Here is a 72,089-nt window from a genome sequence, read left to right as displayed (position 1 = left end):
CTCTTGAGGACTTGGAAAGGTCCATCCCCTCGAGGCATTAGTTTGGACTTCCTTTGAGTAGGAAAACGATCCTTCCTCAAGTGAAGCCAAACCCAATCGCCCTCATCAAACAACAATGCTTTTCTCCTTTTATTGGCAAGTTCAGCATACTTGTCAACCTTCTTCTCAATTCTCTTCTTGATGTCTTTATGCAAAGTTTTCACAAAAGAAGCCTTTTCATCCCCATCTTTGCACAGGACATCTCCAAGAAGGAGAATAGGAAGAAGATCAAGAGGTGTTAGGGGATTAAACCCATAGACCACCTCAAAAGGAGAATGGGAGGTGGTAGAATTTACTACTCGGTTATATGCAAACTCAACATGGGGTAGTAAATTCTCCCACACTCTAGGATTCCCCGAAATAAAGCATCTCAATAGTTGTCCCAAAGTTCTATTCACCACCTCAGTTTGACCATCAGTTTGTGGGTGGCAAGTGGTAGAAAATAAAAGCTTAGTTCCAAGCTTGCCCCACAAGGTCTTCCAAAAGTGACTCAAGAACTTAGGATCTCTATCGGACACTATAGACCTAGGAATCCCATGCAAGCGAACCACTTCTTGAAAGAAGAGGTTTGCAATGTGGCATGCATCATCCACTTTGTGGCAAGGAATAAAGTGAGCCATCTTTGAAAAACGATCCACTATCACAAAAATGGAGTCCTTTCCCTTTGATGTCTTGGGTAAGCCTAAGATGAAATCCATAGATATATCTACCCAAGGCATTGAAGGGATAGGAAGAGGAGTATAAAGACCATGGGGATGCATTTTAGACTTAGCTTTGGGGCAAGCTATGCATTTATCACACAAACTATGAACATGTTTATGCATATGTGGCCAAAAGAAATGTTCATGCAACACATCCAAAGTTTTAGCAACCCCAAAATGTCCCATTAAACCCCCCTCATGAGCTTCTCTAACAAGAGATAATCTAATAGAGCTTTGGGGAACACAAAGACGTTTTCCTTTAAAAAGAAAGCCATCTTGAATAAAAAAGTCTTTGTGTCCTCCTTTAAGACACTTTTGATAGATGGGAGAAAAATCAAGGTCATCATGATAAAGTTCCTTAATGTGATCAAAACCAAGATATTGAGAGGTTAAAAGATTTAGCAAGGTGTATCTTCTAGAAAGAGCATCCGCCACAATATTTATTTTGCCTTGCTTGTGTTTGATCACATAAGGAAATTGCTCAATGAATTCCACCCACTTAGCATGCCTCTTGTTAAGTTTGTTTTGGCTTTTCAAATATTTAAGAGATTCATGATCACTATGTATCACAAACTCTTTGGGAAAAAGATAGTGTTGCCAAGTAAACAAAGCCCTAACAAGTGCATATAATTCCTTATCATAGGTGGAATAGTTGAGATGACTTCCCTTCAATTTCTCACTAAAATAGGCTATGGGGTGGCCCTCTTGAAGGAGAACAACCCCAATACCTATGCTTGAAGCATCACACTCAATCTCAAATGTCTTAGTGAAATTAGGAAGGGCCAAGATGGGAGCATTAGTCAATTTTTCTTTCAAAGTATCAAAAGCATTTTGTTGTGCTTCTCCCCAATGAAAGACCACATCCTTTTTCACTATGTCATTGAGTGGTGCGGCAATGGTACCAAAGTTTGGGACAAATCTTCTATAGAAAGAAGCAAGCCCATGAAAACTTCGGACCTCATTCAAAGATTTCGGTGTAGGCCAATTTTGAATGGCCACCACCTTTGTTTTGTCCACATGGACCCCTTTACAACTCACAACAAACCCTAGGAATTCTATATGATCAAGAGCAAACATACATTTAGCAAGGTTAGCATACAAATGTTCCTTCCTAAGGGTTTCCAAAACTTGCCTAACATGCAACCTATGGTCATTCAAAGATAAGCTATAAATGAGAATGTCATCAAAGTAAACCACAACAAACTTACCAATGAAAGGTCTAAGAACATGATGCATGAGGCGCATGAAGGTACTTGGTGCATTAGTTAAACCAAAAGGCATAACAAACCACTCATATAAACCAAAGTTGGTCTTAAAAGCCGTCTTCCATTCATCACCCGGTTTGATACGGATTTGATTGTAGCCGCTTTTAAGATCAATCTTTGAAAAGATTTTAGAACCATGTAATTCATCCAACAAATCATCTAGTCTAGGTATGGGATGCCTATACTTAATGGTTATGTTATTTATGGCCCTACAATCCGAACACATTCGCCATGTGCCATCCTTTTTTGGCACTAAGATGATAGGCATAGCACAAGGACTCATGCTATCTTGCACCCACCCTTTCTCAATCAAAGCCTCAACTTGTTGGCGAATTTTCTTGGTTTCACTTGGATTGGTCCTATATGCTGGACGATTTGGTAAAGAAGAGCCCGGTATCAAATCAATTTGGTGCTCAATCCCTCTCAAAGGTGGAAGTCCATTTGGAGGATCTTGAAACACATCTTGGAACTCTTCTACCAAATTTTCCAAGCAATGAGAACTATCAACAAGTGATTCTACTCTAAGAGTTCTAGGGATGGCTAAAAAAAGAGGATGATGAGCCACTATTTCCCTTTCAATTTCACGCCTAGACACAAGGAGTGTAGGCTTAGAACTCTTATCTTTTTTATCTTTTTCACTCTCCCTCTTTTTCTTCATGATAACTTGGTCTTCATGGACTTCTCTTGGAGAGAGAGATTTTAAAGTAACCTTGTGACCATGGAATTCAAAAGATAGTTTGTTGGTAAAGCCATCATGTAAAACTTTTCTATCAAATTGCCAAGGCCTTCCCAAAAGAACATGAGTGGCTTCCATGGGCACAACATCACATAATACCTCATCTTTGTATTTTCCAATGGAGAAATGGATGAGGACTTGTTTATTAACAATTATTTCTCCTAGTTCACTAAGCCATTGTAATTTGTAGGGCTTTGTATGAGAGATAGTAGGCAATCCAAGCTTATCTACTACTCTTGTACTAGCCACATTTGCACAACTACCCCCATCCACTATCAAGGAACAAATGTTGTTTTGAATAAGACATCTTGTATGGAAAATATTTTCCCTTTGACTTTCATCAAAAGGTTGTGAAACTTGTCCAAGAAGTCTTCTCACAACTAACAAGTCCCCTTCAAGTGGACATTCACTCTCTTCCTCAATAGATGCATGAGAATGCAATGAATGCTTAGGAGAATCCGAATCATGCTCACTAACTACAATGCCCTCATGCATGTACATACTTCGTTTGGAAGGACAATTTGCAGCAATATGACCATAACCCATACATTTAAAGCATTTAGTATTAGATGTTCTAGTGGGAGACTTAGGTCTAGAAGTTGATGGCTTAGATTCCTTGGGTTTGAAAGAAGAATCTTTGGAAGGATGTTTAGAAAAAGAAGTTTGGTTTCTCCAAGACTTGGAGTAGTATCCATCATTGGAAGCATTTTTAAAAGAGTTTTTCTTAGCAAGTTGGGCTTCCACCTTCATTGCAAGATGAACTAAAGAGCCCAATGATGAATACTCTTGTAACTCAACAATGTCTTGAATATCCTTCCTAAGACCACTCACAAACCTAGCAACCATGGCTTCTTCACTTTCTTCTAATTCAATTTTAAGCACAAGCGTCTCAAGCTCCTTATAATATTCATCCACATTTAGCGTGCCTTGTTGAAACCGTTGGAGTCTCAACATGAGGTCTTTCCTAAAATGTGGGGGCACAAACCTAGCGCGCATGTGATCCTTTAAAGAGTTCCAAGAGTCCACGGGAGGACCCTTGTGATAGATAATGTCCTTTACAATTCCATGCCACCATTTCATGGCATAATCACTAAACTCTAGGGTGGCTAGCTTGAGCTTATGCTCATCTTGGATCTCATGGATCTCAAAAATTTGTTCACACTTAGTCTCCCAATCTAAATATAAATTTGGATCACTAGAACCATTAAAACAAGGTAACTTGACCAAAGGAAGCTTGGACTTTGCATCATGATAGAAGCCATTGCCGTAGTGAATTCTTTCCCCTTGGTGATGATGTCTTTGTCCATGGACTTGGGGTGGAGGTCTCCTTCTCCTATGCTCATCTTCACGGCCAACATCATTTGAAGAAGCTCCATCTTTTGCATTTTCTCCTCCAACCGTCTAATTGTTCTTTGTGCTTCATGTAATTCACCAAGAATTGAAGCTTTGGAAGGAGAATTCTGCTTGTAGGATGCATCACTTGAAAATCCAGCCATTTGTAATTAAAAACAGCAAACACACAAAACAGCAAACAAGTTAAAAAATTAGCAAAAACAGTGAGCTTTGCAATTGAAACTGCCGAAGTGAAATGAGGTAGAAAAAGAGGTCACTCTCAAAGAAATAATGTTCTTGCACAAATCTGATCTTGAGGCCTTGGAATCCTCAAATGAAAGATGTCAAAGCAAGCACACCAATCTCAAAAGCAACCACCACAAAACCAATGAAACAATAAAGACAAACAAGAAAAGGTATAAGCAAAGAAAGGTAATTGCAAAAGGAAAACTATATGTGAGACAAACTCAAAGAGTAAGAATGAAAGACAATCAAGAAAATAAAGAACTCAATGAGAAAAGTAGGCACACAAAAGAATACTTAAGGAAAAGTTCTAGAGTAGATGAAGAAAACAAAAAAATTAGCTACTGGAATTTTTTTTTTTAAAAGGCAAACTGTGCTTGATATTCACTGATTTAACTGGAATGATGTAGAGCGAACTGGATTATGAAATTTAAACCACAGAAACTTCAAGATGTTAACTCAATAATGGCACTGGAGTCAATTAAAAACAGTAAGCCAATTGAGAGAAATAAATTTTTCAAAATCGCTGCCAGATTACCGTATTCTTTTCGGCAGAATTGTACACTTTTTTTATTTTATTTATCATTTTTTGTGTACTTTGAATTTTTGAATGATTATTTTTTCTACTCTTTTCTAACACTTTGAATATCACAAATCCAGAATTTCAGAATTTTCCAGTCAGTAAATCAATTGCAATAAGGAAAAACAGTAAGCACTTTTTTCAGAAACAGAGGAATCCTAATAGGAATAAAAAACAGGATTATGAACTAGCAAAGACATAATGGAAAATGATGTATTGGAACTTGTATAGGTCTAGAATACAAGTATGAACTCAATTCTAAAAAGAAAATGCACAAAGGATCAACATCAATTCAGAAAATTATATGACACTAAAGCAAGAAACAATCAAAACAAGAAAAGTACTACTAGAAGTAATGACAATTATGGAATAACATGACTAAGACAAAACTTGACATGATTACAAAATTAAAAGACACATCACAAATTTTAACAAGTGAAAGGAAGCTTAAGGTAAACTCTAGGAAGGATAATGCCATTCCAAAAGAGCAACCATACTCATAAGAAGAATGAGTGCCATAAACCTTTTCACAAACACTTGGTATAAAAGAAAAACAGCAAGAAAACTCAATTAATTCCTAAAACAGAAACTTAAATTGCAAGAAAAATAAAGAGCTCTTGAAATAAAGTGCACACAACTCAACAATTAAACAAGAATGAACCTAAGACTCATGATACCACATGATGTGATTCCACTAGCCACATAGAACAAGATTCTTGACATTCTTAGGAATCACCTTGAGCTGGAAAATATAGAGGCACTTTTCTTAGAGTTGGATCATTGTTCTAAGACAAGAACTCACCAAAAACTAGTACCAAATCCCAAACTCATTTGGATGAACCAATTTTAGTCAAATTGAACCAAAAAAGAAGAGAAACTAAAAGGAACAACAGAATTGAAATTAAAAGGCAGGAACAGAACATAGGTGCTGGAAAAACAGAAAAACCAAACCAAAAAAACTCAAGAACACAAGACAACATGAACAATTGAAAGAGAAGAAAGGAAGGAGAAGAGAGTGCTCATGAAGATGGAAGAATGTTGGATGATCTCGCCACTAGAAGTGTGGAATGCTCCTAGATAAGAGTGATGCCGCCACTTGAGGACTCCATTGATCCATCAAGATAAGACTAGAGAAGAAGGCTCCAAAAGCTCTCCAAAGTTCACTCAAAATTTGAGTAGAGTTTTCTTAGATTAATTCCAATCTGAATTTTACAAAGGAAGCACCTCTATTTATAGCCTAAGGTGCTGAAAAAATAGGTGGGAAATTTCAAATAAACTCATTTGAAATTCCCACCAAAAACAAGTCACATGGGAGGTGTGACCTTTTTCTACTATGACACCTCCCAAAAACTACACCTACACCTATCTACTAATACACCCCCCTCCTAAAGCTCCTAACTAAAGCCTAAAAGATGCTAAAACAAAAGAGGTTTCTAATGTTTCCCTCTAAGCACCTTCAACTAAAGAAATTACAAAAAGAGAAAATAAATGTCCTCTAGCTCCCAAAGCTTTGAACATGCTTCTTGTAATCCTTTGAGGTGGACTTTGACCTCCATGGGCGTCCTCCATTTGTGCCTCCACCTCTTCTTGATCTTGTTGATTGGCCTCCATGTCCTCTTGAGCTTGATCTCCATCACAAGACAAAAATAAATAGACAAAAATTTGTATGTTGAATGAAGTACTTTCTTGATTACTCAAATCTCTTTGGTTGACACCATTAGAACAAACATTTGGACAAATATGTGAGGATCACGTCCGTGAAAACTGGTGCCACGTCTTGCCTTTTTGGTTATCTTTCTATCTGAAGAATATGTAATAAACAAAAGATAAATAATTTGGTTGACAAAAAGGAATGCATGGTTCCAACCTTCCCCTCCTAATTGCTACCTTAAAAATATTACACTGCACTCTTATGAGTACATTTTACTATCATTTGAAATTTATTAAGAGTATGTTATGAATGATTTTCAAATTATAGAGTATAGTAGCATTTGGAATGGAAATGTCAAATTAATAATTACACCTTATTGTGTTAACATGTAAAGACAAGCAAAAGTAGACATAAAACGTTAACATCATATACGAATTTAATATTCCCTTATTATATTTTTTTCACAATAAGTTCATGCATCCCTTTATTTCATTGCAATGTCATGTTGAAATGAGTAAAATTTCTAGGATAATGATGGAAGAGGGTCAAGCACAACCTCACATAAAAAGACAAGAGCCAAGACATGAGCATCCAAAGCCAAACCAAGAGCATCTAGGCCAAAGGAAGGAGCGTCTAGGCTAAAGGGAGGAACGTCTAGGCCAAAGGAAGGAGCGTCTAGGCCAAGCGAATCCATGAAGATTTGTATATGCTACATGAAGGCCCATTAAGGGTAGCTTGGTATTAGTTGTGGTGTAAATAGCATAAACTTGATTCCATGAGACTTGACCTAGATTTGCTAAAGATTTGGTCACATTCTAGAAGGATCCTCCACTAGGCCGGCCATGTGCCATGTGATGTAATTTGCATTTCATTTTGTTTAGCATTAGGGTTGCATTATGGTCCTCCTTAGCCTATAAAAGGAGGAGCCAACACCTTGTATTTTCAAGACTATTTTGAGTAATGAAATGCTGCCCAAATGCCATTCAAATTGCTCACTTGCCAAATTCTCTCTAGAATTAGGTTTTTAGTCTTCAATCTTCACCCTCAAATGGAGATGGCCGAACCACTCCAACCCTCACTACTCCTCATGCACCTTCAAGGCACCCACACTTCCTAGGAAGGCCTTGTTCCACTCTCCTCCACCAAGCTTCCGCACCCATCATCATAAAAATCAAAGAAGAGCTCATAGGAATGCCATCATTTGGTATCATGAGCTATGGTTCTTCAAAGATGAGTATCTCTTTGTGTTTTTCTTTTTGAGTTCTTCTTATTTCCAAGTTGTTCATCTTGTGTTCATCTTGTCTTGCTGTTTTTATGTTTTTAATATGATTTGAATGCTTCTCTATTCATTTCAATCGGTAGTTTTTGTTCAAATTGTGCTTGAACATCTTATTTCAATTTTGTGTAGGATTCTTGATACATTGTGTTGCTGTTTTTGATTTTTTTTTTAGGTTGCTTGATTCTTGATTGAAATTTTATTCGGTTCATATTAATATGTTTGAGTCATTTTATTTTCTGAATCTATAAGTTTTGTCAAGTCTTGTGTTTCCATATTTGTCATCAAATCCTAGTAGTACTTTTCTTGGTTTATTTTGTTTCTTGTTTTTGGTTTGAATGCTTGATCTAAAATCTGCTGTGTTTTAATCCTTTGGTGCTTTTTAGTTTGAGTTCATATTTGTGTGTTAGATCCACACAAATTCCTTTACACTAATTCCATTGTGTTTTTGTTGGTGTATCATTCTGTTTTTTGTTTCCAGATTTGCTGAATCCTCTGTTTTCCACCATTCTGTTTTGGCTGAGTTTGTTTATGAAAATTAAATGAAACATAAGAAAATTCTGAGCCTCTGGATTTTACTGGATTGAGGTGTTAGCAAGAGGACAAAAAAAGAAATAGAAAAAAAAGATAAATATTACAAAAACAGTGTGCAATCTTGACGCTACAATTGGCGGTTATGAGCACTGATTTTAGAAAAATTATTAAAATTAAATGGTGCATGCGTTTGGAGTGAAACCAACGCCAAAAATTTGTTGAGATCTTGATCTGTTTGAACTTAAATTTTCAAAAGCAAATATTAAAAGGCCAGCTCAGCATAAATCTGTGAAAATCACGCATTCTGTACCACAACATTTTGTTTCAATGGTGCTGTTTTTTTATTTTTAAATCAAATCTAGTGCTATTCCATAGGTTCCTTTTTGTGTGTCATCCTTTCTTTGAGTACCCTTTTTATTTGCTTGTCTAATTTCATTGGAACTCTTTCTAGTTGTCACATTTAATTCCATTTGTGTGGTACTGTTTTTCAAATTAATTTGTTTCTTGCTTTCTTTCTTTCACCTCTAAGCTTTGTGGTGGATTAAATATCAATTGGTGCTTGTTGAGTGGAAATTGACTTGAGAGGAGTCTAGCTTTGCTTGATAGGTGCTGGATTGAAGATTTTAATTACCTAATTCCAAGAGGAACAAAGGCAAGGGCAGCACCAAACACATACTAAATACACCACACACATTGGAAGGCCCAACAAAGAAGAGACAACAAAGGAAGTGCCAATAGAAAATCAACAAAGGGAGTTTCATCTAATTTCTTTGCAACTTAACTCTTGTTAATTACTTGTTAATTACGCAATTAGACGGTGAGTGTGTCTTCAAGGGCTCCAAGTTTCCAAGAAGCCTCACCTAGGGCCGACTAGCTTAAAACTATCTAGCTTAGCTTTTGTTAATTGTTTTAATTACATCAATTGCCTTAGTTAGCTACGCTTGTTTTGCTTTGCTTTTGTCTTGTTTAAGCTTTGATAATTTTGCTTGGGTTGTTAGATAGTTTGCATTGTTTCTTGCATTAAAAATTTGATTTCTCCAACCTCATTGTGTTTTAAGTGGTTTACCAAGAGAAAGATTTGTGGAAGATCTTGAGGGATAGTTTTTGGCTAAGGCAAGACTTGGTATTTAAGTAGTCCATTGTGACTCACCTCTCTTACCTGGAAAACTACCTTCTTTAACTTCCCTCATTTTTTTCAAAGTAAAACATTTCTAGACACAAAGTTCTAGTCATGTCTTCTCATTCTTCAAAGTCTATGGAAAGTGATGTGAAATCCATCAAATCCCTTTTGAAACAACTTGCAAAGGATGTTCAATTAATTTCCTATAAACAATTGGAGAACGAGTCTAAAATCAATGAACTAACTAAAGCAAGGGAAGAGAAGTCTCAAAATTCCAAAAAGACACATACTCATGCATCACATTCCAAAGATAATGAGTCTCTAGGGGAGGAAAGCCTTAAAATCAATGATTACTACCAACCACCCCCTAGAAGAAATAGGCAAAGGGAGCAAGAGGGCCCAAGGGAGGTTAGGATAGACCTACCTCATTTCCATGGCAAAGAAAACGTAGAAATATATCTAGATTGGGAAATGAAAGTAGAGCAACTCTTTGCTTGCCATAGGGTGAGTGAAGAACAAAAGGTACCCTTAGCCACCCTTAGCTTCCAAAGCCAAACCAAGAGCCAAGACATGAGCATCCAAAGCCAAACCAAGAGCGTCTAGGCCAAAGAAAGGAGCGTCTAGGCCAAAGGAAGGAGCGTCTAGGCCAAGCGAATCCATGAAGATTTGTATATGCTACATGAAGGCCCATTAAGGGTAGCTTGGTATTAGTTGTGGTGTAAATAGCATAAACTTGATTCCATGAGACTTGACCTAGATTTGCTAAAGATTTGGTCACATTCTATAAGGATCCTCCACTAGGCCGGCCATGTGCCATGTGATGTAATTTGAATTTCATTTTGTTTAGCATTAGGGTTGCATTATGGTCCTCCTTAGCCTATAAAAGGAGGAGCCAACACCTTGTATTTTCAAGACTATTTTGAGTAATGAAATGCTGCCCAAGTGCCATTCAAATTGCTCACTTGCCAAATTCTCTCTAGAATTAGGTTTTTAGTCTTCAATCTTCACCCTTAAATGGAGATGGTCGAACCACTCCAACCCTCACTACTCCTCATGCACCTTCAAGGCACCCACACTTCCTAGGAAGGCCTTGTTCCACTCTCCTCCACCAAGCTTCCACACCCATCATCATCAAAATCAAAGAAGAACTCATAGGAATGCCATCAGATAACATTATAAATACATCAACGCATAAAGCAAGCTTGGTGAAACATTTTTTTTTTTTTTGCTTTTATCTAAGAACTTGAAGAAGTACTTACTTTACACCAATTATAAGAAGCCAAGGAAAGTGGAGGTGCCATTGAAGACAATATGTTGCAAAGTAGAACTTCTATCCTTGTCAAGTTCCACACTAAGAAAAGTTCAATAACAGTGCATGTGACTAGGAGCCACACCATTGTTAACCCTGAGGAAAGACAAACCTTAAAGCTTAAGTTCATCTAAAAGAGTTCCTTTCATTTTGTTTTTCTCCCTCACCGACATTGTTCACTCTTCATGAATCATGACATGAGAGCATATAATATGTTATTGTTGTGTTATTAGAACATAATAATCCACAACCACATATAGTAGACTACCCTTAGTGTTGGGTCTATTAGTGTCTAAGTTCAAGAGGGGAGGGGTGAATTGAGCTTATAAACTTTTCGCAAGAACACACAATTTTTCAGTATTCCAGAGGCAAAAAGAACAGATTGATTTTACACGAAACAGATTGATTTTTCAGAGCAGTATTGGCACAATCTGAATTTTGTTCACTGTAAAATTGTGATCAACAGAGAATCAGAACAGAACCAGATCAGCTTATTATTGTGAGGATAAAGGATATAGCTATGCTTAGAGATCAACCAAAATTACACAACACAAGATCTCAAGAGAAATGTTCCTTTCACAGGTTTTAATGAATGGTCAGTTTGTTCACAATTCACTTAAGCCATTATATGCAGCAACCTTGTTTATGATCAGAAACCTTTAACAAAACAGGAAGAACAATTTTCACTTAACCCAGAATTAACAGATTCAATTTAAAAAGAACAGATTTAGTTCTTGACAGGATTAAGCAAAGACAGAAAAGAGTGCAGGGATGAGAATGCAAGATACACACGTTTTTATACTGGTTCACTCATACAGAGCTACATCCAGTCTCACCTTACCCCAAGGTGGAATTCACTAAAAAAACAGTGTCAATTACTTACAAAACCAGCAGTTCTTGAACCCTACAAGAACACCACATACAATGCTGAAAAACCCTATTTCAGCACACCTTGCACTCCAAGAAACCCTATCAAGGAGTGACTAACACTTACACCTTTACAAAACAGAATAAAGGAAAGATTACACCTGAAAAGAAGATGCAAGAACTCAAAACCAGTAGTTCAATTTGTTGCAGAAACTGCACCAGCACCTTCACCAAGATTCAAGGTTTCCTAGAACAAGCACACTTGAAAATCTCTTTGGAAACCTTTCACAAACTCTTTTCAATCCTTCTTCTCACATGGAAATTGTTTAATCTCTGTTAAAAGCGTAATTCCTCAGCACTCTTTCATGTGAGAGAGACATTGTTTATATAGAAAACAGTTTCTAACTTCTTTTCAAAAACCAGTTGAAAAGCAGTTAAGAAAACAACAGATTCAGTTTTGAACTTAACAGATTTATTTTGTAAAAACTGCCAACTCAGCTTAACAGAAATAACTGTCTGAGTGGTACCTTTGGAGCCCTAACTAACTTGTGAAAAACCTTTCAGCACACCAAGGAATAAACCTGTTCTTTCTCAGTGAAACAGATTAAAGTATAACACACAGGCCAGCTCAGCTAACTGAAATAACGAACTGAGCTTTCCCTTGGTGCCTTAACAGAAATTTAGAAAAGCCTTTTTAACAGAGAAGAAATAAACAGATTCTTTCTTCATAAAACAGATTTATTTGTGTACTGTTTTAAAACTGTTAAAACCATTTTAAAAAGCTTTTCAAAAACTATTTAACGAAAGCCTTTTTTAACAGAGAAGAAATAAACAGATTCTTTCTCTATAAAACAGATTTATTTGTGTACTGTTTTAAAACTGTTAAAAACATTTCAAAAGCTTTTCAAAAACCATTTAACCACATCATGTGCTTGATCTAGACTTGGTTAGGCATCTAGGATAGGCTACACAGCAAAAGGCAATCATACACACTTACAAGCCTAATTACATATGAATCTAAAAACCTATTACAATCTTCAAAGCACCCAAGCCATTTTCTTCATCAAACACACATCAAGCCTTGGTAGGGAAGAAGCTTCCTCCAGCTTCAACAATCTCCCCCTGTTTGATGGAGACAAATTCCCTTTGCTTTGCACAGCTTTGAAGAGAGATCATGACCAAATCTGTACAGAACTATATACAAAGCAAAACAGGTGTTAAGTCAGAACAACAGATTTAGAAATGATATACCTGCAGTTTTAACATCTGAATCATATCAGCAGCCACTGTGAATATCATCTGCAAAACCTGTACCAGGCTATTCTTAGGTTGTTCTCTAGGCTATTCTTCTCCCCCTTTGGATTCATCAAACAGAATGGGAGCACAAAATACCACAGAAACAATAATAGCCATACATAACAGTTCAAATAAAACCAATAAACCATAGAGGTTCATTACAAATCACAAAACAACTAAACACCAGTGCAGAAACGAAACAGTACAGATTAATTCCAAATTGCTCAACAACATATAAAAGATAAAGACTTAGAAATAGGATCACTTGTTGTTGTAATAAAGCTCAGCTAGCTGCACTTGAACTCCTTCAAGTTGATCATCCAAGTGTTGAAACCTAGCGTAGGTCATCTCATAGTGTGCTTTCTGCTCATCTGTGAGTGTGTCCAGCCTGCTTAGCACCTGTCTTTCAAACATAGACAGAGGTTCACCTCTGTACTCAGGTGCCTCATATGCAACTATTGCATTCTGACTAGTGGCAGCAACATCTTCATGTTCAGCAGAATGTACTGGTGATTCGTCCATGTGTTGCACACCATCAGCATTTTCTTCTTCTTCATTTCCTTGAGGAGCAGCTTCTTGCTCAGCCCTCTGTCCAGCATTTCTTCTAAAAACCCAGCCATCTTCATCCTTATAGAATCCCATTTTCATGAGTGTGGAGTTATCTATTTCACTTGCAGCCTTAATAGAGTCATTTCTCTCATTGGTAGTGTCCACTTTAAAGTGATCAATCAGTTTTGACACAAATATTGCATAGGGAAGGCGATAATCAGGTAGTCTTGCAGATTTCAGCATATGTTCAACCATAGTACTTACCCAATTTACCTTAAGCTGGTTCATGATGCAATACAGCAGTATCAAGTCTTCCTCATGAAGTACAGCATGATTACTTCCTCTAGGGGTAAGCTGCCAAGCAATTATATGAGCTAAGAGTCTAGGAATTAGAGTTAGGCTACCTGCATGATACCTAGCTACTGGTTCAGTGGGATTCCTCACACAGCTTCTATAAAATTGTAATTTGTTGAATCCTTGAATTCCAGCAGTGTTTCCTTTGCTCACTTTCAGTCCTGAATATTTGATTCCACCCACACTGCTCCAGATTTCCCTAGTGATCTTCAGCTTCACTCCTTTTACATGGGAAACCAGATTTTTACCATCCTGTTCAAGGTTGCAGTAAAACACCTTCACAAGGTCTGGATACACATTTCCATTCATCTCCAGAAATCCTTTCAGCTTTTGATGTTTGAGCAAGTCTTTGGCTTCTATCAAATTTTCCTCTCTCAGCCATGAGAACTCAAGCAGCTTGGGTACATTGATTTGCTTCCTGCCAGTTTCATGTATGAACCTTGTCATTGCCTCTGAATCTCCAACAAACCAGTTTTCCAGGATACCTTGGTTGCTTTGAGATTGCTCCTTGGATTTCTTCTTTTTATGTGAGGAGGATGCCATGCTTAATCTGTTCTTCCCTGCATCAACATATTACCATACAATTCTAGAAGAAAGACATTACAGATTATTATTCAAAAGCAGAAACAAAACCTGTGGTGAAGCAAGTGTGAATCTGGACAACTTATAGCACAAATGAGAAAGTGTGAGAAAGAACTGATTTGAGCAGGGTTTATATAGAATTATTAAACCAAAATTGAAAAGCACAAATTTTAATTCAGGGCAATGTAATCAGATTTTGGAAATAATGAATTTTGAAGAAAAATCAAATCCCACAGATATGCTGCAGATTTTATTCCAATGGTGCAGCAGGTTCAGGTGTGGATTCATGTAGGAATATCTTGGAACCTGATTTTGGTACATCAAATCTGTTGCATCTACACAAAATCCAATTAGTTAGGATACCCACACATTAATTTGCATGGATCTGCTGGTCAATAACCGTAAAAGCAGTCAACAATAAAGTGAGAGAGAGAAAAATAAATCTTTCTCTTTCCTAGTTACAGCTGTGATTTCTGAAACAGGGAACGAAACATGTTAAAACATAAAACAACAGATTGAAATTTTCACTGCAGAGGACAATTCAAGCTAATTATACCCAATTCATTTAAAAGAAAGTGAAACCTGTCTTTAGCAAGTGGTTTAGTGAATAGATCAGCTAATTGAAACTCAGTACCAATGAATTGTATATCACATGTTCCATTAGCTATATGTTCTCTTAAAAAGTGATGTCTAATTTCAATATGTTTAGTTCTAGAATGCATGACAGGATTCCTAGACAAATTTATGGCACTTGTATTATCACACTTTATAGGTATGTTATTTATCAAAATACCAAAATCACTTAGCTGCTGCTTTAGCCATAAGGTTTGAGCACAACAACTTCCAGCAGCTATGTATTCTGCTTCTGCTGTGGAGAGAGCAACACAAGCTTGCTTCTTGCAATGCCAAGAGATTAGACTTGATCCAAGCATGTGACAAGTCCCACTTGTGCTCTTCCTATCAACTTTGCAACCTGCAAAATCAGAATCTGAGAAACCAATCAAGTTCAAGGATACCTTGTTAGGATACCACAATCCAACATCCTTAGATCCTTGCAAATATTTCAGAATTCTCTTTGCTGCATTGTAGTGTGATTCCTTTGGATCAGATTGGTATCTAGCACATAGACATACAGCAAACATAATGTCAGGCCTGCTGGCAGTTAGATATAATAGGGAACCAATTAAACCCCTATACTTAGTTTGATCCACTGATTTTCCTGCAGAATCTTGATCCAGCTGACAATTTGTTGAAATAGGAGTGCTGATTGCTTTGCATTGGTCCATATCAAACTTCTTGAGTAGTTCCTTGCAGTATTTTTCTTGGCTTATGAAAATCCCATCCTTGAGTTGCTTAACTTGTAGACCAAGGAAGAAATTCATTTCTCCTAACATTGACATCTCAAACTCACTTTTCATGGTTTTCACAAAGTCTTCACACATCTCTTCATTTGTGGATCCAAAGATAATATCATCTACATAGACTTGCACAAGTATGATATCTTCACTTTTCTTCTTTAGAAAGAGAGTTTTATCTGAATTGCCACGGCTGTAACCTTGAGACAACAGAAATTCACTTAGCCTTTCATACCATTGCCTAGGTGCTTGCTTTAATCCATATAAGGCTTTCTTAAGCCTGAACACATGTTCTGGATTCTTGTGATCTTCAAATCCTGGAGGCTGAGATACAAACACTTCTTCATTGATGTAGCCATTTAGAAATGCACTCTTGACATCCATTTGAAATAGCTTGAAGCCTTGTATGCTGGAAAATGCTAGAAGAAGTCTGACAGCTTCAAGACGTGCTACTGGTGCATAGGTTTCACCAAAGTCAATACCTTCTTCTTGGTTATACCCTTTAGCAACCAGTCTTGCTTTATTTCTAGTGATAGCTCCATGTTCATCCATCTTGTTCCTGTACACCCACTTGGTTCCTATGATGTTCATCTCATGCTTCCTTGGAACCAAGGTCCACACTTCATTGTATTCAAACTGGTTCAGCTCTTCCTGCATTGCTGTTATCCAATTGCTGTCTTGCAGTGCTTCTTCCAGGCTTTTAGGTTCAATCTGAGACACAAAAGCTACTGTTCTGCAGAAGTTATTGAGTGAGTTCCTTGTTGAGACTCCTTTCTCAATTTTACCAATCACATTGTCAAGAGTGAGATCCCTTGGAGTCTTCCATTCTTTAGGTAGTCCTGCATTCACAGTAGATTCTTTGACAGAATTTGGATTAGTAGCATCAAGCTCACTGGATTGATTCTGTTGCATAATTGTTCTTAAATCATCCATACCAGGTTCATCCACAACAGATTTGGGCACAGAAAAATCTGTTTCATCAAACACAACATGTATAGATTCTTCAACAACAAGCAATCTTTTGTTATATACTCTATAAGCATGACCATTTATAGCATAACCAATGTGTATTCCTTCATCTGATTTAGGATCAAACTTCCCTAGATTATCCTTACCATTATTTAAAACAAAACATTTGCAGCCAAACACCCTAAGATGACTAATGCTAGGCTTCCTTCCTTTATACAATTCATAGGGAGTTTTCTTAAGGATTGGTCTAATCAATGTTCTGTTAAGCACATAAGAAGCAGTATATACAGCATCAGCCCAAAAATATTTAGGTAAACCAGATTCATTTAGCATAGTCCTAGTTAACTCTTCTAGTGATCTATTCTTTCTTTCAACAACACCATTTTGTTGGGGTGTCCTAGGAGCAGAATAACTATGTATGATCCCATGTTTTTCACAATATTTATCAAACTTTGCATTTTGAAATTCTCCCCCATGATCACTACGAATCTGTTTTATCCTATTTTCATTCTCATTATGCAGAACCTTTGCAAGTTTCTTAAAGGCTTTATATGCATCATTTTTAGAAGCAAGAAACAAAGTCCATGTATATCTTGAAAAGTCATCAACAATCACCAAAGCATAGTAATTTCCAGCTAAGCTAGCAGTCCTAGATGGTCCAAACAAATCCATATGCAAAACATCCAAAGCTTTATTTGAAGAAACCATATCTTTTGACTTAAAGGAAGTTCTAATCTGTTTTCCCTTTACACAGGCATCACACAATCTGTTATTTTGAAACTTTATGTTTGGTAAGCCAGAAACAAGTTCCTTAGATTTTAGCTTGTTCAAGTGATTTGTGTGAATGTGAGCTAGTCTCCTATGCCACAGCCATGACTCATCATTTTTAGATAGCAAACACTCATTTTCAGAACAGCTCTTAATAATGTCTAGGAGATAAATGTTGTTTACCCTTTTTCCAGTGAACAGCACCTTACCAGAATTTTCATTTGCAATTGTACAAGTATTTGCTTCGAAATTGACCTTGTATCCCTTGTCACACAGCTGGCTAATGCTTAGAAGACTATGTTTTAGCCCTTCAACATATAGAACATTCTCAATTGTAGTTGAGTCTTTAGTACCAACATCTCCTCTTCCAAGAATTTTTCCTCTATTGTTATCTCCATATGTGACATGCCCTTCAGCTTTGAGTTTCAGATTTATAAACTGAGTCACATCACCAGTCATATGCTTTGAGCAGCCACTGTCTAGATACCACTGATTTCTCCTGCTGTTTTTCTGCAACAAAACAGATTTAGCACATATGGTACCCTTTTAGTCTAGGGTCCAACATGATTAATACCTTTCCTTAGGAAGCCATTTGGCTAAACCTTTAGGAACAAAATATTTCCTAGCCTTACATGTTCTAGATACATGACCAGATTTCATACAATAAAAACATGTTGCAGTATGCATTGTTTTTGAATTACTAAAAGAGGAAAAACCTGTTTTGGAAGGAACAAAGAAACTTGACAGCTTTTTCACATTTCTTTTTATTCCAGGATTATATCCTAAACCATTTTTATTGAAAACAGCATTTTGTGAACCTAATAAGGTTTCAAGATTTTCTCTTCCCTTAGTGAAATTTGAAAGTGTTTTCAACAAATACTCAACCTGTTTTTCCAGCTTTTTGCGATTATCACAAGTTTTAATTGATGCATGCAAACATGTCAATTCAAGACTAATTAATTCAGTTTTAGCTTTGTGCAGTTCTTCTTCAAGAGTTTTGACCTTTGGTTCAAGTACCTTATTTACTTTATTCAATCTGTTGCACATTACAGCCAACCTGTTTGCTTCATCATGAGTTTCCTTAAAGGCTAATAGCAGTTGATCATAGTTTTCAGAATCAGTGGAGAAATTACTTACTGAGTCAGAGTTGGATCCCTCATCATTCACCATGAAGCAAAGATTTGCTTTTTCACTTTCAGTTGAAGAATCACTAGATGAGGATACATCATTTTCTTCCCATGAGATATATGCTCTTCTACCTTTCCCTTTGTCATTCTTCTTGCTTGCTGATTTTTCTTTACTTTGATTGTTTGGACAATCAGCTTTTATATGACCTGGTTTACCACATCCAAAACACGTGTAATTGGAAGAATTTGAATCAATAGGTTGTTTGGAATACCTCTTTCTCTGCTGAGTTCTGTCACGGTTTTTCTTTCTAAGGAATCTGCTGAATTTCCTGGTGAGCAGACTCACAGTCTCATCATGTTCTGGATCACCTTCTTCCTCACTTGCATCATGTTCTATGGTAGTTTTCAGAGCAATTCCTTTGGCCTTCTTTTCCACTGTTTCTTGTTCTTTCAATCTTTTCAGCTCAATTTCATGTTCTATCAGCTTTCCAAAAAGTGCAGCAGTGGAGATCTTGGATAAATCTCTGGATTCTGAGATTGCTGTTACCTTAGGCTGCCAGCTCCTATCAAGACATTTTAATACCTTTATGTTGAGCTCTTCCTTATTAAAGACTTTACCAAGGCCAATGAGGTGATTTACAATATGTGTAAATCGTTTCTGCACATCTGCAATACTTTCTTCAGATTGCATTCTGAATAGCTCATACTCCTGAATGAGTGAGTGCTTCCTTGCCCGTTTCACATCATCAGTTCCTTCATGAGTCACCTCTAGTACATCCCACATCTCCTTTGCTGAGTTACATTGAGAGACTCTAAAGAACTCATCCATATTCAGTGCAGATGTGATGATATTCTTGGCTAACGAATCATATTGGGCCTTTTTCTTCTCAGTTTCACTCCATTCAGACCAAGGCTTCTTTATTGTTTCATCTTTGACAACCTGCATAGGTATAAAAGGTCCACTGACCACTGCATCCCAGATTCCCATGTCAATAGATTCCATAAAGATCTTCATCCTGATTTTCCAGAAAGCATAGTTAACACCACCAAACATAGGAGGTCTATTAATAGATGCACCTTCAGCAAAAGGCATTTTAAACTCAGACATCATACACACACTTGAGCAAAATACAAGCCCTAGCTCTTGATACCAATTGTTGGGTCTATTAGTGTCTAAGTTCAAGAGGGGAGGGGTGAATTGAGCTTATAAACTTTTCGCAAGAACACACAATTTTTCAGTATTCCAGAGGCAAAAAGAACAGATTGATTTTACACGAAACAGATTGATTTTTCAGAGCAGTATTGGCACAATCTGAATTTTGTTCACTGTAAAATTGTGATCAACAGAGAATCAGAACAGAACCAGATCAGCTTATTATTGTGAGGATAAAGGATATAGCTATGCTTAGAGATCAACCAAAATTACACAACACAAGATCTCAAGAGAAATGTTCCTTTCACAGGTTTTAATGAATGGTCAGTTTGTTCACAATTCACTTAAGCCATTATATGCAGCAACCTTGTTTATGATCAGAAACCTTTAACAAAACAGGAAGAACAATTTTCACTTAACCCAGAATTAACAGATTCAATTTAAAAAGAACAGATTTAGTTCTTGACAGGATTAAGCAAAGACAGAAAAGAGTGCAGGGATGAGAATGCAAGATACACACGTTTTTATACTGGTTCACTCATACAGAGCTACATCCAGTCTCACCTTACCCCAAGGTGGAATTCACTAAAAAAACAGTGCCAATTACTTACAAAACCAGCAGTTCTTAAACCCTACAAGAACACCACATACAATGCTGAAAAACCCTATTTCAGCACACCTTGCACTCCAAGAAACCCTATCAAGGAGTGACTAACACTTACACCTTTACAAAACAGAATAAAGGAAAGATTACACCTGAAAAGAAGATGCAAGAACTCAAAACCAGTAGTTCAATTTGCTGCAGAAACTGCACCAGCACCTTCACCAAGATTCAAGGTTTCCTAGAACAAGCACACTTGAAAATCTCTTTGGAAACCTTTCACAAACTCTTTTCAATCCTTCTTCTCACATGGAAATTGTTTAATCTCTGTTAAAAGCGTAATTCCTCAGCACTCTTTCATGTGAGAGAGACATTGTTTATATAGAAAACAGTTTCTAACTTCTTTTCAAAAACCAGTTGAAAAGCAGTTAAGAAAACAACAGATTCAGTTTTGAACTTAACAGATTTATTTTGTAAAAACTGCCAACTCAGCTTAACAGAAATAACTGTCTGAGTGGTACCTTTGGAGCCCTAACTAACTTGTGAAAAACCTTTCAGCACACCAAGGAATAAACCTGTTCTTTCTCAGTGAAACAGATTAAAGTATAACACACAGGCCAGCTCAGCTTAACTGAAATAACGAACTGAGCTTTCCCTTGGTGCCTTAACAGAAATTTAGAAAAGCCTTTTTAACAGAGAAGAAATAAACAGATTCTTTCTTCATAAAACAGATTTATTTGTGTACTGTTTTAAAACTGTTAAAACCATTTTAAAAAGCTTTTCAAAAACTATTTAACGAAAGCCTTTTTTAACAGAGAAGAAATAAACAGATTCTTTCTCTATAAAACAGATTTATTTGTGTACTGTTTTAAAACTGTTAAAAACATTTCAAAAGCTTTTCAAAAACCATTTAACCACATCATGTGCTTGATCTAGACTTGGTTAGGCATCTAGGATAGGCTACACAGCAAAAGGCAATCATACACACTTACAAGCCTAATTACATATGAATCTAAAAACCTATTACAATCTTCAAAGCACCCAAGCCATTTTCTTCATCAAACACACATCAAGCCTTGGTAGGGAAGAAGCTTCCTCCAGCTTCAACAATCTCCCCCTGTTTGATGGAGACAAATTCCCTTTGCTTTGCACAGCTTTGAAGAGAGATCATGACCAAATCTGTACAGAACTATATACAAAGCAAAACAGGTGTTAAGTCAGAACAACAGATTTAGAAATGATATACCTGCAGTTTTAACATCTGAATCATATCAGCAGCCACTGTGAATATCATCTGCAAAACCTGTACCAGGCTATTCTTAGGCTGTTCTCTAGGCTATTCTTCTCCCCCTTTGGATTCATCAAACAGAATGGGAGCACAAAATACCACAGAAACAATAATAGCCATACATAACAGTTCAAATAAAACCAATAAACCATAGAGGTTCATTACAAATCACAAAACAACTAAACACCAGTGCAGAAACGAAACAGTACAGATTAATTCCAAATTGCTCAACAACATATAAAAGATAAAGACTTAGAAATAGGATCACTTGTTGTTGTAATAAAGCTCAGCTAGCTGCACTTGAACTCCTTCAAGTTGATCATCCAAGTGTTGAAACCTAGCGTAGGTCATCTCATAGTGTGCTTTCTGCTCATCTGTGAGTGTGTCCAGCCTGCTTAGCACCTGTCTTTCAAACATAGACAGAGGTTCACCTCTGTACTCAGGTGCCTCATATGCAACTATTGCATTCTGACTAGTGGCAGCAACATCTTCATGTTCAGCAGAATGTACTGGTGATTCGTCCATGTGTTGCACACCATCAACATTTTCTTCTTCTTCATTTCCTTGAGGAGCAGCTTCTTGCTCAGCCCTCTGTCCAGCATTTCTTCTAAAAACCCAGCCATCTTCATCCTTATAGAATCCCATTTTCATGAGTGTGGAGTTATCTATTTCACTTGCAGCCTTAATAGAGTCATTTCTCTCATTGGTAGTGTCCACTTTAAAGTGATCAATCAGTTTTGACACAAATATTGCATAGGGAAGGCGATAATCAGGTAGTCTTGCAGATTTCAGCATATGTTCAACCATAGTACTTACCCAATTTACCTTAAGCTGGTTCATGATGCAATACAGCAGTATCAAGTCTTCCTCATGAAGTACAACATGATTACTTCCTCTAGGGGTAAGCTGCCAAGCAATTATATGAGCTAAGAGTCTAGGAATTAGAGTTAGGCTACCTGCATGATACCTAGCTACTGGTTCAGTGGGATTCCTCACACAGCTTCTATAAAATTGTAATTTGTTGAATCCTTGAATTCCAGCAGTGTTTCCTTTGCTCACTTTCAGTCCTGAATATTTGATTCCACCCACACTGCTCCAGATTTCCCTAGTGATCTTCAGCTTCACTCCTTTTACATGGGAAACCAGATTTTTACCATCCTGTTCAAGGTTGCAGTAAAACACCTTCACAAGGTCTGGATACACATTTCCATTCATCTCCAGAAATCCTTTCAGCTTTTGATGTTTGAGCAAGTCTTTGGCTTCTATCAAATTTTCCTCTCTCAGCCATGAGAACTCAAGCAGCTTGGGTACATTGATTTGCTTCCTGCCAGTTTCATGTATGAACCTTGTCATTGCCTCTGAATCTCCAGCAAACCAGTTTTCCAGGATACCTTGGTTGCTTTGAGATTGCTCCTTGGATTTCTTCTTTCTATGTGAGGAGGATGCCATGCTTAATCTGTTCTTCCCTGCATCAACATATTACCATACAATTCTAGAAGAAAGACATTACAGATTATTATTCAAAAGCAGAAACAAAACCTGTGGTGAAGCAAGTGTGAATCTGGACAACTTATAGCACAAATGAGAAAGTGTGAGAAAGAACTGATTTGAGCAGGGTTTATATAGAATTATTAAACCAAAATTGAAAAGCACAAATTTTAATTCAGGGCAATGTAATCAGATTTTGGAAATAATGAATTTTGAAGAAAAATCAAATCCCACAGATATGCTGCAGATTTTATTCCAATGGTGCAGCAGGTTCAGGTGTGGATTCATGTAGGAATATCTTGGAACCTGATTTTGGTACATCAAATCTGTTGCATCTACACAAAATCCAATTAGTTAGGATACCCACACATTAATTTGCATGGATCTGCTGGTCAAATAACAATGAACAACAAACAATGACTATTTGGTTGACTTTAGTTATGTGTGACTCCAAAACAAATGTTTGTTTCCTCTAATTCTAGTACTTGCACAAGTTTGAATAATTAACGGAGGATATGAGCTAAAACTTTAATTTCTGGTGAAAAATAATTTCAAACCTTCTAAAATTAATATAACTAGCAAGGGGGTGAGGAAAGACACCAACCAATTGAGAACTAATGAGCTTCATGTGAGCCCCTGAAGGGGACAAAATCATGACAATACACATGTAATTTAAGTGACCAAGAAAAACATTGATTATCACAAAGTGTGAATTTTAAAGATATACCCACTATGGCTACTAGAGTCATTATCAAAATATCCATCATCTCTAAGTCATGGGACAACATCATAGTTATCTTTTCTAAAGTTTTCAAAATTCATATGGAGAAAAGCTAAATAAGAATGTAAGTATTTCTATGCATTGATGAAAATAAAGGTAGAAGCTACTTGCCATCATGCACCCTTCTCACAAAAAGAATCTTTGTTCACCACTGGCAAAGCCTATTAAACAAGGTTGTATAACAAAATAAAAAGGGGAACGGGTTAAATAAGTAAAATATAATATTTATGTATTGTATTCATAACAACATTAATAGAAGTCATATGATTTGTTGCTAACATCATAACATTTTTCAAATTTACAATCATAACAACTAACTCCTACAAAATTGATGAGATATTGCTGCAAATATTAGGATATATAAATCCCTAGACTTCCAAATGGAAAATCAATAGGGTATCATGTTTGAATAAATATATGTTAAGCATCATAAGTTGAAAGAGTGTAACTAAAAAGTTGTAGGCAAGTGTAACTGTAAATATTTATGAACAACGCGCGACACAAACTACCTACCAAATATTCATAAATAAGGCTCCCTCAATCAGTTGTATGTGTTGATATGCACACAAAATATTCATGTAGATTCAAACCAATCTCATTACATATGAAGTTCACATTACATAATTTTTATTTTTTTTTATAATTGTTGGTGAAGATGAGTTAATGTCTTGAAAGTTCTAAAGATGTTGTTTAATGTTAAGCTTAGGTGGTTAGTTGTATCCCATTATGTGAATAATTGTGTGTTAGTTTATGTATATGCATAAAATGTTTAGAACGTTTACTAAGTTTGTTAGTTATAAAGGTCTCGGATGGGGAAACAATTCCTTCTTTGGAGTTGCAACAAATTTACTAATAAAGTGAAAAAGAACTGGATATTCATTTATATCCTCACAAAGAAATGGTGATACTAGGTTTAAATGATTATCCATGTACAATTTTGTCGTTAGTTGAGTGTTATTTTGCATAAAATGATTCATGAGAATTAAGAGGAACCTCATTACATATTAAGTTCACATTAAATAAAATTATTTGATATAACCATGGTTAGTGCAATTGAGTTAATGTTTTGACAATTTTAAAATGGTTTAATGTGGTTAATGGAAAATAGTTATTGGGTTAGTTTATACATATTCATCAAAAGTTTAAAACATAAGTTTGTCAGTAACAAAAGTTTTAAGAAAAAGAAAACAATTAATTTTTTGACGCTGAAAAAATTACTCATGAATTGATCATAAAATATTTTTTGACATGCACCTTGGACCCACTCCTAAATTTGGTTATTACTAATGTGGACCAAACAAAATTTCCATCATCATTCAGGAATTTCATAAGACTTAACCAAATAAAAAGTTCCAAATATACTTTAGAAAGTTAAACTAACTTGACTCAAATATGGCGTTCAATTGACACTACCTCACAATGTAAGAAATTATGTAAATTAATTTCTATAAAGTGACTCACATGACTTAGAGTTTGGGCTTTGTGCCCAAATATGATTTAATAATAATAATAGAATAAAGGATCCATTGGTTAACGTGATATATATATATATATATATATATGATATACCTAATGAAAACTGACATCTGATGGAGATTGGGAACTAAAGGCTATAGGGTTCTGTCTCTACAAATAATAGTTGTCTCACTGTTAACCATCACGAAAGTGTGTGACAAGAACGAAATTGCTAAGAGATAGATTGAGTCAAAGGTGATAAAGTAACTGCTCAAGTGGGATCACTCATGGATCAAGGTAAGTGTCTATTCCTTCCTCATTGTATGATTGTGTGAGAATCATGATATGATAAGATTTGTATGTGAACATTATTGTATGTGTTCAATTGTATGTTTATTCATGTTTTAATTTACACACAAAACTTTTCTCTCATAAAATTTTCAACATGACATCATATTATCAACAAATCAGGCAAATCTCATCTATATGTTATGCTGCAATAATAAAATTTTAGACATTTTGTTGCACTTTTTTCACTCTTGCATCTCCAAGTTTCACAATAAAATTTTCAACTGAATGACATAAAAACTAAATAAATAATCTTTCGCATAACTCCAGATCCCACTTCTTGAATCTTTAAAAGCTCATCATATTTGCAAGCAATGCTCTATAACAACAAAGAAAAAGTATGGTTACACATAAATTTGATTGTTTGAAAAAATGTACAAAATATCCAAAATGAAGTATATGTGACTGTTTGAAAAAAGTGTACTAACTATTAAAAAAAAATAATAGTATCTCACTAAATTGAAAACCAAAATACTTAATCTGATGTTTGTTGGTGATATTTATGAACTCACACCACCAGAAGACAAATGGAACCATACAATAGGAAAACATTAACAAGAATATGCTAAAAAGACGCTTATTACACCTCAACCAACAATAATAAGAGTGTTGCATACTTTCAAGACTAAATCACGGTCAAGAAGCACAATATCACATTTTTATATTAATCAAACTTCAAATTAGTACATAACTATTGTAATTTTCTTTTCTTTTTATAGACCATTATTTTCAATTATAACAAATGTTGAGACAAACATTTTGTGGGGATGGATAAAAATTGATTGTGTGGGGGTGCAACTACAACACAAACTTATAACTAATATATTTTAATTATTGATGTATAAATTACCTTTATAATTTATATTATAGTAAAAAATTAATTCTGAATATAAATATTGACCGAATACATTCATTCCTATACTCACTCATTTATTTTCTCAATTAAACATTTTAATATTATTTATTTTTGGATGTAAATTTTACATACTATCTCTGTAATTAACCAAAAATATTCTCCCTCCTCAACCATTTGAAACTACCTTTTTGCATACATATTTCAATTTCTTAATTGGTTATCACTTCATTTACTTCCTTTTGTCTTCATCTCCAAATTTCAAAATAAATAATCAGTAATAAAAAGCCATCTTATTTCACAATTCAAATTTCTTACTACAAATTAAAAAAAAATGATATATTTAAGTATATTAACTTATTACGAACTTTAATTATATTACAACTTTTATATTAAAATAAATTTATTGCTTCAACTTTTACTTGCATAAAATAACTATTCATTATCCTATAACTAAACTTTTAGGCTCCGTTTGTTTATGGGAGCAGAAAGGAAAAGATTTACTGTTTGTGGGGAAAAAAAAAATAAAGTATTAAATAATATAAAACATGAAAAACGAAAAAAAAAAATTATTTAAAACTTTCTTCGCGTGGTAAGAGAGAATTGGAACGAAAGTTACTTTAGGTTAGTTTTTTTTTTATTTTAAACTAAAATTATTATTATTTTTATTTAAAATAAGATTGTAATTCAAATATAAAAATAATATAATTAATTATTTATAAGAATAAATATAAATAATAATGAATTATTTTTAAATAAAAATAATTATATAATAATTATATTAATTATAAAAATAAAGATAAAAATAATAAAGTTATTTAATTTATAAATAAATCAATCCAATTAATTTTTTAATAATTTTTAAATATAAAAGCAAATTTGTAAATTTATAATTTTATCAATTAAAAAATATAATTCCAATCACATCTATTCCATCACTCACAAACTTTCATAAACTTTCTCTACACTTTCTACTTTATTTACCTTAATCCAAACAACCTCACTTTCTTCACACTTACCCTTCAAATCATCTGAAATCCACTCCCTCCTTTCCACTCTCTAATCCAAACAAAGCCTTAGATCTATCACTCATCCAATTAAGCTTGCCATTATAACTACAATTCAAACCAACAATTTCCAAATTCTAAATAACATTAAGAATTATCAAAGTATTTTTGAGGGAATAGAACTCCATAGGACCCAAACTAGTAAACTTTAACAACGTAGATTATAATAGTAATAATAAAATAATAACAACACAACAAAATTCTGATAGGTGAAACAATAATATAATTATCAAAAGGAAAACCTTGCCATATGATACAATATCTTTGTTATTATTTGAATGCATAACAACAAAAAGTTAGTTGTAAGCCACAAATTCCATATGTTAACCCTTCTCTGAGCGTAAAGAGTTATTAACTGACTGCATTCACACAAATAGCATCAATATCTAAAGTTCATTTACAAGTTGAATAACATTGTCAACTTCTATAATAAATCATTCACACTTCAAAACGAGCAAGAAATATAAATAATTTCCTCTTTAATTTAAAATTATAGTTCCCTATTTCATAGCATTGATTGCCTTTATGTCTTGTTCAGTAGAGAGACTAGAGAAATATGATAGATAGAAATTAAAAAGATGAGTGGAAATAGGTGAGAAATAAAGTAAAAGTTATAGTTGAGGAAATATAAAATGAGGAGAGATAAAGAGAGTGCAAAAGTATTGATAAATTAAATTCTCTCCTTCCTATTTCTAATCCATCCTCTCCAAACAAACAAAAAAAAAACCATCAATAAAATATGTTAATCTTTAATCTTAGAACAAATGTATAAATAACAAAGAAAAACACATAAAAATTAATAAGACCCTAAAACTAAATAAAACATTTTGTCTCAAATAATATAGAGAACTAGCCTAGTTATATTTAGACAGGTCCCAAACACTAGTACCAATCAGGCATGTGTTTCATACACCTGAAGCATTGTTTCAAAGGCAAAAAAGTTGAAAAATATATCATAGTGTATATAGAATATGCAAATTACCAAAAAAAAAGTCTTTTTTCTATAGGTTAGATCAAATGATGTTATTATGTTATGATTCTTCATGCGACCACTTGATATGCTAGATCACACATTTGAAATGTTGTGTATACAAAAACGACAACATTCACTTTCCTTAAACCGTACCTGTCATATCAACCATTACACTATTTATAAACCCTACAACACCAAGTTTCTAATTTCAATAAAATGGTATTAGACACTCCCAAAATCTGGCTCTCTCCTTTGGTAGTCTTAAATGCTTCATCCTCTAAGAACATTAAACACTCTATCACTTGATGGCATTAGACCCTACTTAGCCTTGTTCGCGCTAGACGGTTCCTCAGTGTAAATTATTCGAACATCTATCTTGCATTAGATCTTTTTCTTCAAAGAAAAAACAAAAACTGAAATTTCCTAAATTAAAATAAAAATAAAAATCCTAAATAAAAAACCCTTACCACTTGCGCTTCTTCTCCCACCTCCACTTTCTGGTTCTAATCGCGGACAACAATTTCTCAACTCACTCTTCTACGACGATTTTACAAAATAGTGGGATTTTCCTTTTTATAATTTCTCAAATTCTCTATGTCGAAGAATGGTTTGGTGTGTTCTTTTACCTTCGTGCACCCCCTTCTCCTCCTGCTCCATTTCCTCTTTCACTAATTACCTTCGTTAATTGATTTCATTTTAATTTTTTATTCTTCCCAACTAATTTGGACAAGCAAAGCACAGAAAGAGACTCTCTAGAAGTAGTGGAAACTCTAGAATGAAGTTCCTTTGAAGACATTTATTTCATTCCAATCTTTCTCCCTCACTCTCACCTTTTAAAAGATGCTAGCACCTCACCCTCTCAGAACCCTCACCACCCCACCACCACCATTACTTCTCCATTTTCTTCCTTCAACCCCTTTCATTCCTTCATTCTCCCACCCTCCATTCCAATCCCATGCTATGATGGGCTCATTCTCTTCTTCACCATCTTCTCCATCTTCATCTTCTCCTTCCACATCATCCACCCCCCAAGAACATCCTCAAAACAACCTCAACCAACACAAACTCTCCCACGTCCTCAAATACCACAACCAAACCAAGCACAACTTCAACCATTTCGCCCGTGGGCCCCACGGCCTCGACTGGGCCAACCAGCCCAACCCATTTCGTAGATACCTCTCCTCCCCTCTCATCTCTCTTCTCCACCCACAACCACCATATCTACCACCACTCTACCACTCTCTCTTCCTTTCTCTCCCCTCTCCCCACCCCATTTCCCAATCCACCGTTTCCCAGTTCCTCTTCGACTCCCTCGCCCTCTCCGCCTGGAAAACCACCAGCTTCTCCACTTGGTCCCTCAGGGTTAACCCCAGTAGCGGCAATTTGCATCCCACTGAAGCCTACATCGTTGCCCCACCCATACCCTCTATCTCTGATTCCGCTTTTGTCGCTCATTATGCCCCTAAGGAGCATGCTTTGGAACTCAGAGCCCAAATCCCATCTGGGTTTTTCCCCAAGTATTTTCCACCCAATTCGTTCCTTGTTGGGTTGTCCTCGGTTTTCTGGCGTGAGGCTTGGAAGTACGGGGAACGCGCGTTCAGGTACTACCAGTTTTGTGCTTAAATTACCCCCCTTTCTCAAGGATACACAAATGTTTAAGTAGTAGTGCTATAAATATTACAAATTATGTCGAGTGGTCATTTAAGTATTAAAACATTGTTTAAGTTTGTCATCCAACTTTGTTAAGATGTTGTTTGGATAATCATTTTAGCAAGAACTTCTATGAGAAGGGAATTATAAAAAAATTATCTTTTTTCATAAGCTTGAAATAGTTTATGCATGTGCTAATCTATAGGATAGGAACTCTCTTCATTTAGCTTCTCTAAGAGTTGATGTTGATTTGAACTTGTGGATCATGGAGAAAATTAATTCACTTTTCTGTTATTTCTTTTTCTATAAGTATTTATGGAGAAATTTATTTAGAAAAGAAAATTTTCATTAACTTAGGGACTGAACTGATGAATATTTTGTACTTCAGTAGTTGCCTAAGTAGTTTTATTACATTAAGAGTCACTTACGAGAGAATAATAATTTAGGGATGAAATTGATGGTTTATTCGATTCAGGTACTGTAACCATGATGTTGGTCACGCCATTGGGGCAGTTGCCATGGCTGCTGCGGGTCTTGGTTGGGATGTGAAGGTTTTGGATTCCTTGGGGTGTGAGGAGTTGAAGAGTCTCATGGGGCTTCATGTTTTCCCTGATTTTGAGATTCCGTCGCGTGCTGTTAGAGGGAAGATTCCAGAAATTGAGTTTGAGCATCCTGATTGTGTGATGCTGGTTTATCCGAGTGGGGTTGGTGGGTTTGATGTTAACTGGAAGGAATTAAGTGAAGCTATATTGGGGTTTGATAAGTTGGATTGGAAGGGGAAACCTAATTCCCTTAGCAAAGAGCATGTGTGTTGGGATGTTATTTATAGGACTGCTGAGGCTGTGAAAAAGCCTTTGACATTGGGGGATAAGTTCTCGGTTGAGCCGTTTCAGAGGAGTGGTGTTTGTGGGGAGGGTTTGTATAACGGGTTAACTGTGAGGGAAGTTGTTAGGAATCGAAGGAGTGCTGTCGATATGGATGGAGTTACTGAAATTGAGAGAGATGCATTTTATCAGATTCTGTTGCACTGTCTTCCTTCAGGTTGCCAGAGTGGAGGGAGGCAAAGGAGGCAGCTGGCATTGCCATTCCGGGCTCTTCCGTGGGATGTTGAGGTGCATGCTGCTTTGTTTGTTCATAGAGTGGTGGGATTGCCTCAAGGATTGTATTTCTTGGTGAGGAATGAAAACAATTTCGATGAACTGAAGAAAGCTATGCTACCTGACTTTTTGTGGACCAAACCCGAGGGCTGTCCAGATGAGCTTCCACTGTATGAACTGCTTAGATCTGATTGCCGGCAGCTTGCCAAGAAGCTTTCGTGCCACCAGGTATGTGGGAATTGGTGATTGCCTAAACGCCTTTTAAATTTTGCATTGCTTTATGGAGTTTCTTAGAGTCTGTGAATTATGTTGTACATGATCAAATAGTTGTCTAGTTAGATTGTGAAATGAAACACAGTCATTGAGGAGATGAAAGATGTCTTTATTACAATGAGAGTGAGGGTTTATGCTGCTGTTTTTAATAGATAGGTGTGTTAAATTTGGATTTTGCTTTTAAGCAGGAATTATTATTGAAACACAGTTTACTTGGTTCGTATATAGTAATAATATATCCATCCATTTCACAATTCTCACATACTTTCAGTCTGGTAGTTTTGTCTCTACCATTGAATAAGTGAACAAACTGTTGTTTATTTTTAATAGCTTCAATGTTTGGAATTTGAGTTTGCGGGTATCAAAGCTTTGACTTATTTTCTTGCTTTATTATCTTAAGATCTATTGGTTGAGTTACAGAAATGATTTAGCTTTTGATATATTCTATCTATCAATATCTCTAACGTACAATGATATTATACCATTAGTTATATAACACTAATATCAGTCTTATTTCTATTTAGAATCTGAACTGATAATCAGTGAATATTGTATATCCTGTTCTAAAAATGTAACACGTTATTGCAGGACATTGCAAGTGATGGATGCTTCAGCCTTGGTATGTTGGCCCGTATGGAACCTACTTTGTGTGAGAAGAATGTCTGGATGTATCCACGTTTATTTTGGGAGACTGGAGTCCTTGGACAGGTGTTGTACCTCGAAGCACATGCTATTGGTATCTCAGCAACTGGAATTGGTTGCTTCTTTGATGACCCTGGTATGATTCTTTGTTCACCACTGCTTTGAGAACTTTGATCTGGTGGCAGTTATTTTTGGTTATTGTCTTTTCTTCTGAGCCCTTGCGAATATAAGTGATTATCCTGAATTCTATAGGAAAGTATTTAATACCGAAGCATTATTTGCATTTTTCACATCAGGCAAGTGTTGATAATTTCGCATCCTTCCTCAATGTTCCATTATGCTGACATGTATTAAAGTTTTAGTTTCTGTACTTCCTTTTATACAACCATTTCTCATTTAACATTGAGTTGAACTTATATTTTAAATTTGAATTTAGGACACGGTACTACAATTAGATAGAAACTGCATCAAGGTTCCTAAAGATATTCATTGAAGTACAATCGTTCTTGATGTTGGGATAGAAAACAATAATTTGATGGTTTATGTTATGTGTCTCTTCAAAGATTAAAGAACAAGATAAAGAAAAACGTAGAATAAGAACCTTCTTCTATATTATTTCAGCAATTGTCAACTCTGAACATAAACTTCAGCTTACAAAGGAAATCTCTTCCTTTCACACAAGGCATTCCCTGTCACAACAACTAAAACTCTTACTTATCTCAACATCCCACAAGATAATAATATATAGACTAATAATTTAACTACTTTGATTTTTAGATTTCTTCCTATAATACACTTTCCAAACCCTTTCATTACTTCCCTGCCTAACAGTTTATGTAAAAGAAAATTGATGGCAGGTTCAGATTTGATTAATTTTTAGACTTTAAAAAATCTTAGGAGAGTGGAATCAAGGTAGTCCAAAATAAAGAAGCAAAAAGTGCAACTAATCCAATATACAGTATGATTTATTCCCTCCTTTGACCCATAAGTAAATTAATATCGAGATAATCATTCTATGACTGGAGCAGAACCACAATCGTATAGATAACTTAGAAAAATCTTGATTGCAGAGAGAATTTTCAACATGGATTTCTTCTGATCCTTGTATGTTAAGGTCTACCTGTGGAATCTAAACCTTATGATCTTGGTCGATAAGCCAGTCACATGTTAACTCAATGACACATAATATGTGATTGGTTAATTAACTCATCAAATCCAAATCCATCCTATAAGCCTTTTATTGTTGAAAGATTGAGTCTTTGAAAGGCTGTGAAGATTAACCATATTTATAGCTATTGTCCCTGGTATCTGGTTTCTTCTGGCTATGCCTTTTCGACATTCAGTTACTAGCATGGTATGTGTTTCACAGTTCTTTCAGATGGTGAACCAGATTCTGGGATCCCGAGTTCTCACTCTATATAGTAATTGAATTGAATTATTGAGCAATGAAAGGAATTTTTAATTGATAGAGAAGTGATTGTACTTTTTAGACGGGGAACCAGATTCTAGGACCCTCTTATTTCCTACTTTATCCAGCAATTGACTTATGGAGACATAATCTTTAACAAGTATTAAGTGTTGGCAGATATTGGAAGGTGAGTTAAGCACCTGTTTTGGCTCACAAATTTGGTTATAGAGGAGAAGGAAAGATCTGAAAATGATGTTAAGGATGAATTATCTTGAATTTTAAATGTTATTTTGTTCGACACTTGTATGCTTAATCAAGGGACTACAGGAGAAATGTTCTGTACTAATGCAATTAAAGTCTATACTCTTAACAAACCTAAATTGTGAAAAACTTGCTTGTACTGTACTTGCAATCTGGAATTAGTACAATTATTGAAAATCTTGTGTTTTTTTTGCAGTTCATCAGCTCCTTGGCTTAAAAGGGTCAACATTCCAGAGCCTCTATCATTTTACTGTTGGAAGTCCTGTCTTAGACAAACGTATAATGAGTTTACCCACATATCCAGGCCCTGATGTTGATGCTTAAAGCTGCACCAATGAATTCAAATTATCATTCAATGCTAATAGGTAACTTATATACAAAGGGCATGTTAGATGAATCCCTCTTAAAACCACACTTTCTATAAACTTTTATTAACCTCTATATATGTGAATCCCCTATATATAGGTGAAATCTTGCCTGCATACACAACTACACATATGATAAAATTTTGACCTTGGTAACAAACTACCTTGTTTTGTAAATGCATAATAATCATCACTGTAATAAATCCGAGTCAGGAATTGTACTACAATGATGAATAAATGGTATATATCATATTGTTGTATGGTTAGCTTTAGAGATTGGTATATTGGTTGGACAAACGAGTAATAAATCTCTTCTATATAAGCTACATTGTCTTTGTTTGTATCATAAATTTTTTATTCAGTATAATTCTTAGATTTTAATTCATTTTTCTCTCATTTCTACCGTGATTCTAAACTTGATATCACAATGATTGCATTTACCATGAAGATGTCTATATTGTTGCTACCCATTGAAATTGGCAAATTCTCCCTGCACCTCTATTGCTCCTTCCTACACCACATAATTTTGAAATGTTAAATATATCCTTGACAATATATTTTAGGCTTTTGACTGTTCTTTGTGGGTGGTTGTGGTCGTAGGCGGTTGTTGAAGGTGGTGAAGGTTAGTTGCAGTGAGTTCTGTGGTGGTTTTTTATCATCGTTTTTGTTTTTTTTTTTTCGTTTTGATTATACATACTGGATTGGCTAGTCCGTACACCTCTTTTTTTTTGTATTTGAATACCAGCTTGTACAATCCATTAGTCGAAATAAGATATGGGGTTGTATACCGGATTGATGATTATTAATGAATTAACACAAATGAAAATGTTATTAATGGTTCATGCATACCAGAGCAGGATGTGTCTCTTGAGGATGTGTTGCAACTGGTCCGTGGGCAAATGCTTCTGAGAGTATATTACAGGACAGTCATCCTCAACCATGTCAATGACGTATGGATGTGACATCGATCGAAACCACTCCATATATTGTTGAACGCGGGCACCAAGATAACGTGCTACGTCCATATCGTACATGACAATAATTGAAATGTAACCATCGACGGTCCACTTCATTCGTAGTCAGGTCGCCATCTTTAACTGCAGATGGGTGTTGAAGGATCATCTGCACATATCCATACTGACGGAGAACACGTTCCGGCAATTGCAATTATCTCCAATTTCCAAGCCTCAAATAACCAAAGAATAACGATATCCATTCAAAATAGACGTTCTTCCTTGTGCTCGTTGTATGGGGAAAACCGAATGCAAGCTGGTGTCACTATATCTAGTTGCAATCGGATAACAGAAATTGAAGTAACTTTTCTTGGTTCATACATTCTCTAATGGGTTTCTCTTCAGAATACTGTGACTGCACACGTCCTATGCCTATAGACAGGAAATGCTCACAAATCCAACCATGTAACAAAGTCGCATAACCAGCTAGTTGTGATGGCATTTTCATGTGTTCTTCTTGAATCAAAGTAGAAAACAAGGTGCGGAAGCAATGGGTGAGATGATCAAGACCCTCCTAGGAGTTGTGTTGGTCTTGTAGGTGCATGATGAGTATGGTGTTTGAGTGGTTCGGCCAGCTCAAGGGAGAGGGTGAAAGGATTGAAGTTTAGAGCCTAGATTTCTAGGAGAAGTAAAGCTTGTGCACAAAAATGGCAGCATAACCTTACTCAATTAAACTTGAAAATACAAGGTGTAGGTTCCTCCTTTTATAGGCTAAGGAGGACCATAATGCAACCCTAATGCTAGCCAAATGAAATGTAAATGTGAAGCACATGGGTGCACATGGCACATGGGTGCACAAATGAGCACATGGGGAGGGGTGTGTCTAGTTTTTATGCTCACCCCCTCCATGGTCTTTCTAGAATGTTCACAAAAAAAAATGCTTTCTACACTACTCTAATTACTAAGCACCCCTAATGGGCCTTTATGTAACAATTACAAAATGGTCTTCTCTTCCCAAAACCGTAGCTTTGACCCATGTGTATGTGAAGCTAGACGGTCTAGAAGGAATCCTCATCATGGCCTAGACGCTCCTTATGTAGCCGCTCCTCATAATGGCCTAGACGCTCCTCTTCATGGGCTAGACGCTCCTTTTTGAGTCTAGACGCTCCTCATCATAGGCTAGACCGTCTAGTCTTGGAGGCTTGGCTTTCATCGTGTGGTGAGCTTGGGCCCTCCTCCATCATCCCCTCCCTCTTGAAAATGATTTGTCCTCAAATCCAAAGCTTTTGCTTTTGAGGGGGCTTGTTGTGGCTGGATGGTGTCCATCATCTCCTCCTTCGGGAAAAGATCTATCCTCAGATTTGCTAACTTGATCTCGGATAGCAGCCTCTTGCTTCGTCAAGGTGTGTCCTCCCGGATCAAATATCAACCTATGAGAATCTTGAAACAAAGCAAAGGAGTTAGAGTGAGTATTTGGAGAACAATTAATTGTGTGAAGTTGCCATCTTTGTTTTTCTCTTGTTTTGGTCAACTTCTCACAATGCTTCCCTTTTGATGGTTGTAGGTGCCTTCTAATCCTCTTATGTTTTCTAAAATTTCCAACAGTAGTTACTTTTTCTTTAGGCATAATCCCTTTAGGAAATGGTGACAACTTTAAAAAGGCAAGAGGACTATGTTCACATACAACTTCAAATGGAGAGATATGAGTAATCTTGTGGACTACTCCATTGTATGCATGCATAAAAGGAAAAGGATTCTTATCCCAAGAATTGTGGGTGTCCCTCATGATTTCGTGAAGCATAGAAGGGAGAGCTATGCTTTCAAATTTTGGAGCTCTATCCCTTATTTTTGAAAATAAATCATGGAGGCTTGTCACTTTTCTTAAGAAGAGTTTATCCACTTCCATGAAGAAAGAATCAAGACCTTTTGTCGTCCTAGGAAGCTCTAATTTGAAATGTGTGTCTTCCCATGGATCTTTTACAAAAGGTGAAGGAGTATAGAGTTCTTGGGATGTTGCCTTAGGTGTAGTTTGAAAACAAAAGTTATACCTAAAGTAATGCCTTTGAACTTCTTTTCTCATGGGTGACAAAAGTTTTCCTTTTAAAAGCTCTAGAGTTTTATCAACTCTAATTTGTCCCATGAGTTCTCCTTCATGAAGACTTTTTCTCTTATGTGTAAGGATAGTCTCGTTGTGACAACCATTGTTTATAAGGATTTGTACACTTTGCAATGGTTGTCTCAATAAGACATGACAAGTTTCTTTAGGCACTACTTCACATAAAAAATTGTTTTTGTAGATGCTTATAAAAAACTTGACATTCACTTGGTGATATCCTAGCACATATGAGAAATAATCTATTTCATTTTTATCTATGCAAGCTTCTTTTAAAGACTCTTCTTTTTCACTTAAGCTTGCAAGTGTTCCTTTACAAAAGGTAAGGCTTTGAGGTTGTTCAACAAGACACATATTTTCAAAGGTATTTTTAAATCTTTGGTCTTGTTGAATGACCTTGTGGGAAGGAACACTCTTCTCCCACGCCTTTTGTTCTTCAAGGGTCTTCTCATGCTTTTCTTTTTCTTCTTTTTCTTTAGCTTCCCTTTCGACTTCCCCTCTCTTCTTTTGTGTTTTTCTTTCCTTTCTTTCTTTATGGGAAGCAAACAATTTTTCTACCCTCATTTCCCAATCTACGCATGCTTCTATATTTTCTTTTCCATGGAAATGGGGTTGGTCTACCCTAACCCCTCTTGGGTTTTCTTGTTCTTTTCTATCTCTTCTATGTCTTCTAGGGGGTGCTTGATAATAATCATTTACTCTAATGCTTCCCTACCCAAAAGAATCATGATCTTTAGAGATATATGCATGAGAAGGTAATTTTTTTAGAATGTGAGACTTCTCATCCTTTGCTTTAGTCAAAACATTAAGTTTAGTCTCACTCTCCAATTGTCTATAAGCAATTGATTGCACAGTTTGTGAAACTTCTTTCAAAAGAGTTTTTAAGGATTTTAATTCACTTCCAATAGACTTTGTAGAATGAGAAGAAGAAGACATGGCTAAAGCTTTGTGTATACAAGTATTTTACCTTGAGAAAACTTAGGAAAGTCAAAGAAGGTAGTTTTCCAAGTAAGGGAGGTGAGTCACAAAGGACTACTTAAATACCAAGCCTTTGCCTTAGCCAAAAACTATCCCTCAATGTCTTCACACAAAACTTTCTCTTAGTAAACCACTTAGAACACAATTAAGTTGAGAAATCAAATTTTCAATGAAAGAAAACAATGCAAGCTACTAATCAACAAAGCTAGTCGGTTTAACACAAACTTAACAAAATAACCATGCAAAGCGTCACTAACTAAGCAAAAGAAAAGGCAATTACAAACAAGTAACAATTACTAATCAAGAATGCTATACTATTCGGCCCTAGGTGAGGCTTCTTGGACACTTTGAGCCCTTGAAGACACACTCACCGTCTAAACGTAATTAACAAGGTAATTAACAATAAACCAAGTTGCAAAGGAAATAAGAGAACTCCCTTTGTTGATCCTCTTTTGATTAGTGCACTTCCTTGTTGTCTTTGATTGTTGATCTTCCAAGTGTTTGTAGTGTTTATTTCAAGAATGTTTGTTTCGGCTTTGACTTTGTCTCCTCCTTAGAATGTTGGCTTTAATTCTCCAATTTCCAGCACCTATTCACAAGGGCTAAACCTTAAACCAAGTCAAATTCCATGCACATAAGCACCAAAGGAGAAATTAAATTCCAGCACCCAAAAAGAGAGGTCAAGGAATAAAAGCAAGAAACAAATTTAATTGAAAGAAAACAGTACCACCAAAAGGATTTATAATATGACAACTTAGAAAGAGATTCAAGAAATTAAAGCAAACAATTCAAGGTACTCAATAAAAGGTTGGCACACAAAAGAATTCCTAAAGAAAAGCACTAGATTAGATGACCAAATAAAAAAACAGCACCACTGGAAAATGTTGTGGGCCAGAAAACGTGTTTGTTCCCCGATTTATGCTGATCTGTATTTTTGGAATTTGGCTCTGAAATTTGTTATGCAAGATATTCAGGATCTTATCTAAAATCTGGCTTTGGATTCACTCAAAACGGATGCACCATTTTTTTTTAATAAATTTTGCAAAATTGGTGTTCGGTTATGTCAGCTGGAGCGCTTCAGATTTGCACTCTGATCTTAAAAGATTTATCATTTTTTTTCTGTTGCTTCTTTTGACCTAATTCTTTTTTTGTCTTTTCTATAACACTTTAAACTTGCATTTTCCAGAAAATCAGAATTTTCCTATGGGTGGAAATATTTTTCTGGGTTAAAACAGCCAAAACAGAGAAGGTGTAAACAGGGGAATCTGAAAACTGGAAACAAAAACAGCAAGATACCAAAGTTTAGACACAATGAAAATTTGTGAAATAGAATTGTGTATGATCTAAACACAATATGAACTCAATCTAAAAATAAAAAAAAGGCACCAAAGGATCAAAGAACAGCAGATTCAAACAAATTAAAGAGACCCAAAAGCAAGAAACAATCAAGCCAATAATAGGACTACTAAGAATTGTTGACAAATATGGATTCACATGACTTGACACAACATTTATAGATTCAGAAAATAAAGACTCAAAGCATAAAATGAAGCAAAATTAAGAAAGCAATAAGGACTCAAATTCCTAAAAGAAAACAGCCACTCAATGGTGTAAGGAATCCTATCACAAGCTGCACAGAATTTGTTCAAGATCAATTGAACAATTGTGCTTCGGTTGGATCTTCCATAAGCACATCAAGAACAATTTAAAAAGTAAAAAACAGCAAGACAAGTATGGAATTTAAATGACAATATGAAATAAAGAAGAACTGAAAATTTAAAAGACCAAGCTACTCATCTTGAAGAACCAAAAGCTCATGATACCAAATGATGGCATTTTCATGTGTTCTTCTTGAATCAAAGTAGAAAACAAGGTGCGGAAGCAATGGGTGAGATGATCAAGACCCTCCTAGGAGTTGTGTTGGTCTTGTAGGTGCATGATGAGTATGGTGTTTGCGTGGTTCGGCCAGCTCAAGGGAGAGGGTGAAAGGATTGAAGTTTAGAGCCTAGATTTCTAGGAGAAGTAAAACTTGTGCACAAAAATGGCAGCATAACCTTACTCAATTAAACTTGAAAATACAAGGTGTAGGCTCCTCCTTTTATAGGCTAAGGAGGACCATAATGCAACCCTAATGCTAGCCAAATGAAATGTAAATGTGAAGCACATGGGTGCACATGGCACATGGGTGCACAAATGAGCACATGGGGAAGGGTGTGTCTAGTTTTTATGCTCACCCCCTCCATGGTCTTTCTAGAATGTTCACACAAAAAAATGCTTTCTACACTACTCTAATTACTAAGCACCCCTAATGGGCCTTTATGTAACAATTACAAAAAGGTCTTCTCTTCCCAAAACCGTAGCTTTGACCCATGTGTATGTGAAGCTAGACGGTCTAGAAGGAATCCTCATCATGGCCTAGACGCTCCTTATGTAGCCGCTCCTCATAATGGCCTAGACGCTCCTCTTCATGGGCTAGACGCTCCTTTTTGAGTCTAGACACTCCTCATCATAGGCTAGACCGTTTAGTCTTGGAGGCTTGGCTTTCATCGTGTGGTGAGCTTGGGCCCTCCTCCATCAAGTTGCCTAGTCTTTGTGTAGTTACAATATCCTAGTTGCTCATACATGTGGGTTACGCAGCTGTTGCCCAAGCATACCCCCAGTCAGCCTCATATCGACAAAAAACTATATCACACTCACCAAAGTAACACTCTTGTCGACGAAGATAGTGCAACGACAACTACAGTCCACTACCACCTTGAGCATGCATCCTCGTACACATTTCTCAATCAACTTAGGCACACATGAGCTCCACGACAGTGTCGTGTCTCTTCAGATGCAATTCCCCGATCAACATGTATGGATTTTACCAACAAATCATTTCCCGATCTACATCTAAGGTCCGATGTGTATAGAATTGGCCAACAATGGACAAATGCAACAAATTTGACACATCATAAAAAATGATGGTCATCTCCGCAATAGGTAAATGAAATATGTTTGTCTCTATTTGTCACTTCTCTACAAATGCACAAAGCAATCCTCAGTCTAAATTCTCATAACTTGCATGAACCAGACCACCTAAGCTAGACATGTGATGGAAGAGGCCCAAGCACAAGCCCACATGCAAGCCCACCAAAGGGTAGATTTGGGCCAACCATAGAGTTATGGCCAAGAGGATCCAAGAAGACGTTCTTCTACATGTTCAAATGCCATAAACTCTAGTGTAGAGTAGACTTTAATTTCTTGTCAAAATTAGCATAGGAACTTTATTTGTAATTTTCTTAGAATTAATTTTTGCACCTAAAACACCAACCTAGGTAAACTTAGAGTTTCTAAAAAAACTTCTAAATTTACCAAGGCCGGTCTAGAAAGCCCATGGAGGGGGTGAGCATAAAAACTAGACACACCCTTCCCCATGTGCTCATTTGTGCACCCATGTGCACCAATGTGCTTCACATTTACATTTCATTTGGCTAGCATTAGGGTTGCATTATGGTCCTCCTTAGCCTATAAAAGGAGGAGCCTACACCTTGTATTTTCAAGTTTGTTGTGAGTAAAGTTATGCTGCCCATTTGTGCTCAACTTTGCTTCTCCCTAGAATCCTAGGCTCTAAACTTCAATTCCTTCATCTTTTCCCTTGAGCTGACCGAACCACTCAATACCCATACCTATCATGCACCTACAAGATCAACACCACTCTTAGGAGGATCTTGCTCACTCTCATTCATTGCTTCCGCCCCATACTCTACATTGATTCAAGAAGAACTTCATGAAAATGCCATCATTTGGTATCATGAGCTTTGGTTCTTCAAGATGAGTAGCTCCTTGTCTTTTCAATTTTAGTTCTTCTTTATTTCATATTGTTATTTACTTTCCTTACTTGTCTTGCTGTTTTTTACATTTTAATTTGTTCTTGGTGTGCTTTGTGGAAGATCCAACCGAAGCACTCTTGTTCAATTGATCTTGAACAATTTCTTGTGCAATTTGTGATAGGATTCCATACACCTTTGTGTTGCTATTTTGTTTTAGGCTTTGAGTCTTTATTGCTTTCATTATTTTGCTTCATATTATGCTTTGAGTCTTTAATTTTCTGAATCTATACATGTTTTGTCAAGTCATGTTCATCCATATTGTCAACAATTCATAGTAGTCCTTTTATTTGGCTTAATTGTTTCTTGATTTTGGGTCTCTTTATTTGCTTGAATCTGTTGTTCTTTGCTCCTTTGGTGCCTTTTTAATTTTTAGTTTGAGTTCATATTGTGTTTAGATCATACACAATTCTATTTCACAAATTTCCATTGTGTCTAAACTTTGGTATCTTGCTGTTTTTGTTTCCAGTTTTCAGTTTTCCCTGTTTTCACCTTCTCTGTTTTGGCTGTTTTAACCCAGAAAAATATTTCCACCCATAGGAAAATTCTGATTTTCTGGAAAATGCAACTTTAAAGTGTTATAGAAAAGACAAAAAAAGAATTAGGTCAAAAGAAGCAACAGAAAAAAAAATGATAAATCTTTTAAGATCAGAATGCAAATCTGAAGCGCTCCAGCTGGCCTAACCGAACACCAATTTTGCAAAATTTATTAAAAAAAAATGGTGCATCCGTTTTGAGTGATTCCAAAGCCAGATTTTAGATAAGATCCTGAATATCTTGCATAACAAATTTCAGAGCCAAATTCTAAAAATACAGCTCAGCATAAATCGGGGAACAAACACGTTTTCTGGCCCACAACATTTTCCAGTGGTGCTGTTTTTTTTATTTGGTCATCTAATCTAGTGCTTTTCTTTAGGAATTCTTTTGTGTGCCAACCTTTAATTGAGTACCTTTATTTGTTTGCTTTACTTAATTGACTCCCTTTCTAGTTGTCACAATCTAAATCCTTTTGGTGGTACTGTTTTTATTCAATTAAATTTGTTTCTTGATTTTGTTCTTTGACCTCTAATTTGGGTGCTGGAATTTAATTCTTCTTTGGTGCTTATGTGAATGGGAACTTGATTTGGTTAAGGTTTAGCCCTTTGCTAGGTGCTGGAAATTGGAGGATTAAAGGCCATCATTCTAAGGAGAAGACAAGGCCAAAGCCGAAACAAGCATTCTTGAGAAAACACTACAAACACTTGGAAGATCAACAAGCAAAGACAACAAGGAAGTGCACTAACCAAAAGAGGATCAACAAAGGGAGTTCTCTTATTTCCTTTGGAACTTGGTTTATTGTTAATTACCTTGTTAATTACATTTAGACGGTGAGTGTGTCTTCAAGGGCTCAAAGTGTCCAAGAAGCCTCACCTAGGGCCGACTAGTATAGAATTCTTAATTAGCAATTGTTAATTGTTTGTAATTGCCTTTTCTTTTGCTTAATTAGTAACGCTTTGTATGTGTGGTTGTTTTTAAGCTTTGTTAAAACCGTCTAGATTTGTTAATTAGTTAGCATACATTGTTTTTCTTGCATTGAAAAAAAAAAAAGTTTTGATTTCTCAACTTAATCGTGTTTCAAGTGGTTTACTAAGAGAAAGCTTTGTGTGAAGACATTGAGGGATAGTTTTTGGCTAAGGCAAAGGCTTGGTATTTAAGTAGTCCACTGTGACTCACCTCCCTTACCTGGAAGACTACCTTCTTTGACTTCCCTAAATTTTTCTCAAGGTAAAATACTTCTACACACAAAGCTTTAGTCATGTCTTCTCACTCCTCTAAATCTCTTAAAAGTGAGGTGAAATCCTTGAAATCTCTTTTGAAACAACTTACTAAGGATATTCAATCAATTTCATCTAAACAATTGGAGAATGAGATCAAAACTAATGAATTGACTAAAGCAAAGAATGAGAAGTCTCAATTTTCAAAAAAATTACATTCTCATGCATCTAGCTCTAAACATCATGATTATCTTGGGGAAGAAAGTCCTAGGAAAAATGACTATCATCAACAATTCCCTAGGAGAGCTAGGAAAGAGAGACAAGAAAACCTAACCAAGCATATCTCTCACACTCAAGCTAGAGAAATTCCATGTTTAGAATACCTTGGCAATGATCAATTAGCATCTCAATGTTTCAATGAAAGATCTATGATCTTAAAGGACAAAGATGAGAATAGTAGCCAAGAAAAAGAAGCTAGTGAGAGTGAAGAAAATGTAAAAATAGAAAAGCAAGAGAAGACCCTTGAAGTACAAAAGGCGTGGGAGAAGAGTGTTCCTTCCCACAAGGTCATTCAACAAGACCAAAGATTTAAAAATACCTTTGAAAATGTGTCTTGTTGAACAACCACAAAGCCTTACCTTTTGTAAAGGAACACTTGCAAGCCTAAGTGAAAAAGAAGAGTCTTTAAAAGAAGCTTGCATAGATAAAAATGAAATAGATTATTTCTCATATGTGCTAGGATATCACCAAGTGAATGTCAAGTTTTTTATAAGCATCTACAAAAACAATTTTTTATGTGAAGTAGTGCCTAAAGAAACTTGTCATGTCTTATTGAGACAACCATTGCAAAGTGTACAAATCCTTATAAACAATGGTTGTCACAACGAGACTATCCTTACACATAAGAGAAAAAGTCTTCATGAAGGAGAACTCATGGGACAAATTAGAGTTGATAAAACTCTAGAGCTTTTAAAAGGAAAACTTTTGTCCCCCATGAGAAAAGAAGTTCAAAGACATTACCTTAGGTACAATTCTTGTTTTCAAACTACACCTAAGGCAACATCCCAAGAACTCTATACTCCTTCACCTTTTGCAAATGATCCTTGGGAAGATATAAATTTCATATTAAAACTCCCTAGGACAACAAAAGGTTGTGATTCAATCTTCATGGTTATGGATAAACTCTTCTCTAGAGAAGTGATACATCTTCATGGTTTATCTTCAAGCATAGTGTTGAATAGAGTTCCAAATTACGCAAACCATGATTTGAGGATTTCCTTTGGAAAACTTGCAACTAAATTGCACACTTTAAATTCTTATCATCCTCAAACGCATGGTCAAAATATATTTGAAAATCTAGCTCTTTCTACTATGCCTAGAATAATCATGAAGTGCACACACAACTCTAGAGGTGAGCAAATATACCATAAAGTAGTTCACAAAACTACTTATATTTCTACTTTTAAAGTTATGTGTGGGTTCAATCATCTTTCTCCTTTTAAGTTGTTACCATCTTCTATAGGATTTATGCCTAAAGAGAAAGTAACCACAAATGAACATTTTAAAATACATAAGATGATTAGAGACCACACACAACCATTAAAAGAGAAACTTTGTCCAAGGTTGCCAAAACCAAAAGAAAAACAAAAATGGCAACCTAGTAAAATTAATTTGCAAACTAACACCTATGCCTTATTTGATTATTTCTATAGGTGGACGTTTGATCCAGGAGGACAAGCTTTGGCGAAGCAAAAGGTTGCTATCCGAGATCAAGTCTGTAGATCTGAGGATAGATCTTCTCAAGAAGGAGGAGATGATGGACACCATCCAGCCACATCCATTCCCCTAGCCATGAAGAAGAAGAAGCAATGGATTTGAGGACAAATCCTTTTCAAGAGGGAGGGGATGATGGAAGAGGCCCAAGCACAAGCCCACATGCAAGCCCATCAAAGGGTAAATTTGGGCCAACCATAGAGTTATGGCCAAGAGGATCCAAGAAGACGTTCTTTTACATGTTCAAATGCCATAAACTCTAGTGTAGAGTAGACTTTAATTTCTTGTCAAAATTAGCATAGGAACTTTATTTGTAATTTTCTTAGAATTAATTTTTGCACCTAAAACACCAATCTAGGTAAACTTAGAGTTTCTAAAAAAACCTCTAAATTTACCAAGGCCGGTCTAGAAAGCCCATGGAGGGGGTGAGCATAAAAACTAGACACACCCTTCCCCATGTGCTCATTTGTGCACCCATGTGCACCCATGTGCTTCACATTTACATTTCATTTGGCTAGCATTAGGGTTGCATTATGGTCCTCCTTAGCCTATAAAAGGAGGAGCCTACACCTTGTATTTTCAAGTTTGTTGTGAGTAAAGTTATGCTGCCCATTTGTGCTCAACTTTGCTTCTCCCTAGAATCCTAGGCTCTAAACTTCAATTCCTTCATCTTTTCCCTTGAGCTGGCCGAACCACTCAATACCCATACCTATCATGCACCTACAAGATCAACACCACTCTTAGGAGGATCTTGCTCACTCTCATTCATTGCTTCCGCCCCATACTCTACATTGATTCAAGAAGAACTTCATGAAAATGCCATCAACATGTCTACTCAATTAATGTTCATTACTTACCAAACCACATGATCTTCATAACTGTTTAGCCACATGATCTTCATAATTAATCAGTAATGACTTATCTACTGGCCCTAGCCTTCATCATCAATTTTCACTTATTCTTGTTCAATATTCTCTTCAAACTCTTCATTTGCAATTGAAGTATTGGGTCCACCACGTTTTCTTCTTACAGATGCAGTTGGTCACACAATCCACATTAAAAGATCCATCCCCTCTAGTCCTTACCATATTCCTAATCATAAAATGCCATGAAATGAAAAAACAAAAAAACGCACACCCACTGACTTTTGGATTTCCACCTTCGGAACCATTGCCTTTTGCATTCTCACATTCATAACACTCACGTATATCCAAATTCATAGGCGAAAAATTCTAGATTTCGTTTTCACACACAACCATCCGGGACAACTCTAGATTTACACGTTCATAGTTTACAAAAAATTTCGGATATACATATTAGGAAGTTAGTGAATTTGCAAAAACTTACGAAGTTCTGCATTGCACTGCGTATCGGATCCCAAGCCTTCTCCGGTGTACACTTCTTCTCCTTCGTCGACGACAACTTCTCTCTCCACAACCCTCCTCTCCGACACCATCGTGCCTTAGGGAATGAGCTCAGTGGTGTGTACGTTGGGTGTGTAAGCAATGCATTGGTTAAATATCATAACCTAGGTTTTATTTCATTAAAGGTTCAAAAGATTTTTCACGTAATGTTGTTGGGTGCATGTCTTAAATGATATGATGCAGGAGAAGCAACCTTGATCAGAAGGTGACATGCTGAAATTGTCAATTGAATCTTTAGAAAAAGCAAGAAACTACAAATGAGTCCCATAAAAGAGTCACATAGCTTGCCTTTATTAATCAATCTTTCTAAAATTTTCTTTCTGGAGGCAAGACTTCTAAATTTAAAGAACGTGAAGAATGAGATGGTACTTTAATTACTGCGTTGAAAAAGAGTTATAATTGTTTTCATAGAAAATGAAAGAAAAGAAAATACAAGAATAAAAATGACATTTTTTAATGAAAATATAAGTGAGATTATTTTAGTTTATTAAATATAATGAGACACTTTTTTTATTCTCAATTTGAAGAGAGAAAAGAGACACGAGTCTTGCATTTTTTTTCTTCCCTCCCTTTTATAAACATGCCAAATAAGGAAAACAAAATTTCTGACCTTAGTATGCATTAAGTTTGGGAATTTTTTCTACAATCCATTATTTTTTTAATTAAAAAAATATTCTTATGCAAATATTTCAGTGGTATTTTTTTTGTGTAATCAAGAGACTTTCTGAACATAGTGAAATGGATTTAATATATTATGAATTGGTCAATCTAAAACATATTTCCAGAATCAGAAGTAGAGATTTATACTTCAGAGGTAGAGTTCGAAGTAGAGTGAATTTCATTCGTAGCCCCTTTGTGGATGAGATTTTGATAGGATAGACACAAACATGATGGAAAGAAAGCGTCTTGCGCAATACAACGAGCGTCTAGCGTGACATAGAGAGTGTCGAATGCTTAGTGATCATCCAACATTAGGGATGATAGAACGAAAAGGATATAGGGTTCTTTTGAGACACTCAAAGAGGGAATTTCGATCGCACCAAGGAAAAAAACGCACAGGAACAAAAATGAAAGAAATCACAAGGAAGAATTAATCAAACACATTAGACGCTCACTGTGCCACATTAGACGCTTTCTGTATTGCAACTTTCTTTCCATCATGTTTGTGCAGTAGACAAGTCCCTAAAATTAAAGGGTTTTTACGTTCAATGTTGGAATGCATTTTGGATCTGGATAGGGGGAAGGGAAGTGGTTGAGATTTTAATGAACTTGCAAAGAGGGGTGTTGATGTGAGTTAATTTTAGGATAGTTTATTTGTTTGGTGACACTTTACTTAGATTTAGATTTTAGGACAAATATAGGTGAGAAGCCTAAGGAAAATTCCCACTGGACATTAAGTTAACAAGTGTTAAGTAGATGTGAAGGTTCATTTCCATAAGGCCAAAGGAAAATCACAATTAAAGTGAAGATGAATGCTAAGATAAGGTGCGACAATTTATCAAACACAAGATGAGCAACATAGCAAAAACATTGAAAATGACCGAATAGAATTCAAGATACAAGAACAAGACATATTTTGGAATTGAAAAGAGGAATGGAAGATGAGTGAAAGGAAACTTAGCGATGTGCAATTGTGAATGGAGCACGCCACTTGGATGGTGAATTGAATCCAAGATAAGTGTAGATGTCGCCACTTGAGAGCTCACAACACTCACAAGATAAGACCAATTTTAGGAGGAGATTCTCTCACTCACAATTCTAACACAATTTGTGTATAGTAACTTTACTCTTCATTCAACATATGAATACATGAGGCAGACCTCCCTATTTATAGATTTAGGAGCCTTGGAAAAGAAGAAAAGAGGGTAGAATGGGAAAAGGGAAAAAAGTGGGCAGCCATAGGGTTTGACTAAGTCAAAGCCGTATTCTAGGCTTATCGTTCTAGAAACTAGGTCACAATGCTTTCAAATGGGCTAGGAACAAGCTAGAATGCTACCCACACCCCTTACTATGCTAAAAGCACTTTATTATAGCTTATTTCTACTATTTGGACCCCTCATGTGAGTCCAATCTTATTTACAACATTTTCTCAACACTTAAAAAAACTAGTAGGAAGAATTTGAGATGCTCTGGCTCATGGCTTCTTCTTCTGCTGATATTGTCTTGATGTTTGGTGAGCCTCAACTTTGTATTTTGAGATGACTGCCCTTTTTGGATTTTGCTTGTAGTGTCTTTAGTCATCTTTGGGTTTGTATCATGCTCCCTAGGTGCGAAAGAATTCATCCACGAATTTAGTAGGCCTGCAAATACCATAGTAAGTTTGTTCACGTTAGTTGGAGAATGGAGGGTGAATCAAACTTATTTTCATTAAATTTAGGGAGATGATATGTGTGAATTCTAGCAACAAGACATGTTTGGAAAGAAGATTTTGGGATGAAATATTTTGTGAAAAAACCTCTTAGAAGGTGAGACCCTTTAGGAGGGTTTGGAAAAGCATCCCTAAACTTCTTAAGAACTGTTTAAGTATTTAGAATTTTTAGGTAATGAAAAAGATAAGGAAGGAAAACACCTTGGAGGTGAAGGAATGAGACTCATTGTATCTTGTCCTTCTTTTTCTCTTTCATTTTCTCTTTTGTTGTTTTGGTTAAGTTGGGATTGTTTAACCATGTTTAACATTATGGTTTGTTTATTTGGACATGTGGCAACTATGTGCCCAAAACTTAAACATTTAAAACATTTTGGCTTTGAAGTTTTGGTGAGTGACTTAGGGGTAGAAGGATCTCGTGTAGAAACTTTTTGGGAAGAAGTGGTTTGTTTTGAAAAATTGGAAGGAGAATTTTGTGTAGAAATTTTGCTTGCATCCTTCCTAGAAGAGTTAGAAGTTGATGGCAAATTCATGGAGCTCTTCTCGGAATCATGTGAAAAATGGTGCGGAAGCTATGGTGATCTTAAAGGTGCATGATGTGTATGGAAAGAGGGAGGTTCGGCCAGCCCTATGGTAGGTGATGAAGGTGAAGATTAGATCATAAAAACTAGGGAAAAGCAAAGTATGGCACAATGTTGGCAGCATAACTTTACTCTCATTAATCTTCAAAATACAATAGCTAGGCATCTCCTTTTATAGGCTAAGGAGGCTGTAAATCCTAAGCTAAGTGTACATGAAATGCAAGCTAAATGTAATGTAAATGTGAAGCACATGGGTGCACATGGGTGCACATGGTCCTTTATTAGTAAAGGTTTCTAGAAACCTTTAGCTAATCAAGGTTAATGCTTCCTTAATTCTAATGTGCAGAAAATTAAACAATTGTCCACATGGTTATGCTATTTACACCCCATTTAAAGCTAAACTACACTTGATAGGCCTTCACGGAATATTTGTGCTATTAGGCCTTTTCCCATTCATAGCTTGATCCAAGTCTTCTTGTCCTAGACGCTCCTAGCTTGGTCCTAGACGCTCCTAGCTTGGTCTTAGACGCTAGTAGCTTGGGCTTAGACGCTCCTAGCTTGATCTTAGACGCTTCTAGCTTGGTCTTGGATGCTTCGCTTGGGTGTAGACACTCTTGCCTTGGGGTCTAGACGCTCTTGACTTGGCTCTTGCCTTTCATGGAAGGTTGTGCTTGGCCCTCTTCCGTAAGAAGTGGTGTCTTTTGAAAAAGTGGAAGGAGTATTTTTTGTAAAATTTTCATTTGTATCCTTCCAAGAAGATTTGTAGAAACCATCATCATGAGTATTTTTGAAAGTTTTTTTTTTTTTTTCAAAAGGTGCGATTCTACCTTGATGGCTATGTGAACTACTTTCTTTAAAGAAGAGTACTCATGTAATTCTACAAGATCTTTAATTTCTTTTCACAAACCATGACTCTTCATTATCATGCATATTCATTTTAGTCAAAGTTGTTTCAAAATCTTTAAAATATGCATCTACCATCCTATGTCCATGATGAAGCCTTTGGAACTTCAACAAGTGTTCCTTCCTATAAGGAGGAGGAACAAACCTCATGCGCATGCATTCCTTTAAATCATCAAAGAGATCACGATTGGTCTCTAGTTTAGCCCAATGTCCATTACAAGTTTGTGCCACCATTGGTTGGCATAGTCTAAGAAAACTAAGGAAGTTAACCTAACCTTTTGGTCCTCGTTGACCTTATACAAATTAAAGAGATGTTCAATCTTAGCTTCCCAATCTAAATACAAAGAAGGATCATTAGACCCACTAAAACTAGGTAACTTTACAAAATTAAAAGAATGTTGTTGTTGTGATTGGTGTTGATGGTGCCTTTTGGCAAAATTGTGCAAACTCCATTCGTCCTCATCTTGTTGATTTTGTCTTGCATGAGCTTCTTCTAGTCTTTGCAATCTTTTGGCAAATTGGCTAAGTTTTTCCTCTTTATGGACAAGTTGTTGCTTGACCTCCACAAATTCTCCCAAAAGGTGAGCTTTGTGATAGGATTTAGTTTTGGAAGATGCACCACTTGAAATATTAGCCATCACAACAAGCAAACAAGAAAACAAGAAACACAAGTAACAAACAAGTTAAAGAAAAGAGGTCAGAAACAAAGAATGTTTGCAGCAAAAGGAAATAAAGCACTCAACCACTCAAGGAAAAAGTTTCTTCCTTTTTAACCAAGATCTTACTTGTGGTATGAACAACTCTCAAGTGAAAAAAGACAAAGCCTCCACACTTGGTCAAAGATAATTCACCACAAAACTTGAGGAAAGAAGAAAAGACAAACAAGAAAAACTTAAAACAAGAAAATGCTAAACCAAAGTTGGAAAAGAAATATGACAAAACTTTGAATAGAAGACAATCAAGAAAAGCACAAAAGAAGACTCTAAGAACTCACTAAACTTTTAACTAGGAAACTTTTGTGATTAGAAAAGTGCTAAAGCGAAAGGATAAAAAATTCCACAATGTTGAAAACAATTTGCCAATCAAGTTGAATCCATAGTTGTGAAAATGAATTTCTATTCAAGTGAGAAGCAAGATGCCTTTGGAAACAAAATTCTTTGATGTTTTTGCTGTTTTAAAAAGGTCACATGTGCTTGTTGTTTTGTAAGTGCAGTACTGTTTTGCTTTGTACAAATGGCTTGCTGTTTGAAAAAAAAAACATCACATATGCTGGCTATTTTGGTGCAGTAAAAACGGTACTGTTTTTGCTCTTTTAAAATACCTTGTTGTTTTGGTGCAGTAAAATACCTTGTTGTTTCTTTTATACTAATGTAACTTATGGCAAAGAAGGAACATAGCTTGCATCATGCATAGTTTTCAAGAACATTCAATTTTCACACAAAAATTTGGTTGGATTCAATAGAATTGAACACTTGAAATCATATGTTTGGAACTTAACATCAACTTCTACTAAAAACAAGTTTCTAATTAATGTGTAAACTTTACAATTAAAAGCAAGTAAGAAGAATCAAAATAAGGACACCTAGAACACTAATGAAAATATGACTCAGAGTAAAAAAACAAGATCAATAAAAGACATCACAAGAATATATTCAAAAGGAAAAATGCTATGAATATAAGAAAGGCTTAAAAAAAATTCTGCAACAAATAAAGGTGCTGGAAAATTAAAAGCATGAAAATAATGACAAGAAAGTAAAGGTACTTGAATTTAAAAACAAGAAAGTAAAGGCACTTGAATTTAAAGACAAGAATTAAAGGTGCTAGAATGTAAAGTGACAAATCAACTCAAAAAGATAAACACTACCATAGCTCTTGATACGACATGATGTGAGTTGATTTAGGATTGTTCATTTGTTTGGTGACACTTTACTTAGATTTAAATTTTAGGACAAATATATGTGAGAAGCCTAAGGAAAATTCTCACTGGATATTAACTTAACAAGTGTTAAGTAGATGTGAATGTTCATTTCCATAAAGCCAAAGGAAAATCACAATTAAAGTGAAGATGAATGCTAATATATGATGCGACAATTTATCAAACACAAGATGAGCAACATAGCAAGAACATTGAAAATGACCGAATAGAATTAAAAAAAACAAGAACAAGACATATTTTGGAATTGAAAATAGGAATGGAAATGGAATGGAAAAAGATGAGTGAAAAGAAACTTAGGAGATGCGCAATTGAGAATGGAGCACACCACTTGGATGGTGAATTGAATCCAAGATAAGTGTAGATGACGCCACTTGAGAGCTCACAACACTCACAAGATAAGACCAATTTTAGGAGGAGATTCTCTCACTCACAATTCTAACACAATTTGTGTATAGTAACTTTACTCTTCATTCAACATATGAATACATGAGGCAGACCTCCCTATTTATAGATTTAGGAGCCTTGGAAAAGAAGAAAAGATGATAGAATGGGAAAAGGGAAAAAAGTGGGCAGTCATAGGGTTTGACTAAGTCAAAGCTGTATTCTAGGCTTATCCTTCTAGAAACTAGGTCAAAATGCCTTCAAATGGACTAGGAATAAGCTAGAATGCTACACACACACTCTACTATGCTAAAAGCACTTTATTATAGCTTATTTCTATTATTTGGACCCCTCATGTGAGCCCAATCTTATTTACAACATTTTCTCAACACTTAAGAAGACTAGTAGGAAGAATTTGAGATGCTCTGGCTCATGGCTTCTTCTTCTTCTGATATTTTCTTTATGTTTGGTGAGCCTCAGGTTTGTATTTTGTGATGACTGCCCTTTTTGGATTTTGCTTGTAGTGTCTTTAGTCATTTTTGGGTTTATGTCAAGTGTAGTGAGTGATTGTGATTTTGCGTTTGGGAATTGTGTTTCGAGATTAAGACCTGCACCCAACAACACTGCATTACACACCCAACACCACTGCATTACGCGCCCAACACATCGAACACCACTGAGCTCGTTGCACGACAATGGAGAGGAGGGTGGTTGCGTAGAGAGGACCTATCATTGAAAGAGAAAAAGTGGGCACCGTAGAAGGTGTGGACTATGGAGAATAAGGTAAGTTTTCGTAAAGCCACTAACTTCTGGATATGTATATCTGGAAGTGTTATTTGTAATCCTGATGTGCATATCTGAAGGTGGCACAAATGGAAGGCAATGGTTCCAGATGTGCACATTTGGAAGTTAGTGTGTGTGTTTTTTTTTTCATTTGATGGCATTTTATTTCAGAACATGGTGAGGACTAGAGGAGGAGCATTCTCTAATGTGGACTATGTGCGACCAACTGTATCTGTGAGAAGAAAGCGTGGTGGTCCTTGTATTTCAGTTGCAAATGAGGATTTTGAAGAGAATATTGAACAAGATGGAGTGAAAATTGATGATGAAGGTTTTCCAGGATGGCTAGTGGATAAGTCATTACTGATTAATTATGAAGATCATGTGGCCATACAGTTATGAGACGGTTTGGTAAGTAATGAACATTAATTAAGTGTCTTATGTATGTATTTGTTGATTATTGTAGGATCGTGGTGAGCTGAAGGTTGTCTTCATGGGAGAAAGGTGAATAAGTTAGAAGCACCACATGAACACATAAAGGTTGTAGTAGACATATCTAGCTTAGGTGGTCTGGTTCATGCAAGTTATAAGAATTTAGACAAGGATTGCTTTGTGCATTTGTAGAGAGGTGACATACAGAGACAAACACATACCTATTGGGGAGATGACTATCATTCTTGATGATGTGTCAAATTTGTTGCATCTGCTCATTGTTGACCAATTTTATACGCATCAGACCTTAGATGCATATGAGACAAATGATTTGTTGGTAGAATCCCTACATGTTGACCATGGAGTTGCATATGAAGAGACACGACACTGTCGAGAAACTCATGTGCCTCTCAGTTGGTTGAGAGATGTATACGAAGGTGCATGCTCAAGGAGGCAGTGGACTGTAGCTGCCAAAGCTTATTTACTTCACTTTGTTGGTTGCACTATCTTCGTTGATAAAAGTGCTACTTCGGTGAGTGTGATATATCTTGGGTTTTTTTATCGATTTGAGGTTGACTGGGAGATATGTTTGGGCGACAGCTGCATTAACCCACATGTATGAGCAACTAGGAGATTGTAGCTACACAAAGACGAGGCCACTAACTGGTTATGCAACTTTATTGCAGGGTTGAGTTTATGAGCATTTCCCAACTATAGGCATGAGATCTGTTCAATCCCAGTAGTCTAAAGAGGAACCTTGTTGTAGGATGTATGAATAAGGGAAAGTTACTTCAATTGTCGTTGTTCGATTGTAGCTAGATACAGTGGCATCAACTTGCATTCGATTTTCCCCATACGACGAGCACAAGGAAGAATGTCCATTTGAGTGGATATCGTTATTTCCTAGTTATTTGAGACTTAAAAATTGGAGACAATTGCATTTGTCGGAACATGTTATCTGTTAGTATGGATATGTGCAGATGATCCCTCAACAACCGTATGTAGTTAAAGATGACAATCTCACTACAAATGAAATGGACCGATGATGATTACATTTCAATGATTATGTCTTATCAGATATGGACGTAACACCTTATCCTGACGCTTGAGTTTAACAATATTATGGAGTGATTTCGATTAGTATCACATCGATATGTCATTAACATGGCTAAGGATGATTGTCTTGTACTCATACCCTCAGATTCACTTGTCCACGGACTAGTTGCATTGCATCCTCAGGAGACACATCCTATTATGGTATGTATGAACCATTAATAACATTTTCATTTGTATTGGTTTCTATCTAATATCATTGCAACCATTATTTAATCATGGTGATGTGGTGGAGGGCAATCCTCTGTAAGAAGAAATACAAGCAACCTTCATGTTAGCACGAGGAGCGATGGATGACAGAACCATGTATATTCACGTAGAAATGATTGATACATAATGTATTAGAATCATTGTTGTAATATTTTAATCTGTGAACGGTCTTGTTTGAACTTTAACTATGACTTAATTTTGTTTGAATGTCAATTCCTTGTAATGTTCATTTTGTTTATATTGTTTAAGTTGGTTTAGGATTTTAAATTGTTCCATTAAAAGTACTAAAATCATCACTGTCAAATGTTATTTATGTATGAAATTTGTATACCCAAATCTGGATTGACTGGAATGGCTTTCGGATATCAGTATGCTTCTGGATATCCACATCCAGAAGCATGGTGATGACTTGGATTCTGACATCCGTAGGCATGGTGTTGGCTAGAACGTAAGAGTATAAATGAATGTATTAAAATTTAATGTATTTGAAATAAATGTATTCAAATAATTAATCCTAAAACATGAAAATTAAGTATCTATTACAAATATTAAAATTACAAACATTTGACAATTATAAATGTCGTCTAATGGACATTATTTGTGTATAAACTTGTATTCGGCTAGTGTAGTATGATGACCAAGACTGGATCGTTGGATAACGATGTGCTACTCAATATATCTATCAGTGAAATTTGACAATTATCTTTCAGCTTCACCTATAAAAGTTATAAATATAAGTTACATAACTTTTAAGTTAGCAATATCACTGAATTTTTAGTCATGACATCCCTGAGAAAAATGATTTATATGCACGTGCCCAATTGCAATTATTCAATGGTGAGTCAAATTACTTGGTGCTTGGATTCTTAAAGGAAAAATAGTGGATGATTGTATCATGGACAATCACACAAAAATCATATTATATCGATTAGCAATATATATCCCATGTCCTAGATTGTCATCCACTTATCTGATCTTGCCTACAAGTGCAAATGACTAACGAAGTTAAATCAAGAAAGCAAATGTAAAATGCAAATGAAAGGGTGTAAGTGGTTGGTACCATTGACATGCAGTCAACAAGTGACTTCTTCAAAATATTCACACCGTTCATCACCACGAAACAGCTCAACATATTCTTGCCTCCATTCACTTAGTTCTTTTAACAAATTCATTTGAACAACAACCCATGACTCCTCTCTCATACCCAATACGACAGCAACAACACAACATTCACAATGGCTATCAACCTTAACATCGACAACATCAAGAATGTATGGGTGATACCCTACATGAAACTAATCTAGCAAATGAATGGATTGTGCTGGTAGAATTTGTGGTATTTGTCCTTCATTACATTTTTTACTCAAACAATTACTATATTGTGAGTGTATGAAGTTCACATGTTCAAAATAAGAAGGGTTTCACTTAGTTGATCTCATAAATTTGGTAGGACGAGTCATCTTTACAACACCTTTTGTTTTGACCTTATCATGTGGTGTGTAGATAGAAGTCTTCTCTGAAAAGGAAATATCTTGCAATTTAGTTTTGATATTAATCTTACCTGCAACGTCCATCTCTTTAAAGCGCTTCGAGATCACCTCAAACTCTTTCTCAATTGACAACTCAGATGAGCATTGTTGAGTTGCAATATCTTCAAAGCTTAATCGAGTCTATATGACATGTACTGATTTAAGTGATATGCCACCTACACCAAATGAAGCTAATTGACACGCACACGAGAGACCATTGGTATATGTAAGAGTAAATCCACCACACCTATTTTTATCAAACTCCACAGATTTAACTCTAACAAACTCTTCAGCAATAAGGTTCAAAGCATATTTAAACACAAAACCTAATTTTTTTTGGTATTGCTGTAACCTTAAACCGATGTCCAACCACATGCAGACTCTTTTGGAATGAAGCTTTGATTGTATTATGTTGTAAAATAATCATCTTGTTGATCGAATTCCAACAAAAACATAAATCCTCAATGGAATTTTGAATAATTCTCTTTAGGCTACAATGTGCTGCCTCAACCCTGTTACTTGTTATGTTTCCTAAGTACATCACCTTATCTGTCCATGCCTTCAGAATTTTTTTTATGTGAACACCATGTACCGATCACATAGTCAACAAATATAAGCAATGGAGAACAGACAACTTAAAAAACATTGACACAATCTTCAAAGACCTCAACAATATTACAATCCACAATAGATCCCCAAGCTTGCATTACTTGATTCTGTGCCTTTCTTGGATGCACCGACATTTTGCATTTTACTTTCACATTTTTATTAATGTGAAATCGACAGAGCAAATTATAAGCTTCAAGAAACACAATTCTAATTATATTCATTAAGACAATATCTTTATCACATACCATCACTCTAGGGTATGAATCAACTCTCAAAAACAACATTTTAAGTCTGTCAAGGGTCCACAAAATTATTTTCCTTTCCAATTGCTAGTAAACAAACTGCAACGGAAAAGGTCAAACCAGTTGATGTAATCCCAACAACCTCAAGTAACGACATCCTATACTTGTTCATTTTGTACGTACTATCCATCAATATGACAATATTAAAGGAGTTCACTAGCTTTACTGAATCTGGGTGTGTCCTACATATATCTTGCACGACATTTGATACCTCTTCACACTTATACCAATGTACACACATGTCTCGTTCCAGTAACAATATGAATTGTTGCATTTCTTTTTTGTGACCTCGTTGTGATCTTCGATGAGCACTCATTGCATTATAAACTTGTTTTATCGTCGTCACATTTTTCTCATTTCTCTCTTTCATGGTTAGTATAATATTTATTGGTTTAACTAAAGTCTTATTTATATCCTCATCCATAACCTTTTTCCTCAACAATTAACCTTTCAACATATAGATGACCTACCAATGTTTCTGTCAAATCATGATTGTGAGAACCACAAATTAATTCAACCATCCACCCTTGACCACCTTTGCGGGTTTGCCTCGCAATCTGAAAGGACACTCACATTTCCTAGTTGCACTTCGAATGATATCTACGTCTTTTTCATACCATTTGAATTTACCTCCTTTCTCATAACTTAATAATACAAACGTCATCATTCCTCATTGCCCCGTTCATGTATCTGATCTTAATATAACAATAACAAATCCATAACTATAGCCAACACTTCTTGCCCATTCGAATAACTCACCTCGATTGCGAAATACCTACAATAATATATACCAAATTTATAAATCATTTGTAAACTACAATTCACACGTCTAACATTTACCTTACTTCATTTGTAGTAAACGTCTCACTATACTCATGTGCCTTATGTTCATTATCTAACGTGTTATAAGTTATTGACTGCTCTAGATCAATATCATCTAATCCATCTCACACATTAATCTTCCCTGAAATTCCCATGTATGAATCCACTGTATCCATTGCCACAAAAACACATATCAACAACCTTTTTCTTTCGGATATTCATATCCATAAGCTAAAGCACACCATTCCAGATTATTCCAGATATGACTTTCAAATTGCCTATGAAAATTTTATGCAATACGCTTTCTGAAATTTAGAAATGAGATTTTTGGAAATTTTAGAATGAGATTTTAAAAAGAACATAATTTCCAGAAAACAATTTTTGCAACGTCACATATATAATACCTTATGGAATGAGTTTTCTATTTCGCAACGCGTTCTCCCTCTCTTCTTCTATAGCAACAATGGTACACCAGTAGCGGTGGTGTGGTGCATTGAGGAGGGTATTTTAGTCAACTCTCTGGTTCCCCAAAAGTGTCATCTATCGTGTCAAGATGCTCTCCCCCAAAGTGATATTCTGTAACCATAAATCTACAAGAACAAATGTAATAAATATAATATCATATGCCATATAGGCACATAAAACTAAGAGGTTTACACAATTATGGCATCAGTCAATTTTCTCCAAACAGACAAGGTACTAGAGATACATAGTTCACTTTGAGTAGAAGATCAGGGTGATTTTCAGGTCTATCTATGCCTAGAAATCATCCAGTAATTTGATATATTTGATTTATAATCAATTTAGATAAAATATCACATGACATCTTTGGCTGGATAGAAAGATTTACAACTAGAAAATTTGCTTCCAGAATTAAAGCTTCGGGAGAAATACAAACCTGATCATGTGTAATGGGGTTGATATGCACCCATAGCTATCTCAGTATCCATAGCTCTTTGGTTTATATTAGCAGATCCAATTATAACATACTCATCATCAATAATCATCCCCTTAGTATGCACACAACCATTTTCGTTCACTGTCTAATATGTATGAGAACTTGAGAAGTGTTCCTACTAGAGAGATGAGACCTAAAGAACTATTGAAGTCTTCGTCTTCCTCCTTCGATAGGGCAGGTTGCTAGGTGCTTGGTTGGGATCCTTCTCGCCTCCGTCTCTTCTTTGACTCTCGGTCTCGGGTGAATACCGAATGGGGGTACCTGTAGAAGGCACTTCGACGTTCAAGTCAATAAAGCGGGTGATCAACACTCAGGTAGGTGCACAGTAATAAATGACGTATCTTTCTCCTTGGAAAGTGTGCTATTTATATTATTTTAATGGGCTTATCACATTGGACCTGATTAGCGGAATGAATCACACTTAGGGTGACATTACCTAATTCTTAATGATAGTTTAGCTTTACTAACCTTGGTTTGAGCGTTAATGATTATACGTGTCGGTCGGCCTGGCCGTGCGTGGTGTCTCGGCCAGCTCGGTCAGGCAGACTGGTACACGTTAGCGTGTGTCTTGGTCACCTCGGACAGGGAGACCAAGCCACATCATGTCGGTGGTACAATAAGTATTTATTTATTGTTCACTGTCTAATTGTTTATCTATATTGGTCATTCAACCTGTACAGGAATTACATTGCTTTGATCCCTCATGTTTCCCTTGAGTAATCTTGAAAGATATTGAGCTCAAACATTTAGTTTGACAAGTACATATGAGATCTGGTCGAAAATTTTCCAATTCATCTATGATTCTTAGGTTGGTAAAATACTCAATAATAGAAAAATTACGTTGAGTGGTGACTAATTGATAAGAAAAAATGCTAAGCTCCTATGTGACAGTGCTCTAAAGAATAGGATTACTGAAGAAGCCTTAATGATCCTCTTCAGCTTCTTCATATTTGTTTCTGATTCATTTCTTAAGAAACTGAACAAGTGCAACTATGTAATGAATGATCTTGGTGCAGCTTCACGTTTCCTACAATTTTAGCAGCTTCTCCTGAATTGATTCTGATATTCTTCCTTTCCTCCAATACCATAGCTTGTTTAATAGAAGTGGCAATGTCATTTATAGTCATCTTCATTTCGTTTAACTTCAATGGCTACACCCTTGTAACCAAAAACCTTGCATTAAGAGGTTCATCTGCAATGAAGGGTAATACAACTAGGGTAATAAACAAAGTAGGTATTATTTTATTGAAAATATAAAAACATAAATATTATTTATTAAAACATAAGATATGTAAATGTTTATTTCAAAATTAAACATCATTGTTTACCAATAAACCTATGAATCAACCAAGTTGTTTTAATTTGACTAATAGTATTAACTTCAACCTAGATTAATATATGTTGTTACGTTAAAAACTAATTGAAACTCAATTTAAACAGTATAATATATTGTAGTAGAAACACATATACCTGTTTTTTTGTAATTTTTATCACGTTCTTTTATTTTTTTTAAATAAATGTATTATTATAAACTATAAAATAAAGTGTGTAACTACTTTTTGGTAGATGTATTCCTTCTCTAATATTTTCCCCTTACAAACTAAACATATTTTGTTTTTTTTTCCTACTTTATTTTTTTTACATTGTAGCTTTTATTTGTTTGTAGAATATTAAAGTTAGTTACCGAAAAATATTTTATGTACTATAAAATAAATTAAGATATTATGATTTTAAAATATAATTAAAGATAAAATAAAATAAAAATTGTTTAAAATGAAGATATTATCCATTTCAGTCCTCAAAATTTTTAATTTTCCTTTAGAGATATTCTCTTAATTAGATATTACCAACCAGGAAAAAGGAAATGATCTTAACTATCTTAAACTATGCTCTTTTATTTTTAATATTTTAACCATCAATATTCTTTAATACATTCTCTTTCATCTATTTTCTACATTAAATTTAAATTATTTTTGAAGTAGTGATCAATAATTAAAAGCAATCTTACATACTCTATACATATACATTTAAACGTATTTATATCACTACAAGAAAATCATGAAATATAAACCAATTTTAGTGACAAAAAATAATTAGTTGCTATAGTGACTAAATTAGATACAATTTTAGAGACTAAATAAATTTTTGGTTTCTAAATTAGTTTATATTATTGTTAAATGGTTTATAAATTGGTATCTAATTAGTAACTAAGATTATAATTGGTAGTTTATATCTAATTTAGTTACTGTTACAATTAATTATTTTAGTCTCTAAAAATTGATTTTTATTTGATGATTTTTTTTAGTGTATATTCAAATAAAAGAATTTAGTGTGTATATTAATTATAATATAATTTATAAATTAAAATATTAATTTACTATGAATTAAATTATATAAAATATTAAAAACTTCACTTGTAGTACTTCTCTCTGATAGAATAGAAAAGTTTGTCTTAAAATTTTGCTCTTGATACTAAAGCATAAGGAGGAGGATGATGAAATTTAGCAGTGAATGTGATGATCTGAGGAATTTCCTTCACACAGTTCTCACTTCATGCACAAAAAACTAAAAGAAATAAACAATCCTTTCTCTCTTTTTTTTTCTTCCTATTCTTGTTAATTTTCTTTTGTTATCTTATTTTTAATTTAATTAATCTCTTTTCTTAACTATTCACTTGGATGCACTCTTTCGTCTTTAAATTTAGTTCTCTTATATATGTGTGGTTGGGCGACTCATCCCTTTTAAAAAAAACAACTAAATTATTTTTTGATATTTTTATTATTAGACTTTTTTTAATTTTGAAATATAAAATTTAGAGACTTCCTTAATTATATAATCTAAAAATTAAAAATTATGATTTTTTTATTTTAAATTACACCATTCAAAATAGAAGATTTGTATAACACAATTTTGTATTTCAGACTCTACTATTCATACTACAATTTTTTTTATTAAAAAAAATATTTTAAATTTTTTTGAAGACATGGGATAAACAGAGAAATCCCAGTGTGATTCTGTAATCGATGTTCTACTTAAAAAAGGTTGGGTGGACATTTTACTCATTTCCTATTCCTAATTCAACAAATATTGTAAATTAATATTTGACATATGGAACTTGTACAAACTCCAATATATAGAAGGAACCAAGAGCTATTAATGCTACATCCTCTCCCAACGTGGACCAAAAACCAGAAAACATAGCAAAACTGAATATGAAGTCTCTTTGCAGTGAAAGCCACCCATGACAGAGATATTTCCAGAATAGCATGAAGGACACAAAGATGAGCTACTTGCTCCATAGAAGGACAGACAAATCTGATCTGAAATGCCTCAAATGCAAGCATAAACCTTTAGAAAGAAAGCTGCAACATAGAACAACCCATACTTTGTACAGTGTATATTCAGACCATATTAAGGAAAAAAACACTAAACCTAACTAAGATGATCAACAAGTATATCAATGAAGCATAAGATAAATTATATCAACTCATTATATCTCAATCACTATAATATATATATATATATATATATATATATATATATATATATATGACTTTTGTACAATATGTAACCAATTTTTTTTTTCATGATTATTCCTTTCAAAATTTCAATCTTTGGTTTTTCTTTAGCAAACACAACAACAATAAGACGTAGAATTTTTTAAAGTTGAAACTGTTCGAACCAAAATAATGAAGAGACAATAACAGAGTTGGCTGCTGTTATTACCCTGCACTGAACATTAACCAGTCACTCAATTTCAATCTTACTCTTCCAATTTCAATTTATAGATATCATTATTCTTTTGGGAATGGTAATTTACTCTGATATGATCTATTTTAATAAGTTTAAGTTCACCATTCTGAAAAGAATCTGCATGTTTGTAAAGTTAAATTGGAAGAGTAAAATTGATAATAACTGACAATTTAATGCTTATTGCAGGAAGAAACAGCTCCCAGCTCTGTTATTGGCTCCTCACTATTTGGGTTCGAAGAGTTTCAAAATCAAAATATTTCACGTCTTGTTGAAATGTGTTACTGCTAAAACAAACCTGAAACTGTAGTTTTGAAAGAATGGTAATGCCAAAAAACAATTTGGTTACATATTGCATAAGAAATAAAGGTCATGTAATAATCTCCAAGTACCTTAGAAAGAGTTTTGCTAAAGAAATAAATTGCACAAGCATAACAAAATAAACAGAGTTTTACAAAAATATCACACACATTTACACTAAAATTTAAAGATGAAGCTAGTACAATACAGAAACAAAAAATACCAACAACATATAGCATATACTCATACATTAATTAGCCTTTAACATGAAAGCATTTGAATTGTATAAATAACCCCAAACTGAGATAAATAATAATAATAATAATAATTATTATTATTGTTCTTACAATTTTTCTGAGACCGAATGTCCCTTATCAAGTCTCTTTCATCTCCTCTCTTTTCAGTCCTTCAGTTGTTCTTTCGGTATGTCCATGAGGGTGTGGTACCTGCAAAGACACCCTGACCTTCAAGTCAATTGAAATGTATATTTGATTATCTAGTTCATAATTGAAAGAGTCATTACTTTTTACCATGGGGTGCCCTCTTATTTATAATTTTCTATTGGATTTTGTGTTGTGTAAAAATTAGCGTAGACCCAAATGATCTTTAATCATGTTTTATCTCTTCTAATCAAGCTTAATCTATTTAATCTGTTTTTTTATCAACAAAAAAAATGTGAACCACTTCAGGGGTGGTCCAACCCTTATACAAAACAAAACTTTCTTCCTAAAAACAAAAAATCAAAGACTTCTACCAACATCAACGAAAAACACATAAGCAAACATCCAACCAATAAGTGAATTAGTGTTATATTGGTTTTGGCTGAAAGACCATGCTACCGTATAAGGTGATCGATCTTTCGACTCCTCGATTCTTAATAGAATAATAATAATAATAATAATAATAATAATAATAATAATAATAATAATAATAATAATAAAAAATAAATAAATAAATAAATAAATAAATAAATAAATAATGATGTAAAAGGCCATAGCAGAAAACCAAAACACATATACAAATGAAAATCTATTATTGAATAAATATGAAAAGTCAGAAACCTGTAAAAAAATTTTTAATCTATTTGATCTGTGAATTACCATGATATTGGTTTTGGTCCAAGGACCGTGCTATCGTATAACGTGATCGGCTTTTGGTTTCTCGATTCTTAATAGAACAATAATAAAAAAAAATGATGCAAGAGAGAAACCAAAACACATATATACAAATGAAAAACTAGTAGTGAGTAAATATGAACCGTCAGAAACCTATAAAAAATTGTTTGAGGGATGAAAAGGAATATAGTATCACAATTGCATTCCAAATTTGTTCATGAATTCACCCACTCAATGCATATTTTCTATGGAAGTTGAGAAATTTATGAGAAGTCTAAAATTTAGAGAATAAAATAAATGCATTTTTTAATGAACTTCTTCAAGAGGACCATGAAAGGGAGGGGAAAACTCTTGCGAGAAGAAACCTTATTTGGAGAATAAAATAAACTATATACCTTATTCGAAGAAAGGCTAAAACTCTTGGAAAGAAAAAGGAACATATTAATAAACGAAAAATTTGTCTTCTACAATATCTCAAATAAGAAAAATGGAAGACTTTAATTTGCAACAAGTTTTGCTCAAAATATTGAGGAAATTGCAAAGAGTGAGGTTGAGGGAAGTTGTAGTTGGAGGTTAGAGAGAAAGAGGAATCTGTTACATAGGTTGGAGAAAATTTGGGATGAGTGAAAGTTGTTCTAATGGAACATGAGAGTTAGTAGAAGGAGAGGAAGGTATTTATACTAAATTGAATGTGATAGTGAGAAAAAAGAGTTAAAATATTTAATTTAGAGAAATAAATTTATTAATTGAAGGATTGAAATAATTTATTTTTGAGAGAGAAATTTATTAAACTGACAATTAAACATTTTATTATAATGAGAGAATGAGAGATCTCTAGTATAAAATCATTATTGTAGAAAGAAAAAGTCATAAATAACGTCCTAAGATAAACATTATTTACGTTATATCCTAACTACTACAATTTAATACAATACATTAAGATATCTCAGCACCTTCTCACCATATCCTTACTTAGGGTGTGTCTGTTTCTATGGGGGAGGAAAGAAAGAGTGTTTTTTGTGTGTTTGTTTCAAGGATTTTGAGGGTGGGGGAGTGGATGGGGGAGAGAGTGAGTGGTTTTTTTCATTCTTCACAAAATGAAGAGATTGGTGGGAATTTATGTAGGATGGTTGTATTTTACCAAAATACTCTTGGGCATGCATTTTATTACAATATCAAAATTAAATATTACATAAATTTAGTTATAATTTCAAAAATATCTAATTATACTATTAATAACAACATACAATTATAAATAATGAAAATAATAAAATAAAAAATTATAATATTAACAAAATATATATAGTTATATAAAATAATAAATGCATATAATAATAAATATTATTTTCATAAAATTTTAATATATTTAATAATTTTATTTCAATTTAACACAAAAATATTTTCTATTATATTTTTTATTATAAAATATAAGTAATTATGAATATTATATATTAAAAAAATTTAATTAATTCAAACCTACACACAAAAAGAATCATAGTTCATTATTCAAATATTTTTTAATAACAAGGACAAATTTGTAAATTTATAATAAACCATCCTCACAAATTCACTCTATCATCCCTCAATTCAAACAACCTCACATATTTTCACACATCCTCTTTATGTCCTAACTACTACGGTATAATACAATCATTAAGAATCAAGGTGAGTTCAAACATTCAATATCTTGTGACTACAAGCATGTATGAATTCCCTTACCAGCTTCTCACGTTCTCTTCACATCCAGATCATCTAGTATAAGATACTATTGAAAGGGAAAGTTAACTTCCGTTACCTTAAATTATTTATTCAAATGAAAATTCTAGCTCAAGCAGGAGAACCACTCCAAAATTTGATGACGTAGAGTGATGGAGGAGGGCCAAGCACATTCCACCATGAGAGCCAAGACCCAAAGCTAGACCATGATGAGCGTCTAGACCCAAGGAAGGAGCGTCTAGGACGTGAAGAGGGGAGGCTACACATGGAGCGTCTAGGGGGAGACCTAGACCGTCTAGGCCCAATTATAAGATCAATGGCTAAGCACATTCATGCCCAATTAAATGAAGCCACGGATGGAAGAGAGAAAGCCTTGTACATGTTACATGGAGGCCCATTAGGGGTGCTTAGTAATTAGAGTAGTGTAGAAAGCATATTTGAGTGAACTTTCTAGAAACTCTTGGTTTTGGCCTGTCATGAGCACATGTGCCATGTGCTTGGTGATTTGCATTTCATTTGGCTTTCATTTCATTAGCTATCAGCTTAGTTTCCACGACCATGTAGCTTATAAATAGGAAGGCCTACACCTTGTATTTGCAAGTTTATTGTGAGTAAAGTTATGCTGCCATTTTGTGCCAAGCTTTGCTTCTCCCTAGAACTCTAGGCTCTAAACTTCACATCCTTCACCTTTCCTTGGGCTGGCCGAACCTCCCAATATTCATACACATCATGCACCTTCAATATCAACACCACTCTTAGGAGGATCTTGCACACACACATCCATAGCTTCCGCACCATATCTTACATGATTCAAGAAGACCTTCATGAAATTTGCCATCATTTGGTATCAGAGCTTGGGTTCTTCAAGATGAGTTGCTTTTGGTCTTTTCATTTCTAGTTCTTCTTTACTTCATGTTGTTCATCTTATTTCCATAATTGTCTTGCTGTTTTTTTTGCATTTTAATTTGTTTTGGTGTGCTTTGTGGAAGATCCAACCGAAGCACTTTTGTTCAATTGATCTTGAACAAGTTCTTGTGCAAATTGTGATAGGATTCCATACACCTTTGAGTTGCTATTTTCTTTTATGCTTTTGAGTCTTTATTGCTTTCTTATTTAGTTCATATTATGCTTTTGAGTCTTTAATTTCTGAATCTTATATGTTTTGTCAAGTCATGTTCATCCACAATGTCAACAATTCTTAGTAGTCCTTTATTTGGCTCTATTGTTTCTTGATTTTGGGTATCTTTAATTGCTTTGAATCTGCTGTTCTTTGATCTTTTGGTGCCTTTTTAATTTTAGTTTGAGTTCATATTGTGTTTAGATCCTACACAATTCTATTTCACAAATTCCATTGTGTTTAAATTTTGGTATCTTGCTGTTTTTGTTTCCAGTTTCCAGAATCCCCTGTTTCAAATTTTCTGTGCTGGCTGTTTTGTTTCAGAAAAATATTTTCACTCATAGGAAAATTTTGATTCTCTGGAATATGCAAGTTTGAAGTGTTATAGAAAGGACAAAAAAAGAATTAGTCCAAAAGAATCAACAGAAAAAAAATGATAAATCTTTTAAAATCAGTGTGCAAATCTGAGGCGCTACAGCTGGCGTAACTGAACACCAAAATTGCAAAATTTATTAAAACAAATTGGTGCATGCGTTTTGAGTGATTCCAAAGCCAGATTTTAGCTAAGATCTTGAATATCTTGCATATAAAATTTCAGAATCATATCTTAAAAACACAGCTCAGCATAAATTGGGGAAAAACACGTTTCTGGCCCACAACATTTTCCAGTGGTGCTGTTTTTTTTATTTGGTCATCTAATTCTAGTGCCATTCTTAGGATTCTTTTGTGTGCCTACCTTTATTTTGGTACCTTTTATTTGCTTGCTTAATATTTCTTGGACCTCTTTCTAGTTTTCATAATCTAACTCCTTTTGGTGGTACTGTTTTATTCAATTAAATTGTTTCTTGCTTTTGTTCTTTGACCTCTAATTTGGTGCTGGAATTTATTTCTCCTTTGGTGTTTAATTGAATGGAAACTTGACTTGGGTAAGGTCTAGTCTTTTGATAGGTGCTGGAATTGGAGAATTAAAACCTTCATTCTAAGGGGAAACAAAGCCAAGGCCGAAACAAGCATTCTTGAAAAACACTACAAACACTTGGAGGGCCAACAAGCAAAGACAACAAGGAAGTGCATTTAGCAAAAAGAGGATCAACAAAGGGAGTTTTTCTTAATTTCCTTACAACTTAATTTGTGTTAATTACCTCTTAATTACGTTTTAGACGGTGAGTGTGTCTTCAAGGGCTCAAAGTGTCCAAGAAGCCTCACCTAGGGCCGACTAGTATAGAATTCTTAATTAGCAATTGTTAATTGTTTGTAATTGCCTTTTCTTTTGCTTAGTAGTGACGCTTTGCATGCTTATTTTGTGTTAAACCGACTAGCTTTGTTAAATTAGTTAGCATACATTGTTTTCTTGCATTGAAAAAAAAAAGTTTTGATTTCTCAACTTAATTGTGTTCTAAGTAGTTTACTAAGAGAAAGTTTTGTGTGGGGACATTGAGGGATAGTTTTTGGCTAAGGCAAAGGCTTGGTACTTAAGTAGTCCTTTGTGACTCACCTCCCTTACCTGGAAAACTACCTTCTTTGACTTTTCTAAATTTCCTCAAGGTAAAACACTTATATACACAAAAACTTTAGCCATGTCTTCTACTCCTCACTCTCCAAAGTCTATTGAAAGTGAAGTCAAATCTATAAAATCTCTTTTAAAAGAAGTTTCACAAGCTGTACAAATGATTTCCTTTAGACAATTGGAGAATGAGAATAAAATCAATGAATTGGCTAAAGCCCAAGAGGAGAAATCCCAAAAATCCCAAAAATAAAATAAAACTCATACTCATGCATCTAGGAGTAATGAGTCTCTAGGGGAGGGAAGCCTTAGAATTAATGACTACTACCAACCACCCCCTAGAAGGAATAGGCAAAGGGAGCAAGAGGTGCCAAGGGAAACTAGAGTAGACCTACCTCATTTTCATGGAAAGGAAAATGTAGAAATCTATCTAGATTGGGAGATGAAGGTAGAACAACTCTTTGCTTGCCATAGGGTAAGTGAGGAACGTAAAGTACCCTTAGCCGCCCTTAGCTTCCAAGGGAACGCCATGTATTGGTGGACCTCTCTCGAAAGAGAAAGGCGTCTTCATAGGGAACCTCCCATTACATATTGGAATGACCTTAGGGGAGCCCTAAGACGCCGACACATACCTTCCTACTACCATAGGGAGTTGATGGACAAGCTCCAAAGACTCCAACAAAAAAACATGAGTGTGGAAGAGTATAGACAAAAAATGGAGCTCTACATGATGAGAGCCTCCATTAGAGAAGAGGAGGATACCACAATAGCTAGGTTCCTTAGTGGCCTATCACTTGAGATAAGAGATAGAGTGGAGCTCTTACCTTACCAAGACTTGAATGACTTGGTTCAACTTTGCATTAAAGTTGAGCAACAAATTTTACGCAAAACATCAAGTCAAAAGGTGAGCCCTTACTCTAACTTTTATCCCAAAAAAGAGTTTAGAAGGGAGGGTAGTACATCAAAAGAAAAACCAAAAGAACCTACCAAACCTTTTACCAAAGAAACCTCCACCCCACCCATCCGAGCTAGAGATGTCAAGTGTTTCAAGTGCTATGGTAGAGGGCATGTGCAAGCACAATGTCCAAACCAAAGGACTTTGTTTCTTAAGGGTGTAGATGAGTACACTAGTGGCGAGGATGAGCCTAGTGAGAGAGAGGAGGGGGGAGAGGATGAGAGAGTAGCTCCACTAGAGGGAGAATTGCTTATGATTAGGAGAACCCTCAACAATCACCCTAGCACATCCATTGAAACACAAAGAGAGAACATATTTCATACAAGATGCAATGTTTTAGAAAACATATGCTCTCTCATTGTGGATAGTGGATCTAGTTGCAATTGTTGTAGTGCTAGGATGGTGGAGAAGCTTAAGCTACAAGTAGTTCCTCACCCAAAACCTTATAAACTTCAATGGCTTAATGAAAATGGGGAACTACATGTAGACAAGCAAGTGGAAATCAAGTTTTCCATAGGGAACTACAAAGATAAGGTTTTATGTGATGTAGTACCTATGGAAGCTTGTCATATCTTATTAGGGAGACCATGGAAATTTGATAAGAAAACCTTGCATGATGGTCTCACTAACGAGATTTCCTTCACCCACAAGTATAAAAAGTTTGTACTTAGTCCTTTACCACATTCTCAAGTGGTAAAAGACCAAATACAAATGAAGCAAAAGAGGGATGAGGAAAACAAAAAAAAAAGAGCGCTAGAAAAAGAGAAAATCCTTAGGGATAGGAAGGCGTGGGAGAAGAGTGTTCCTTCCCACAAGGTTGGTCAACAAGAAAAGCCTCTTGAAAATGTTTTTGAAAATTTGCTTCTTGTTGAACAACCAAGCCTTATCTTTTGTAAAGGAGCACTTACATGCACTGCCACAAGTAGTGAACTTATGAATTTACCTCCTCAAATAGAAAACCTTTTAAGTGAATTTGAAGATCTATTTTCTAAAGAGGGTCCCATTGGGCTTCCTCCCCTTAGAGGTATAGAACATCAAATTGACTTCATTCCGGAGGCAAGCCTACCAAATAGGCCTGCTTATAGAACCAACCCCGAGGAAACAAAGTGATGGAAGAGGCCCAAGCACAAGCCCACATGCAAGCCCACCAAAGGGTAGATTTGGGCCAACCATAGAGTTATGGCCAAGAGGATCCAAGAAGACGTTCTTTTACATGCCATAAACTCTAGTGTAGAGTAGACTTTAATTTCTTGTCAAAATTAGCATAGGAACTTTATTTGTAATTTTCTTAGAATTAATTTTGGCACCTAAAACACCAACCTAGGTAAACTTAGAGTTTCTAAAAAAACCTCTAAATTTACCAAGGCCGGTCTAGAAAGCCCATGGAGGGGGTAAGCATAAAAACTAGACACACCCCTCCCCATGTGCTCATTTGTGCACCCATGTGCCATGTGCACCCATGTGCTTCACATTTACATTTCATTTGGCTAG

At 35.2% G+C, this 72,089-nt stretch overlaps 1 protein-coding gene across 3 annotated transcripts; it reads left to right on the top strand.

Annotated features, from left to right (window-relative positions):
* Positions 1 to 29,125: 29,125 nt before the first annotated feature.
* On the top strand, positions 29,126 to 46,419 carry LOC137818506 (nitroreductase family protein). Of its 3 annotated transcripts, none has more exons than XM_068621970.2 (5): positions 29,126 to 30,261; positions 30,786 to 31,635; positions 32,269 to 32,458; positions 34,188 to 34,356; positions 43,408 to 46,419. In XM_068621970.2, exons 1-4 carry the CDS (start codon positions 29,501 to 29,503, stop codon positions 34,313 to 34,315), a joined length of 1,929 nt encoding a protein of 642 aa, XP_068478071.2. In that variant the 5' UTR covers positions 29,126 to 29,500; the 3' UTR covers positions 34,316 to 34,356; positions 43,408 to 46,419. The 3 variants fall into 3 exon arrangements, with proteins under 3 accessions (XP_068478071.2, XP_068478072.2, XP_068478070.2); XM_068621971.2 differs by having other exon boundaries at positions 29,146 to 30,261; positions 43,419 to 43,803; XM_068621969.2 differs by lacking the exon at positions 43,408 to 46,419 and adding an exon at positions 34,957 to 35,143 and having other exon boundaries at positions 29,146 to 30,261.
* Positions 46,420 to 72,089: the final 25,670 nt, after the last annotated feature.

This window comes from Phaseolus vulgaris, chromosome 10 (genome assembly GCF_051622355.1).
Source record: "Phaseolus vulgaris cultivar YP4 chromosome 10, ASM5162235v1, whole genome shotgun sequence".
Taxonomy (NCBI): Eukaryota; Viridiplantae; Streptophyta; class Magnoliopsida; order Fabales; family Fabaceae; genus Phaseolus; species Phaseolus vulgaris.
The sequence above is the reverse complement of the archived record's forward strand: the minus strand, read 5'-3'. Positions and strand labels throughout refer to the sequence as shown.

Coding starts and splice junctions, on each gene's coding strand:
- LOC137818506 (XM_068621970.2), top strand. CDS start 29,501: ATGCTAGCACCTCACCCTCTCAGAACCCTCACCACCCCACCACCACCA. Junction 31,636..32,268: donor AGAAGCTTTCGTGCCACCAG/GTATGTGGGAAT, acceptor ACGTTATTGCAG/GACATTGCAAGTGATGGATG. Junction 32,459..34,187: donor TTGCTTCTTTGATGACCCTG/GTATGATTCTTT, acceptor TTTTTTTTGCAG/TTCATCAGCTCCTTGGCTTA.